The following is a 72089-nucleotide window of genomic DNA, read 5'->3' as shown; positions in this document are numbered from 1 at the left end:
TTTTTCAATGTCTATATTAACATCATACATATTACCAATACATTTACACATTTGTATAAGCAACTTTATGACTTAATCAGTATTTGTTGAATAATTTGATTTTCTAAGGCAAAAATTACTTTTAGAAGAGAAAGGTATTGAAGTTTATAAAGTATGAAGATGCAAACAGTAAAGTTATCATGGTGTTAAATTATGCGTTCATGTAGTTTTATAGCACTAATTTTCTATAAACCATTTCTACTTTAGCAAGATTATAAGATAGAACCAATTGTCCTTCTGGATCTGATTCCTAAGTTATTATGCAGGAAGATATTAAAATTTAGAGATATAAGGCTACTAAAAGTAGAAATGAATATTATCTTTTTAATGTCATCAGTGTCATTGGTTTCATGCAATATTTCCCATTTTTTGCTTGCAAAACTCTATTAAAGTATTTTTTAGGACATCTAGAGGTATGAATTTAGTCAAAATTCTATCTTCAAGAACTCAGGTGTTATATCATATGAAGAACATCTGCTAAGCCAGCTGTTGTCACCATTTAAGTTCAAGCTGTTGCCAAGAAGCATTTTCCCCCAACTGTTTTATTTGTTCATTTGGGGAGAATAATCTGGGACTCAGTGCCAAGGCTAGATGTGATTATTATGGTGAAGAGTGATTTGGTGGGCCTCAAGTGGGCCGTCATATCTTTGCAAATCGAATGGTCTGAATTGCTGCCAGGACATATTGGAGTGTGGTTGATAGATATACTGAATGGCACTGTTAACAGTAATGGTGAAATATTTTGCTTTAGTGAAGGTGATTGTGAACTCTGCACTGAGACCTGCTGTAAGTGTAGTCATTTAACCAGAACGAAATACCTGTTATGCACTGGACTCAGGTAATAGAGCCAAGGGTCTGACCTATGCAGTCAAAATGAATTGCAGGTTGAGCATGAGCCTCAGTTAATTTTAGCAGTGTAAAGAAACACCCACATTATCTAAGTCAGCTCTCTACATTTTCTTTTCTCTGGATACTGCTAAACTCTACTTTCTATGAACAGAAGATAAGATTTGAGATATGACAGTAGTTTGATTTAGTGGTAAAGCTTAAATAAATGGTCAAATATCAATGAGAATGATCTCCAATTATTCAAGGAAGAGAATGAGGTAAAAAATATAAAATTATTTCTCTTGTATTTTGTCTCAGAAATATACCTCTAATTAGAAAAAAAAGCAGTGATTTGTATGCACTTCATGTATATTTGCCTCAGGCAACCTCAAACCTCTGAACTGACCTGTCCATCAAGAGAAAAGAGAGCTGAACTAGATGTTAAACACAGTATGCTCAACTTTTAAAACTGTGATACAAGCAAGATTTCACCAAGGAGAAGAAAAACAGTAAATGCTTTTTACAAATGCCCTTATATCATGCTAGCTAGGGAGCAAAGAAGCCACAAGATAAAATGACTCGTGTGTCAATGATTTTGCAGAAATACTTACTTAAAATGTTTACATGGCTATGTTGTAGAGTGAAATGCCTTACTTTTTAAGACAAAGGAAACATATTTCACATTCCCATGTCTGTGTCTGTAAGAAATCCCAGGAGCACAGGATTGCTCTTGTCCGGCATTAGGTCAGCTTCCCTGGAAAATCATAGCCAGATGCTATGATTCAGACATATCAGAGAATATGTTTACTTGTGCTCGGTTTCAGTTGGGACAGAGAGCAACTTTAATTATTTAGCAACTTTAATATGAGTACTTAATTATTCAAAAATTTAAAGACTTGATAAAAAAATCATGATAAAAGAATTGATAAATTTAAACTTTTTATCCTCAAAGAGAACAGTGCCATCAGAGGCAGTAGCTAATTCCTTGGAAACATCGGGATAGGTCTTCACACTTCCCCGTTTACAAAAATTGTCCCTTGACCATGATCTACTTTTCCTAGACATTCTACCTTTGTGATGACAAGGTCTCCTTTCTGCTTCCCTCTTTTACAAATTTAATTCATAAAAATAATCCTCATTCTAACTCAAAATATGAAAACTTCTTGTCTTCAACTTGGCTGAGATCAGATTCAGAAAGTTTTTAAGTGTCCACTCAGGAATTTGGAATTACTTTTATGTGAAAGGGAACAATAAAACGTTGTTTGCCCGAGGATTGAGTGGGGAAATTCTGTCCTCAGACTTAATGTTATCAGCTCTAATGTGTATTCTTTGTATAGCAAAATCTGCCAGAGAAAATTCTGCACAGTTTTCAAACTGGCTTTTAGAACCTTGGTAAAGTGTGTTAAGATGGACAAGTTAAGTGCTGGACTACTTCCCAGGAAGAACCACTCATTTTGGAAAATGATGAGGAAGGGACAAAAGAAGAGGATGCAGCAAAACATGAGGAAACTGTGCCTTGCCAGGTGTCTTAATTTGCCAAGAGAGTTCTTTGACCTGGTGAAATGAAAAAACCACATGAAATGGGAAGAAGGCTGAGAGGCCTCTGTGAGCTGCTTTACTTGACCATCTGTCTCTTCCACTTAGCACAAAGGTTGACCTCCAAGTGAAAAAGCCTGGGCACTAGGGAAAGATTTAGCCTCAGTTTGTGAGAAGCAGGAGTTTGGATGACACAGTGATATTTTAAGGCACTTTGACACAGGCAATTGCTTTGACTCCCTCCTTTTGCAAGCCCAAGATGAAAAGGGAATCAGGCAATGGGGGCAGGTAGCCTGGTACTAACAAACTTGTGTCCATAACAGCAACAGAATGCATGTATGCTTTGGGGTGGCCTGGGCACTTGTGTAGACAATGTTAAAGCAGCCATGCAAAAAGTCGATAATCCCAGAATTTTCCTACAGCCCCCAAATTTCTTTCTTATTTTTGAACCAGAGAAAAAATATTTAGGAAGACTGGGTACAGAATGTATTTTCTATTTATCAGCACTTTAAATGTTCAATTTTATTTTTATTTGTTTTGTTTTTCAATTTTATTTTTTGAGCTTAAATAAGACCCCTTATCTCCTATACACAGAAATATTGAAAGATACATTATATTAATTTAAATGCTAGAAAATAGGTATGTCTTAAATTATGTAGATAATTTAAATTAACTAGCTCTTGTATCTAAAGAACTAACTAACACTGGAAGTTCCTTAAAACAATTTGAAATGTCTTCAATATTCTATTGTCTTTCCAATTTCCTTTATTTTCATTTTTTTAATGGAAGACTGATGAATAACTGAACTCTACCTCTGAAACTAATAATATACTACATGTTAAGTAATTGAATTTAAATATTCTACTTTAAACTAATATATTGGGAAGTATCTATTATACCTCTGTTTGAAGTCCCCTAATTTGAGCCAAAACACAGATTTAAAAAGCACAGGGCACTAGTTCCGAATGATGTAATTTTATTGGATTGTTTTCATGACAGCCTTCACCACCACCACCACCACCACTACCACCACCACCACCACTATTACACTATGCCTGCTTTTTTTTAAAGCTTAAGAGACTAACTTGGGGATGCAGAAATAAATTTCTCTCCACCCATGGTGTAAGATATTACTGGCAAAATTTAAAGATATTTTAATATAAAGATGTGTTAGAGATATTGAGCAAAACCAGGACTTTGGCAAAACATTTAACACAGAGATTTTAGTTTTTTATCTTAAGGTATTTGGAAAGTCAAGTCAGCAAGATGTGATAGGTTACCTATTAGGAATAATAAGAAGTAATTGGCAAGAATGACTTTTTAAATATTTCCTTACACAGTGGGATGAAGTGTGCTGCTATACTTTTAGGTAAATAACACAGAAAAATGGCTGATTTGGGAATAGGGAGAGAAAGAAAACAGCTCAGATTTGGGCATGTTGACTTTGCATTATATGTAAGACTATCCAATAAATGATAACAAAAGGCATTTGGATAAGTAGATCTGAAGCTTTAAGGGAATGTCCTGAGCTGTGATAATTTTAGAGTTTTGCCTAGGGCTAGTGTTAATTGAGAAAAGGTACTAGTACTAAAACTTGAAGACTTCTGCAATTAATGTCTGACAACTGGAAGAAAGAGCCATTTGGAATGAGAGAGTAGGTTGCCAGAGAGGTAGGACTTTAACCAAAAGAGTTATCTTCATAGAAACCAAGAAGAGAATCTTTTTCACCAAAGATCATCAGCAGTGTAAGAAGTTATTGAGTGCTTATGAGCAAGAGTGAAAAAAATGGCCGTGGTATTTAGCAATACCTAAAGGCATTGGTGACTTCACCAAAATCTAATTTTTGAAGTGATAAGGGCAGATGTTGTACCAATATTGGTTATGAAATATGAAGAGTTGAATACAATGAAGGCAACTTTTTCAAGATCATGAGTGCGAAAGGGTAGCCTTGCCAAAAAAGAAAATAAAGTGATAGTGAGAGACAGATGAAGGATATGGAAGGAAGGGACACTTTTCCATTTATCTTGTTTTTATGTGAGCAACTTGGAAAAACATAAAGTTTGATTTTATAAAATATCTAGTCAAGTAAGATAAAGCATGTAAGAGAGGGAAAGATAATGAAGAATGCAAATCCCTGTGAGTTGGGAGGTTTAGGATCCAAAGCATAAATTGGGGCAAAATCAGAGGAGTGCTCTGAAGATGAAGAAGCATAAAGAATCCTGGAGAAACATAGGGAAACCTTTATTTTTAAAGATGCTTTTTTTTTTCTTACTTATTTCCCTGAGTTTAGATATTGGCTTCATAAAAGCATGTTGGTAGAGAGGTTAAGACCATGCCATTTAATCCAGTTGCTCTCAAATGCCAACACTGCAATTTAGCTAGTCACATGATGTCTGGCAAATTACCCCATTTCTCTAAGCCTCATTTTTTTCACCTTAAATTTAAGATAATTACATCATGTTAGAGGCTTTAAACCAAAGACGAATGAAATGGTGGAATGCCAAACTTAATGGTGTATTTTGCACATTATATGCATTCCAATAATCTTAATTCTTTTCTTCCTTTAGTTTGATGAGAAGTTAAATTTTATTTTCAGGGTTGAAGTCTGTCTTGTCTTGACACCTGTGAAGTCTACTAATGCAGGGTTTTATTTTATTTTATTTTATTTTTTAATTTTTTATTTTATTTATTTATTTATGATAGTCACAGCGAGAGAGAGAGAGAGAGAGAGAGAGAGAGAGAGAGAGAGGCAGAGACACAGGCAGAGGGAGAAGCAGGCTCCATGCACCGGGAGCCCGACGTGGGATTCGATCCCGGGTCTCCAGGATCGCGCCCTGGGCCAAAGGCAGGCGCCAAACTGCTGCGCCACCCAGGGATCCCCTAATGCAGGGTTTTAGAATGAAACTACCTGCATCAGATTGTAGCTTCAGGTACTACTGGGTGCCCTTTGGCAAGTACCCTAAACTATTTGTATTTAGTTTCCTCATTGGTAGAATGAAAATAATAGCATAAAGTTATTTTTATGATTGAACGAGATGGTATATTCCAAGCCCTTTAAGTTGTCTCTGCATGTGGTGGAAGCTCATTAAATAGAAGTTGGCCATTTTCATGGTATTCTGAAGTCTCACCTGTTTCCTAACTGCATTAATTTTCAGAAAAAAATCTGTTTACTGAAACCAAGCTTTTCAAACAAAAATACCAGTTTAGAAACATGGCATGCTGTTAACATCCCCAGTTCAAACGCTTTCCAGATTAAAGAACACAGAACTCAGAGGATAAACCTGGAAATCCTTAAACCAGAATGGAAGTGGAGTAAAGATTCCCTTCTTCTTTGCTGATGAATGAACAGTAAGGAGACAAGTAAAAGAAAGAAAATAAACAGAAAAAGATAATTTAATTTTAAATTATATTACTCTTTTTATTTTTTAATATCATATAAAAGGAATTTAATAGTTCAATACCATGCCCCTTTATATTTTGGAAAAAATGAGTATGCATTGTAGTTTGAGATGAAGGTAAATATTTTTAAAGCATGTTTGGGAAATTTTAGAAGCAAGAGTCACAGTTATTGGATTTGTTTCCAATAGGAAGGCTAAGAAACAGTGTGACACTTAGCAACTGCATATTTATTTGGAATAAAGGGAAAGGATATATACAGTCCTTAAGTGGAGCTATAGGGGAAAAAAGATGGCATTTTGAAAAAAAAGGAAATAAATTTTGGAAAAAGATGTGATATCTTGACAAGAATTAATGTTTGCTCTTTGGAGATAGAGATAATAAACCCCACACTCACTTATATTCTTGATACCCAAAGCACTAGCGTTTTTATTTTCTGGAAGTATGAAGAAACTATTTCTTGAATTTTCCACAAAAGACAATGTCTTATAATATATTTTTTAAAGATTGTATTTACCTATTCATGAGAGACACACAGAGAGAAGCAGAAAAACAGGTGGAGGGAGAAACAGGATCCTTGTGGGAAAGCTGATGCAGGACTCAATCCCAGGACCCCGGTATCATGACTTGAGCCAAAGGCAGACACTTAACCACTGAATCACCTAGGCACCCATAAATGTCTCATAATTAACTACACATTTATTCCAATGCAAAAGCAAGAAAGCACTTTAAAGCACAGAGTATTTGGAGAAATAGAGCTGGGGAAAACACACTGAAGCAATTCTGGATTTTCCTAGGTCCTGAAATAAATTAGCATTACAACATAAAATTGCACAAGTGAAGCATGTGGAATTTTTTTTCTAGATAAATATTCAGGAAGAGTTATAAAGAATAATTTATCTTTATTTTCCCATCAACATCCCATGACTAGGCTAAATTGAAAAGAAGCATAGTTCATCTTTTATTGCCTGACACTTCTCTCTTTAAGGTTAGGTTTCCCATTACCTACTCATTGATTTTATTCCATATAGTTCTCTGTATGTGTATGTTTAGTTTAAAGATTGCTGTATATTTATTTCCTTGTATAACATGTCAGCCTTGGGACTGAAAACATCTATCATCTATCTATCAATCTATCATCTATCTAATTTATCATCTCAAGTAATGATTGTAAGTTAAATAAAAACTTACATAAATATTAGTAACTATTTTTAGAGAAACACATTACTGCCACTGAATTCTTGATAACTTTTTAGTCACTGTTTATTTCTTGATCAACCTACACTAAAATATTTGAGATTATTGAAGAAAGGGAACATTTTCATTTGAATGATTGGTAAGTATCTCTATAGATCAGCATTTCCCAATAGATCTTCCTAATAAGTATACATAAACGAAATAAGAATACACGGAGAAATAAAATCTGAAAAGCTTGGTGATGTGAAGGAAAATTAGACTCCTGAATACATAACTTTACTGAGTTCTTGGTCTCCTTCTGTGCTGTGAGTTTGAAATATTCTACAAACATGTACGACCAAAGGATCTTTCTATACGAAACCTTTTATAGGACAGGTTTTGGAAGAAAATAATCATCAAGTATTGAAACCTCTCTCTTCACAGTTCCATATTTTTAAGTATATAGTGTCATTGTTGTTATCTGCTCATAAATATTAATGTGACTTTTGTGGCATGGTTTCCTCATTTGTAAAATTAGGGGCTTGAGGAGATGAAATATAAGATCTCTCTTTTTTAAAAAAAATATTTATTTATTTTGGAGAGACAGAGAAGTGAGAGTTGGAGTGGGTGGAGAGGCAGAGGGAGAAAATCTTCAAGCAGACTCCTGGCTGATCTCGAGCCCTGTGAGGTCATGATCCCTGAGATTATGACCTGAGCTGAAGTCCAGAGTCAGATGCTTAACTAACTAAGCCACCGAGGTGCCCTGAAATTTAAGATTTCTATGACCATTTAGTTACAAATATTCTATGATTCTATAATTTTATATTACACATCATGATAAATTCATGCTGCAGTGTTAAGGATGAATAGTTCATTTTTCTCTGGTAAACTCCATTTTATAAGAAAAATGTGTAAGCCACAATTTTTTAATCCAAGTAAAACTAATAATTTTCTATGCAGAAAGACAAACACAACCTTTATTTGGCCAAGGTGTACCTTTCACCAGGGTTTTGCTCCTCCATATGGATGCTATATAGGCCTATCCTATTCCATTTGCAAATTACTGGATGTGGAATGGAGCTAAAGATTCTTTCATTTTATTTGTTTACACTCTATAATGGATGTATTATTGTACCCAAATAAAAGGTTTATGCAACTATGAGCAGAAAGTTATGGCAGAAAGAGTACTGGCCAGATCTGTTACTAAAGATAATTAACTTAACAACTTTGAATCTTAAATTTCATCACTGTAAAATGAGAAGATAAATCTCTATGTTTTTAATCTTACAGTAGAGTGACTATATAGTTTATCATCCAAATCCAAACACTATTTATTTATACAATGAAACAACTTAACAGTAATTTTATTCAACTTTAAAAAAGACATGAACTATCTCTAATACCATGGCTCAGTCAGTAGAGCATACAATACTTGATTTCTGGATTATAAATTTGAGTTTCATGTTAGGTATAGAGATTATTTAAAATAAAAAAAATAAATGCAGCAAGACACTACAGTTAGATTTTTCACATATTTCAGATTTTTTTATAAAAACAAGATAACAAATCTAAAAATAAATTTTCTATTAGATGCCAAATTTGGATCCTTGATTTGTAAAATCAGATTTTCCTCTAGTAAGATATACCTACCTAGGGATATAGAATACTTGTGTTTAATAATCAAAGCACTGTCTTCCCGGAGCATATCAGAAGCATATAAATCATCGAAAAATATCCAGTTCCTTTTTCTTTTTTTTTTAATTCATAATAAAAACATTTGCAAATGATAAATATTTATAGACCTTTAATTTGGTCCCAGGACTGTTATAATACTTTATTTTCAGCTTTATAGAGATGAAATGGTACACTATTAATAATTACACGAAGTTAGCAGGTGTAATCAGGTCTGTCTGGGCAAACTGGAATGAATAGTCTCCCTTCTTAACAAGCAGGGTCAAATGAAATAATGTGTGACAGAGGGTTGAAAGTCTCAGTAGTTATATGAATCCAGGGTACAATGAAATCTTATTACACAGATGTGCTTTTGATGAAGAGATAGAGAGATAGTTGGGCTATTTCCAACTTATAAATGGACAAACAGGCTTATGGCAGAGTTACTCATTACCTAGACTTGTCCTAGGAGGAAGCTGTGAAAGTAGAAAGTTGCAGGATTGCTGATTATTAGGTTAGTGCTCTGAGTGCTTTAATGGCTGGCTAATTATCAAAGCTAACTCCCTGGGTGGTGATGGGAATACAAATGTTACTACAAATATAAGAGACTCTGTCTCTGGCTTTATACCATAGCTGAGCAAACACATTATATAGTCACTATTTTTCAAGGTCCTTTTCTCAGATTAAGCTATATTTTAAAATTTATGGACAGGTTTCTATGTCTAGAAGCATTTAGGGTATTTGTTATTCTATTTTATAACTTTAACAGAAAACATTTTATCCAATAATAGCTTCTATTGGCATGTAGTAGACATGTCTACAGTAAAAATATCCATATTTAAACATTGAAGAACAGCATAGTTGCCTTTCCAATTTAAACTGCCTGTTGTCTTTACTGAATTATGAGGAAAGTGGGAGATCTGGTCTGAATTGCTATGCAAGATGACAAAGTTAAATATTTGGTTTCCCATATTATATCCAGGCATTCCCAAAATAAGATATTTGATGTAAACCTTATATTCAAAGTAAATCTTGTGTATTTGATGTAAAACTCTCTAAGCTGTTTGACAGTATTAAAATGGCATTCCAGACACCTAACATTTCTTTTGTTCTTCACGTTCACTTAAACTTGTCATCTAAACAGGGACTATTTATTGCATGGGGGTGAGACTACTATGAGCACACAGATCAGCGCTGAGATTGTGAAACCCATTTCATCATTGTTTAGTCTAGCAATCTAACCAAAGTCATTCCTCAACAAATCTTATTCATCTAGATATGAACCTCAGCCCCTATACAGTAAGCTATTCGTGATTAATTTATGCAGCTACTCAGTTCCATTTCCTATTAATAATGTTTTTTTATCATATAACTATATTCAAGGGCTTAGCATTTTATCTGATTTATAAATGCATTTAATACATTTTGCTGATGCAAGTTTTAATGTATTTAATAAAATGGTCTACAGACTTCATTATTAATGTGTACATTTCACAGATAACTGAGACTATACCTTCTATCTAGGTCATACTCTAAACAATTTATAACAATTTTTAATGTTTTATTTAGATTCCTTTGGAATATGGGATGAAGGGTTTGAAATGAGCCCAAGGAAGCTTAGGTGCCATACTTATTCTATGGGGGTACTTTTACAATTCTGATGGAGATTCCATGCTCATAGAACTCTGTTTGAAGTCTATATTTTAAGTAGATTTGTATATATTATGGACCATTTTTTCCCCCTGAAATAAAAACATAAACAGTATAAAATTAATCAGGTTTGGATTTTTTCTTTCACCACATTTATGTTACAGTGGATTGTTACTCTAACATTTTGAACTTTTTTTGCTCTCATATCAAATTTGCCTTCCTAGCACATGTTCTTTAGATAAGAACAGCTTCCCAGTTTAGAGTAATTAAGAGGTAAGATTGGAATAAGATTCTTCTGTATTCTACACAATAGACAATATGCATTTCTACAATTAATTGAAAATGAAATATTTCTCAATTGCTCTTGTAACACAATGCATGATCATAAAGGATGCTAAAAATAAAGAAAATATCCAATATTTCCATACAGGCACTATGCTAGCCAGAGGAAAGTTGGTGGTGACCTCAACTGTGTGTGAGTCAGACCACAAAAAAGGGTAGGAAAAAATAAAATAGAGAGGTCTTCACTCAGGCCCCTTCCTCTTTCCAAAGCCTGTCATTCTCACTGAAGATTTCTGGTTTCTTTGTAGAGATTATAGGAAAGTTAAAAAGAGCTGGAAAATAAAGTCTAATTTAGAAGCTAAGGAAATTCTTAGCCTGTAGAAACATAGTTATGTTCATTACTCTTACCACTTTTTAATTATTTTTTAATTCTAAAAGTAGTAGTAATACATGTTCATTTTACATCTTGGAAAAAATGCAAATATTTTCAGAAAAATGTTAAGTATCTACCCCTCAGCTCTTTTTAATATTAATAGCTTCATGGTATCTCTCGAGGTCCTTATCTATACACATACATGGGGTTTATTGCTTTTCTCAAAAAAAAAGTAATAATTACTTTGACTCTTAATTTTCTTATTTAAAATATATCATGGTCATCTTTCCAAATTAGGATATACTTCTAACTAATTCTTATTTAATAACTGCATTAACACCCTCAATATGATCATACCATAATATATACAACTATTCCTTCATTGAAAGGGATTCTGATTATTTTCAGTTGCTTTGCGATTATAGCTCACATGCTGCAAAATTCTATTAGTACTGGTGCTTTTGTTTGAAAAGGTTAGATTTTCAAGAATTGCTGGTAGAAGATTACATGTATTTTTTAGTTTTAATGTGCAGTCATTGCTTTTTGTACCAGTTAAGCTCCCAGCCTGGAACATGGACACATGAAAATCATCAAATTTGAGAAGAGTTTATTAAAGAGACCAATTATAAAGGAGTGGGTAGGATTTAGGGAGACTTTCCTAGGGAAAGGGATAGTTTCCCTAGGGAAACTATAAAGGGATAGTTCAATCCACTAATGCTAATAACACTGAGGAATTGCCACTTCTAGACCAGGAGGCTCTAGAGGCAGAGGGAATGTGTGAAGAAGACTGCCCTGAGGGAGTTGCAAATTCCTCAGGGATGTCGTCAGCCTGTAGAGATCCTCTGAAAAGGGAGTTGGTAACATACATACTGTGACCTCAATCTTCTTTATTTCATCTGCACTGACTGAATACAGCTAGAAATTCAAGAATCAGGCATCTAGCTAAGTAACTCTTCCAGGTCAGTTTCCAAGGAACTCAAAATAGGGTGGGATAAAGGGGAGAATAGAGTGGAAAACATCCCCTCGGCTTTGCACTCCCTTCCATTTTCTTATCACTGATCTTTTTCTTGGTCCACGTGAAACATTTGTACTCTCACTACAGAGACCATGAAAATCTCCTCAATACTTATCACTGTGAGGGTGGAATCAATGAACAAACAGAAGATATCCGTCACTTTCTCCAAAAATGTTAGAGAAATTCATAGTTTTTCAGCATCTGCACTTCACGATTTTTTAAATTTGCCAATCTGATGGAAAAAAAATACAAATCTCATCTGGACGACATTGCAGTTACCTGTATTCTGTTGAGTAGAGTATATTTTCAAATGTTTATTGGCTATTTAGAGTTCCTTACCTATGAACTATCCATATCTTTTGCCACTTTTTCTATTATATCACTTTAAAGAGCTCTTTGAATATTAAGTATCCACTTGTTCATTCACTCAATAAATATGCACTGAATACCCACTGTGTGACCGATTTTGTTCTAGGCAGGGGGATCCAGTGAACAAAATAGGCAAAAATGCCTGTCTTCATAAAAGTCATATTCTAGAGTTGAAGACAGTAAATAAATAAATATGGTGTATTAGACGGTGAAACCTAATGCAAGGGACAGGATGCAAAAGGCAGAATGGGGAAATTTTAAATGGGATGTTCAGAAAAATGCTCTTAGAGACTGTAAACAAAGTCCCAAGGATCTAAGGTAAGGAGTGATATCTGCACTTTGGGAAGAACATTCAGAACAGAGGGAAGAGCTAGCACAAATTCCCTTTGGTGAGCATTTTTGATTGATGGTTAAACTGTATGGAAGTCTGTGTTGGGACCATAGTGAGAGTGAGCAAGAAAGGTAGAGAATGAGATCAAGGACCTTGTGGTGGTGGAAGACTGATCACATATGGTTCAGGGGGGTCATTATTTTGGCTTTGGGTTTTGATTTTTGGTTTTATTTTGAGTGAAATGGGAAGCCATTAGAAAGACCCAAGCTGAGGAGTGACAGGATCTAACTCATTGTTAAAGAATAACCTTAGTTGCCAAATTGATAATATAATTTTGGCCAGATAGGGAAAAGGGTTAGTGGTAAGGGCAGAGCCAAATGATGACTTTGGAGACCATTTCAGTAATCTAGGAAAAAAATGACAGTGCTTTGCATTGAAGTGACAATGAAGTATAAGAAAGTGGTTGAATTTTGGAAATATTTTGAAGGTATAGCAGATAAGGAGTTGTTGAAGTTTTTGATGTTGCATTTAAATTTGTGTGTTTGAGGATAAGAGATCCTATTAAGGACAGGTTAAGTTTGAGATGCTTATTATACATCCAGCTAGGGTCATAGCTGTATATAGAAGTCTAGAGTACTTTGGAGATTTATCCAGCAGCATGTAATGCTGTACATGTAATATGCCACAATTGCTTTTTCACAGTCTTACATTTGTACTTTGACATTTTTGCCATTCTCTCTGATGTTGTTTTTACTATTCTCTGTCTCTGTTCCCTTCTGCGTTCTGAATTTCATATTTGTTTAGCAAAACCTCCAAAAGCACAAGTTTATAAATATAATTATTCATTTTTTCTTCTAATCATATTTATGATTAGAAAAAGACATATAATTATGGCTTTTATAAAACTTGTAATTCTGTATGATTTTAATCAAGTATAATATAATTATAATTTTATAATTATATAATATAATAATAAATGATATTAAAATTATATTTTGATCAAATATAATTTTTGATCAAATATAATTTTTAAGGATGGTATATTTAAAAATATAATATAAAGGTGGAGTCCTAGCTTTGTTGCCAAATGGAAGCCAGTAATAAAGTAAAACGTCATTAACCTATATTTTTCAATATGACAAAATAAGTGTTTTCCAGTTTTTTAAAGGTGAACAATGTAGAGGAACATTAAGAAGGAAAAAAAAAGTTAAAGATCTCAAGGCCCTATAATATACTGACTTATTTTGTTAAAAGGATCCTGGTAAAGAAAATGTCATTTTTTTCAATATCTACAGAAGTAATTAAGCTTTTGAATTGTATTCTTTAGTAATATCTTTTTTTTTCTTTAACAGTAAATAAAAGCCCACTTTTTCAGTCTTAATTATGGCAAATATCATCCTCCTCAATCCCAATTCACATATTATGACTCTTTAAATATGAATAGTCTTCACAAAGCCATATGTTTTACAAAGACTGTTATCAGTTATAGTAAGAGAGTTATTTTATATCATGGATATTTCTATAATTATTTTTTGGCAAAACGATTTGTGCTTACATCATGTTTGCATCAAAGGACTATTGCCTTGTTGCATATCCAGTGATACAAAACACATTTAAAAATACTGAGTTAATTTAATAGCAAGTAATGCATTTTTTAAAAAGATTTTATTTACTTATTCATGAGAGACACAGAGAGAGAGAGAGAGAGGCAGAAACACAAGCAGAGGGAGAAGCAGGCTCCATTGCAGGGACCCTGATGTGGGACTCGATCCCGGGACTCCAGGATCACACCCAGGGCCAAAGGCAGGCACTAAACTACCAAGCCACTCAGGTGTCCTGCAAGTAATGAATTCTTGATGCCCAAGCAGACTTGAGTTTTTTTTTTTTTTTTTTTTTTTTTTTTTTTTTTTTTAGTTTAAACACAATGAATAAAAAACTGAAAAAAATAGGGAAAAATAGTAGCCAGTAACATAATTTAGCATCTTCAACAAACTTTTAAAAACATCTTTAATATCCTTAAAAAACTCAAAAACAAAAGGTCCAGTATCAATAAAGCAAGGTGTCTTATTTTTCCTTTGTAGGATAAAAATGTGCCTTAAATCGGCTTATCAATCAATAATTCATTAGCATATTGATCTCCTTACTTTCTAATACATCTATATGCATATATATATTTTACATTCTAAAGATGATTAAATTGTAATACTTGTCTTGATTTTATTTGTTCAATAGTGTCTTAACCTTGAAGATACCAAGTCAGAGCCAGTGAGACTTGTTAATGAGCTGGCCTTTGGGAAGTAATATAAAAATAGTTGGACAACAATAGAGAATGAAATTTGAACTAAGAGCAGCAATGACAAAAATCTAAGGAAGAATGGGAAGGGTAGGAAATGAAACAGGAGAATATGTACAATCCTGAAGTGTAGAGATGATTTTGGAGGAAAGGAATACATTAATTATGTGGTAATTGTTCAATCTTTGAGCCATGATTCTTTAGAGGTGCTATTTTCATTGTCAAGTTAAAGAATTAATTTGGAAGGCTCACAACAAAACTGAATGCATTTCCAATCAAGGTATTTCACAGCTTAATGGCAACTTTATGAACACAGGCTATGCACTTTATTTCATGGAACTAGCCTAAAGAAATTTTTAAAGCAATTTGACCACATTTGACTTCAGTGTCATTTGAAACTATTATTAGATAGATATAGGTGCATGAAATAGCATGTTGGGGAAAATAAAACATCAAAAGGAAATAGTTAACCAAATATTTAGCAGGATCTAATTATTTTTCCCTTTTATATCAGCCATTACAGGTCAACATGTTCAGGGCTTGTTAGTGAGAATGACCTGAACCAACTTTCCTAGTGTTTATCTTCTGCAAGATGCAGTAGTGCTGCTGAGCACATGGAGCACATGCTTGCTTGAAAAATATTCGAAATATATTTTAATTTGTAAATCCAGACACACAGCAAAGTTAGTCCACTTTGTTTCCGGCTTTATATCACTTCTGCCAAGAGCTGCTTTGTGTGCTATCAAATAAATAAACATTTCCCACTTGGGGCAGAACTCTGAAGCCAGATTAGACCAAGGCCAAGTGCTATTGAATGATAATTTAAGAGTAAACGAGACTAGCATAATTTATCTCTTCAACTTGAACAGTTTAAAATATAATATACACAGAGTGATACAATCAGAAATATATCTCAAACTTTCTGACTATATCAACAATGCCTTCAGACAATGAGTAAAGAGTAGTAAGGTGTCACTCAGTGGCTCCAATATTTTTTATCCAGTCAAATCAGAGTTACTACTCTTATCTAGCTGCTTGTGTTTCCCAGTTTTGTTTTGGTCTGAGTGACTTTACAAGTTGGCTGCTATCTTTTTATATTATTATTTTTTTTTATCTTTTTACATTATATACTAGCATGAATACCATAGAAAAAGATCAATTTAAAAAAAGAAAATGACCATTAGAAAACACGTTATGATTAATTTCTATACTTTTATACTTTTTATTTAGCATCAAGTCAAAGAAATAGACTGAGTTGGGAATATAGATTGTAACCTAATAGATGGAATTATAGAACCATCCAATGGAGAAGCTACTAGGCACATGTGACAATTCAAATTTAAGTTCATTTTTTTAAATTAAAAATTTTATTCCTCAGTCATATAAGCCCAATTGCTGTCAATAGCCATGTTGGGCCAGTGGCCACTATACAGAACAGGGCAGATACAGAACAAATCCATGAATTAAGAAAATCCTTGGCGGTTTTGCTAGAATCACGAGTGCATTGACCAGGGCTATGTTCTTTACTCCTTCTCTACTCTGTGATGGCTGCTTTGCTAGAGATGCGGTTGACTCAGAGCAACTGGATCCTGCTGTCCTCATGCCCTACTAAACATTTCAAAGTCATATTCTGGTACCAGGAATGAAACCTCTGGACTTCATCGTCTATTCCAAATTACTACTTTTCTAGGAGTAGTGACTCCTAGATGACTCCCAGATGACTAGGAGATCATTGCAGTTTGTATTTACAGATGGTTAATTTTTTTATTCCATTAACTTAACTGTGTGTCATATAATGTTTTCATAAATCTAAAATGAACGATTTAGCTTTTACTTGCATATATTCATTTTGGCTCTAGAAACTTTGGAGATGGATGGCCTTGTATGATATCACCAAATACTGATTTTTCTGTTTGTAGAATTTTATCAATGCATCATTCTGTATTCAGTTGTATGTTAGTTAATCTGAAGTAGGTTACATAGAAAGTGATTAATTCGGGGACAGCAATGTCAATATGTGTCTCAGTCTACAATCATAAATATAGTTTTTGTCATTTTAAAAATTCTAAACAATGTTGAGTTTGGTTTTCTTGAGAAATACAAAGATAATTGTTTTCTTCCACTACTGAAATGAAAGAGAATGAAATGTTTTAATATTCTAGACTAAGTCTACAAGGCAAAACATATGTTTGATATGAAATGTGAATCAACCTCATGCGAAAGATATTTGAGGTTGACCCTTTCCATGAAAAAAAAATATTATTGAATCTCAAGCTTGGGAAATGAAATTGTACAGTTAGTTATTATGATATAAAATTCACACTTTGGACATTTTCAGACTACTTATTTCTTCTCATGTTTGATTTTTAATACTTTTAATCATTCATTGATTTATAAATTATGTTTTATAAGTTATGTTTTAAATATCCATATAAGCATAAATGACAATATCCCATCAAAAAGCCTGATAGGCTGGAGTAAGTAGATTTTTAAAATTAAGATGTTATTTATGCATTCAGAACATATGTCTCCATATCTCTGTATGTGATAAATTGTGAAAGCAGTATTATTAGAGGTTTTCCACAACTCCTTATTTTTATACCATTTGCTAGTGTCTTCTTGTACTGACTTAGCTTGAACATGTGACTTGCATTGGTCAATATTAGAATTCACAAACTTGAGTGAAACAGAGATTTGAAAAAACTCTTATGCATTTTTACTTTGTCTTCCCTCCATGTGGTTGCCATGGGAAATATCTGGGCTAGTCTGTCAAAATAATGACAGATGCATAGTGGAGATTGTAATGACACATTTGAGTCCATTCAAGACCCGCGGCACCCAGCTGACCTACAAGTCGACCAAAGACCCCTGAACAAGCCCAGATGAGAAGAGTCAAGCCACGCTCTGAGCAGAATCACCCAGCTAACCCACAGACTCATCAGCAGAAAGGAACATTTATTAGCATATGCCATGGAAATTTGTGGTTGTTTATTATGCAGCATTATTATGGTAATAGATAAGTGATACGGTGGCTAAAATCAGAACAAAGCCAATCCATGTACACTCTTGTTATATTTTACTAGACATTCAATATTTATTCTGAAATCCTTATACTGTATAGAGTGGTGTTCTTTCTCTATGACTAGCAGTAATGGATACTATAGATTTATTTCTATTCTCCAGAAAGCTCCATTACAGGAAATAATGCAAATTCCAGTAAAGGTATTAACATTTAATATCTAAATTTGGAGTTCTTTTTTCCAAATACTATAAATTTCAAAAACACTAGATATTCTGCTTTTCATTTTTTCACATTTAATTTAATATTTATTTGCATTTATTTTTAGTTTATTTTTATTTATTGGTACTGACATTTATTTTATATTTATTTAATTTTTATTTGGCATAGCTAGTGATAATTTTATATATTTCTTATAATTTCTTACACTACCATAAAATTATTTCATAGTTCAAAGCTTCTCTGTTTGTTTTATTTCTCAAACTCCTGAAGTTCATTATTGGAGCTTATATGCATTTTGTGCACTCTCTACTCATCTCCTACCTGACTCCTCCATGTAATTCAAATGTTCTATCAAAAAACGTCAGCTTCCTAATTCCCAAATCCAGAGGATTCATTTTGGTTGACTGTCCTTTATGTGATTTAAGAGCTCTCCATTCCCTGGGTGAATTTCTCATGTCTTTTTACCCCATGACATCATTCTCTCATGTTCTCTTTGTCTTATTTCACCCTTATGATTATTTGTTCTCTTTTCTTCTTTACCTAACCATTATTCATTTTCCTCCATCATTTTGTCCTTGGTTCTCTTTTATCACCTGACATCATACAAAAAATATTCCTCATTCTAAACCTCAAAATCAACCCTAAAAAACAACCAAACACAATCACCTACATACAATCCTCCACACCCAACTAACAAATCCATTAAACCATCCTACCCCAACACACCCTACCAAAACCCCCCCCCCACCCTCACCTCACAAAAAAACCCTATCAACACCCAACAAACAAACTACAATTACACAACAATCACCTCTCCCCCTACCTTCCAAAATCCACCAACCAAACAAACATACCATACCAACACCTTCCACAAACAAACCAAACCACCCATCTCAAAAACATACAAAACATCTCTCACACAAAACCCTAATCCCCAATACCATCTAACAAAACCCTACAAAATCTCTTCAACCAAACACAAATCCTAAACCCTAAAACAACACCATCACATAATCCCACAAAAACAACATACACCCCACACCCTCTCCAAAAATACCCCCCAAACCAAACAATTTCAACACCCCCCCCACCCAGACTACAAACCATACCAACCCAAAAATAAATTCACCCTCCTCTACCCCATAAAAAATCAACCAACCACCCCACCCATAACACTAATCACTATCCACCATCCCCTTATATAACTTATGCCCAAATCCCGCGGTTAAAATATAATTTTAACGTGTTATTTATTTTTAAATGTTTGTTCCCCTTGTGACAGAAAGAGACCGAGCCCCCCCCTAAAGCCTTACAAAGTCTGGAAAAACCCAAGCAAGTCCACTCATACCCAATACCAATCAAAGTTGGGCAATTCCAGTAACTAATCGGATGTCAAGCGACCCCCCTGCAATCACTCTACCATTACATAAAGAAAAATTCCAGTGGAGATCAGAGTTTCAGACCTGCAGGAGAAATGCTGCAAAATGTGAAAGATTTTCAACTCTGGTGGAGTAAACTTTATGTGCAACAGGGATCCAGAAGCAAGCACAGAGGAATTCATTGAAGCATTGCTTTAAGAGGATCTGGGTCAATATGATTCCAATGTTTATGCTTTTAATAAAAAGATACTTCTGGAAGTAACAAAGAAGAGCAATGCTACTTTCAAAATAGAATCTCCACTTGCTATTAAAAATACAGTATTGATCAGTTGAAGGTCATGCTAGAAATAAAATAGAACACCGCAGCTATATATAAGTATATCCTTATAATATATAAGCTCAGTGTAGTTTAACTTCATTTGCTAAGCTCTGATGCAGTTGTGCACAGTTGATCTAATTTTGTAGTTGTTTACAAAGTCAGAATAACTGGGTTTGATATTCTGAAGACCAGTTCACTCTGGCAACTTAACACTGACCTTGACCTCTGGAGATATTAACTGAACAAATAAACTTTAGCAAAAAGACAAACTTTAATTTAAGAAATGGAGAAAAATTCCCCTCAAATAAGCAAGTAGATATTGAGTAGATATTTAAAATTATCTTTGCACATTATAATTACCTCTCCCCCAAATCAAATACTTTTGTTCTATAATGTATAAAATATGTTTTTAAGTGTTGGCTAAACTTTTGCCAGTATCTCATTGTTGAATAATTTTCTAGATTCTATAACTCTCCTCACTGGTGTGTGACACACACACGCACACACAGACACACATTCACTAAGCTAATTAGAATCCTTTTCTATTTATTGTAACCAAATATATTATTATCCTGATCTTAAAAAAAATCTTTTCACCTGCATGAAAGTATCAGTGGGTCAAATAGAATGACTCATTCCTGGAGGCAAAAATCAATCTTAAAATTGAATGAAATATTTAATTGAACAATTATTTGTTGAAAATTAAATTGTGGTATATCTCTGATAGAGGCACCAGTGTTGATTTGTTCTTCCTTTTGCACTCTGATATAGCATTATCATTCAAGCTACTTATTTGACAAAATATAAAGTTTGAAAAGTAAGTGTGTCTAACATGTACTTTTTGGTATCTAAGGGACTATTTCTTACTTGATTCTGAATCTGTTGAGCTGATTCAAGAAAAGTTCTTTTGATGAGCTCTGTGGGATATAGAGCAAATAGAAAACTGAAGCTATTGTTCTTTACCCCAGGTAAACATTATTTTAGCATCAGCTAAAAACTATCCTAAGAATAGTTGAAGAATATATTCAGCATTAAGGCCTTCCTGCCTAGTAAGATTGTCTCATTACTATGCCAGTTTGACTCTGTGAAAATGGGGAAAAAATATCTTATTCTGTCTCTATAGCCAGCGTAATGTAATTAGGTTGATGTGGAATTGTTTAATTGTGAATGTCAAAACACAACAGGATACCTGCAGAACCAAATTTTATCCTAGGTAAATCTATCCCTACAAGGTGTGAAAAAAAAAAAAAAAAAAAAACAAAAACCAAAAAACAACCCAGACATTTTATGCTCTAGCCAAAAGAAAAGCTTTGGTACATGATATCCACTCTTGAAATTTAACTGTTTTTACATAATTAATAATAATGTGAATGAAAATAAATGTGGGCTATTTTAATTATAGGCAAAAAAGGTTAAATGCTATTCAAGATGAACCCAATTATAAAAACTTCTTTTCTGGGTATTTATACTAGAAAATTTAGTGTAAATTCATATTCCTTTAGGTGTATAATCTCAGGAAAACAGAGAAACAGGTATCTTCTATACTAAAATAATGGTATTATTAAGCAGAAAGGACCTTTTAAAGAATGTGCATGTCTACTTATCTTGAAATAAAATTTGGAAGTAAGGAAATTTTATTTTTGTCATTTTAACATGTGGAAGATGTTTTCGTTTAAAAGTGATATGTTTGAAGAGGAAACAAAAAAATATACCTTTAACATGCTGGAATGTAAACATTTACTCCATCTATACATGAGTGACTTGTTTGCTTGATATTTTATAGTTAAAATGCATTTGTTAATGTATAATATAATAGCACATGATAAATACATACAACTTTCACATATTTATTACTACTTTTAATATTGTTATACTCTGTTTTATAAACAGAGGTGCGTATTTTAGAAAATGTAATTTAATGAAGCAGTTTCTGAATTGGAGCAATAAGCAAAAAATGTATACACTATTAATAATGTAAGATGCAGGGAAATATTTTTTAAAGAATTTGAGGCATAATTGACTTATAACATTACATTAGTTTCAGGTTTACAACACAATGATTTGGTATTTGTATATATTGCAAAATGATGACCATAATAGGTCTAGTTACATCTATCACCATACATTGTTATAATTTTTTTCCTGTGATAAGATATCTTATTTTAATAAATGTTTAATAATAATAAATAATAAATGTATACTAATATACATATATTATATATGTATGTATAATATAATATATAATATAATATAATATATATAATAATAAATGTATAAATGTTTCATTTATACAGAATGAAGATTAAGAGATATGTTTTCTGGAATTTTTTTAGTGAGAGTTAGAAATGTTAAATACATATAGATTAACTTGCCGAATCCTAAGCAGTATAGCCATAAACTGGTAAATATAGGGCATATTTCACAAAATGAATCTGAATGAATCTTTACTCACAAAACTGTAGCTTGTTATGGATCCTTCAGTCAATTATGTGATATATCCCTCAATAAGGCTGCAGAAAGCCATTATTTACTAATTAATCCACCTACAAATTAATTAGGTAAGGCAAGGGGTTATTAGTTCCCCATTTTACAGATGAGGAAGCAAAGGTAGGAAAAGTTAAGATAACATGCCACAGGCCCTGGTTAATGATAGCACATTATACTTACTAGTGCCATTCTCTGAGGACCTGGAAGCACCAGACTGAATCGTTAATCCTTTTAATTTTACTGTGCAGTTGGTAGGGGAAAGGTACAATTATCCTCATTTTACCTTTAAGGAGAATGAACTGCTCTCTCATAAAAGGTTTGCCCAAGGTATTTGGCAGAGTTTAGAATTAGGTTCAACTTTTTAATTCATAAAAGTTATTTTTTGTCTTGCATCAGCATAATAGACTTTTCGCTAACCATAGTGTTAGAATTTAGAAGCAAATGAAAGGGGTGAATGGGTGACGGGCACTGAGGGGGACACTTGACAGGATGAGCACTGGGTGTTATTCTGTATGTTGGTAAACTGAACACCAATAAAAATGAATTTATTAAAAAAAAGAAGCAAATGAAAGTGTTTTTATGTCCTGTCCTGATCTTCAACCATTATATAACACTTTCTTCCAGCATTTTCTTTTTTAAAAAAGATTTTAATTAATTTATTTTTTAGAAAGAAATAAAGAGAAGGAGCACGAGCAGGAGAAGGGGCAGAGGGAGAGAGAGAATCCCGAGCAGACTCTGTACTTGGTGCAGAGCCTGACACAAAACTCAATCCCAGGACCCTAAGATCATGACTTGAGCCAAAGTCAAGAGCCATGTATTTAACTGACTGAGCCACCCAGGTGCCCCTCCAGTATTTTCAAAGAACGAATCAATTTTTAAAATAGTGTCACCTCAAACTAACAATACCTGCAAGAGAAATATAAGCAGATGTCTTAGTCTCCTCAAGCTGCTGTAACAGAACAACATAATCAGGGTGGCTTTTAACAACAAAAAGTTAGTTCGCATGATTCTGAAGGCTGGGAAACCCAAATCTAGGTGGTGGCAGATGCACTACCTGGTTCATAGACAGCTATCTTCTCCCTGAGTTCTTAAATGTTGGAAGAAAGAGAGATCTCACTGGAGCTTTTTGAAAGCGCACTAATCTCATTCATGATGGCCCCATCTCCACGACCCGATCACCTTCCAAAGCTCCCAACTACTATTCCTGTCACATTCGGGATTAGGTTTTAATATATGAATTGTGAGGGGACACTACATTCAGTCTATGTAGTACCAGAGGCAATGAGTATTGATCTAAATATTTGAGAAATATGAGCAGTCTGTATGAAGCATTTAAGTATAACACTGATTTTGATTATACATCTTAACTACTGATTGCCCATGATCAAAGTTTATTATATATTAATCAAAATATTTTTGAAATATACAGAATGGCTATGAACAGCCACATGAATATCTCTTCCCTGATCATTAACTCTAATTTTTAGTTCTCTGTCTTTGGACATTGTTGAGAGTATTTAATCTCTAAATGTAGAGAATAAATACATGCATTAGAAAAGGCAATTAATTTATACTTAAAGAACATTAAAAATAGACCTGCCCTACGACCCAGCAATTGCACTGTTAGGGATTTACCCCAAAGATTCAGATGCAATGAAACGCCGGGACACCTGCACCCCGATGTTTCTAGCAGCCATGTCCACAATAGCCAAACTGTGGAAGGAGCCTCGGTGACCATCGAAAGATGAATGGATAAAGAAGATGTGGTTTATGTATACAGTGGAATATTACTCAGCCATTAGAAATGACAAATACCCACCATTTGCTTCGACGTGGATGGAACTGGAGGGTATTATGCTGAGTGAAGTAAGTCAATCGGAGAAGGACAAACAGTGTATGTTCTCATTCATTTGGGGAGTATCAATAATAGTGAAAGGGAATATAAGGGAAGGGAGAAGAAATGTGTGGGAGATACCAGAAAGGGAGACAGAACATAAGAGACTCCTAACTCTGGGAAATGAACTAGGGGTGGTGGAAGGGGAGGAGGGCGGGGGGTGGGGGTGAATGGGTGACGGGCACGGAGCGGGACACTTGACGGGATGAGCACTGGGTATTATTCTGTATGTTGGTAAATTGAACACCAATAAAAATTAATTTATTAAAAAAAAAGAACATTAAAAAAAACTTTTCATAGGTTCACTAAAATACCAAGACAATTATAAAATCATACAATTTTAGAGCTAGAATAAATAGAGACTTCATCTTAATTCCTCTGTTTTTAAATTAGAATAGAACATTTGAAAAACTACTTGTTCAAGATTGCACAATTAGAGCTAGAAACATGTAGGTTTTCCAACCTTGTAATTCAGTAATTTTTGAGGTCAAATAAAAGTAAGGCATGATGAATATAACACCCAGAGAAACTGAATGATGATTTGTCTAATAAGACATACATATTAACTACTTGCTCTGAACTGAAGCAAGTTTGAAATCCCCCACATAAGCAGCAGAAGGTCTTCCCTCTGAAAAAGTGAAGTTAATATAATCAGAACACAATAGGTAGTTTATCATTGACCTTCTTTTTCAAATATCCTTACTTTTTTAACTTTAATTTTTATTATTTTTAATTTTTTAAAGTTTTTAATCACCCAGTGTTCACCATGACAAGTGCACTCCTTCATCCCCATCAGCAGTTTCACTCATCCCCCTACCCATGTCCCCTCTAGTAACTATCAGTTCATTCTCTATAGTAAGAATCTTGCTCTCTTTCCCTCTCTGTTTTTTCTCCCTTTGCTCCTTTGTTCTGCTTATGAAATTCCATATATGAGTGAAATTATGTGGTGTTTGTCTTTCTCTAACTTATTTCATTTAGCATGATACTCTTTAGCTCCATCCATGTCATTGCAAATAAGATTTCATTCTTTTTTATGGCTGAATAATATTCCATTATATATTATATATACCACCTCTTTATCCATTCAGTAATCAGTGGACATTTCTATACTTGGATATTGTAAATAATGCTGCTCATAAATAAAGGTGCATGGGTTATTGTTTTTGTATTCTCTGGGTAAATACCCAGTAGTGTGATTGTATTGGATTATAGGGTGATTCTTTAACTTTTTGAGGCATACTGTTTTCCAGAGTGGCTGCACCAGTCTGTATTCCCACTAATAGTAGATCACACAGTATCTTTTTTCTCCACATCCTTGCCAACATCAGTTGTTTCTTGTGTTTTAGCTGTTTTAGCCATTTTAGCTAACTTTAGCCATTCTGACAGATGGAAGGTGATATCTCATCGTAGTTTTCATTTACATTTTCCTGATGGTAAGCGATGATGATAATCTTTTATTGTGTCTGTCGGACATCTGTATGTCTTCTTTGGAGAACTGTCTATGTCTTCTGCCCTTTCTAAACTTAGATTTTTTGGTGTTGGCTGTTGTGTTTTAGAAATTCTTTTTATGTTTCAGACACTAATCCTTTACTAGATATGTCACATTTAAATATCTTCTTCCATTCAGTAGATTGCCTTAGTGTTTTGTTGATTATTTCCTTTGCTGTGCAGGAGCTTTTTATTTTTATGTAGTCTCAATAGTTTGTTTGTGTTTTTGTCTCCCTTACCTCAGGGGATCTATCTAGAAAAAAGTTGCTATGGCCAGTGTCAGAGAAATTACTGCCCATTCTCTTTTCTAGGATTTTGATGGTTTCCTATCTCACATGTAGGTCTTTAGTCCATTTTGAAGATATTTTTGTATACAGTTTAAGAAAGTGGTCCAGTTTCATTATTTTGCATGCTACTGTCCAGTTTTCCCCACACCGTTTGTGAAAAATGTCTTTTTGAACATTCTTTCCTGCTTCGTTGAAGATTAATTGACCATATAATTATGGGTTCATTCCTGATTTTCTATTCTGTTCTATTGATTTTTGTGACTATTTTTTAAATTTTTTATTTATTTATGATAGTCACACGGAGAGAGAGAGGTAGAGAGAGAGGCAGAGACATAGGCAGAGGGAGAAGCAGGCTCCATGCACCGGGAGCCTGATGTGGGACTCGATCCCCAGTCTCCAGGATCGCACCCTGGGCCAAAGGCAGGCGCTAAACCGCTGTGCCACCCAGGGATCCCCGTGACTATTTTTTGTGTGTGTGTGTGCTGGACATATACTGTTTTGATTATTACAACTTTGTAATATAATTTGAAGTCCAGAATTGTGATGCCTCCAGCTTTGTTTTTCTTTTTCAAGATTGCTTTGGCTATTCAGAGTCATTTGTGGTTCCATAGAAATTTTAGGATTGTTCTAGTTCTGTGAAAAATGCTGGTGGTATTTTGATAGGAATTGCATTAAATGTGTAGACTGCTTTGGGTACTATAGACATTTTAACAATATTTGTTCCTCCAATCCATGAACATGAAATCTCTTTCCATTTCTTTGTGTCATCTTCAATTTCTCTCATCAGTCTGCTGTAATTTTAAGAGTACAGGTCTTTCTCCTCTTCGGTTAGATTTATTCCTAGGTATCTTATTATTTTTGATACATTTGTAATTTCTCTTTCTTAATTTCTCTTTCTACCTCTTCATTATTGGTGTATAGAAATGAAACAGATTTCTGTAGATTGATTTCGTTTCCTGTGACTTTAATAAATCTGTTTATCTGTTCTAGCAGTTTTTTGGTGAGGTCTTTTGGGTTTTCTCTATATATAATATCATGTAATCTACAAATAGTATAAGTTTTACTTCTTCTTTAGTAATTTGGATGCCTTTTATATCTTTTTTGTGGTCTGATTGCTGTGGCTAGGACTTCCAGTACTGTGTTGAATAAAAGTGGTAAGAGTGAACAATCTTGTCTTTTTCCTGACCTTAGGAGAAAGGATCTCAGCTTTCCTCTATTGAGGATAACGTTAGCTGTGGGCTTTTCATATATGTTCTTTATTATGTTGAGGTGTCTTCCCTGTAAATGTTCTTAGTTGAGGGTCTTTATCGTGAATGAATGTTATGTTTTGTCAAAAGCTTTTTCTGTGTCTATTGAAATGATCATGTGGTTTTTATCCTTTTTTGCTTTCTTTTATTGATGTGATGTATCTTGATTAATTTGTGAATATTGAACCACCCTTATAAACCAGGAATAAATCCCACTTGATCATGGTGAATGACTTTTTAAGGTATTTTTTAATTCATTTTGCTAATATTTTGTTGAGGGCTTAGGGCATCCATGTTCATCAGAGGTATTGGCCTATAGTTCTCTTTTTTTGAGCTATCTTTTTCTGATTTTGGTAACAAGGTAATGCTGGCCTCATAGAGTGAATTTGAAGTTTTCTTTCATTTTCTATTTTTTTAATAGTTTGAGAAAAATAGGTATTAAATCTTCTTTAAATGTTTGGTAGAATTTACCTGTGAAGCCATCTGGTCCTGGAATTTTGTTTGTTGAGAGTTTTTTTTTTTTTTAATTTATTACTGATTCAGTTTTTTTTTTTTTTTTGGTTAGTAATGGGTCTATTCAAATTTCTATTTTAAAATATCTTTACTTTTTTGCACCTTGTAGTGCTGCTAAGTAACATCACACATAGTCAAAATTTTGAATCAAGTTTTGACGTTTCTCTACTGTGATAACTTGTGTTGCCAAGCTCAGATGCCAAGTCCTCTTAGTTCTGTCTCACAAATATCTCTCAAAATGCTTGTCAATCTCTTGGCCATTTATAGGGTCATTTGCTTGGCGGGAGGACTTTATCATCCATTACATTGATACTGTAAATGAATTTCATCTAGACTATTCCCATATCCTCCCTACACTTTAAAATCTTTATACAAAATTAATATTTATATTAATTAATATTCTAAATACAATAATGTTAACCCCTATTAATAAATTGCTTAGTAGCTTATTACCAATTGATTAATACCTTATCTTCCTCAAACATGTCAAGTGGGTCCCTGCTTAAGAATCTCTGTATTTGCTCTTCCCTTCCCTGGAATATTCCTTATGTCATATATTCCTATGAATAGTTCCCTCTCTTTTTAAGCATTACTGTCTTTCTAAGCATTACTGTCCTCATCACCCTATCCCATCCCTGATTCAATCTTTTCTTCATTGCACTCATTATCTAAAAAAATCTTGATTTTTTCGTATTTGTTCATTGTTTGTCTATCCTAAATGGCATCCAAATTCCACAAGAGTAAATATCTATCTTGATCACTGCTTCATTCAGAAAACTTTGAACAGAAATTTGGCTCTCAAAAAAATGTTTAGGGATCCCTGGGTGGCTCAGCGGTTTAGTACCTGCCTTTGGCCCGGGCGTGATCCTGGAGACCCAGAATCGAGTCCTGCGACGAGCTCCCTGCGTGGAGCCTGCTTCTCCCTCTGCCTGCCTGTGTCTCTGCCTCTGTGTGTGTGTGTGATGAATAAGTAAATAAAATCTTTAAAAAATGTTTAAATAAATATCAGAAATAGTAACCTTATGTTTAAGAACCTCATTACTTATTTTTTCAGATCTATCAACCATTTCTCCTTTATATGTGTGTAAAGACCTTCAGTTCCAACTAATTATGATTTCAGCCAGTGCCAAGACTGAATCTCAGGTTATTTTATAATCTAGAGGTTTGCAGGCATCACTGACTTGTTGAGGCTATTTTTTTTAAATGTGGTTATCATTGCTCCTCACTACTGAGTCACCCTAAAATTCTTATTTAGTAGTATATAGATCTCTATAAGAAATTTCCAAGTGAGAAGAATGTACTGTCTAGTTTGGGACTTAGTTCCTTACCTATCCCTTTTCTATCAGAAATTATGATCAAATTATCTATCAAAATTATTCATCTCAACTTCAGATTCGAAGGTCATATCTTTGCTGAAATATTTCACATTCAAATCCCTAAATAAGTCCTCCCAGTCTAAGGCCATGAAATCCTCAGTTTATCTCTTACATGGTTCTGATAAACTTGTTTTGCTGTGATGATTAAATATATAATACATGTACAGTGCTTAGAACATTTCCTTTTCCTTTTTATTTAAAAGATTTTATATATTTATTCATGACAGACACAGAGAGGGACAGAGACATAGGCAGAGGGAGAAGCAGGCTCCATGCAGGAAGCCCGATGTGGGGCTCCATCCTGGATCAAGGATCACGCCCTGAGCCGGAGGCAGATGCTCAACTGCTGAGCCACCGAGACATCATTTTCTTTTTTTCTTTTCTTTCTTTTCTTTTTTTCTTTTCTTTCTTTTCTTTTTTTCTTTTCTTTTCTTTTCTTCTTTTCTTTTCTTTCTTTTCTTTTCTTTTCTTTTCTTTTCTTTTCTTTCTTTCTTTCTTTTCTTTTCTTTTTTCCTTTCCTTTCCTTTTCTTTTTTTTTTCTTTTTTTTCTTTTCTTTTTTCCTTTTTAGCATCTGGCCAATCATTTATTTGGTGCACCTGTACTTTATACATACTTAGAAATTTAAAAGTCAGTTTTCACTTTTTTCTGGTAATAATCTTCATAACTGACACTTACACATATGTAGATATATAATCTGATGGAAAACAAATACCATGTGTATACACAGAAATATATTATAAGAACATATTAAAAAATGAAAAGCAGAGATCATTACATAAGAAGACAAAACTCAAACTAAACATATCTTAGAACATTTCTGGATGCACAGTAAGCCTCTTCTCACCACTGTTTTGATTATTATCATAAAATATTTTTTGTTTTGCCTTTCTCTTCCTTCCAAGAAAACCATCTGCTACCCACATACACTTTTATGTATGTATACTAGATAGCAATTCTTTTTTTTAATTTTTTAATTTTTTAAATTTTTATTTATTTATTCATGAGACACACACACACACACACACAGAGAGAGAGAGAGAGAGAGAGAGAGAGGCAGAGATGCAGGTAGAGGGAGAAGCAGGCTTCATGCAGGGAACCCGATGCAGGACTTGATCCCAGGACTCTAGGATCACGCCTTGGGCTGAAGGCAGGCGCTAAACCACTGAGCCACCCAGGGATCCCCTAGATAGAGATTCTTGAAGGACAAAGCTTTTAGTTTGTCAGGTAATTTTGTGTAAGACAGTATTTCCTACAGATAATACTGAGATATCTTTCACTAAAAAGAATATTACTAAGTACTTGATATAGAAATCAAAAAAAGGTAGAAAAAGGAAAGGATTGAAATAAGAATAAAAAGATAGACTATAAAAGAATGGAAGAAGGAAAGGATAGATTGGAAAAAAAGAAGGAAAGATTTTTTTAAAAAGAAAGGTTTGTATGGTTGTTGAGTAACATTTCCTTACAGAGCCAGACATGGAATATATGTTATTTTTATATAAATTTAAAATATATTCTCTATTATTTCTAACCCCCTATGAAAACAGATGGAAATATTTGGGACTACCCTCATGATGTATGTAAGAGTGAGAATAATTCACAAATTTCAGGCCGCTGTTCCAATGTCACTATTTCTGTTCATATATGCCACTCTATTTTGGGATCTCCATTAGGTACCCGAGAGTGGTTAGTGCAGATAATCTATCGTACTTTAGCTTCTATACATGATACAAATTGAAATAATACAATGACTACTTTGGTATTGTAGTTCACTGTCCCTGAGTGACAATATTAATAAACGCCTTAGACAGCAACAAAAAATGAAGTAAGTGCTTGGAACATGTGTAATGTATGGAATGACACAGATAATAAGTCAGGCACTACTCAAGAGTTTGAAAGGTCTAAATGTAAAAATAAAGGCAGAGATATAAATTTACCAACTCCATCTCCTGTACCACTCAAAATGCCTGACAGAAGATGCCAGTAAACTGAGAATGACAACGACACAAAATGGTTACCGTGTCAGTCATGTCGAACAGGTCATATCAAATTTCAAATAGCTAAGGACAATGTTTGCCAGTATATAAAGCAACGTGCATGCCCAACTGACAGGTAGATATTACAAATATAAGGGAGGGAGGGAGTATACAAGTAAATTAGCAATTCCTGAATATCTTGTTTGTATTCCTATAGGACAGGGTTTAGAAATTACCTCTTGATTTTTCTGTCTTTTTTGACACCAAACCAACAGAAGTGGATGATCCAATGTGATCACTTAATAGTACATAATTTCACATGAGGGATTTGCTAAATTTCATTTGTTTGCAGGTAAAAATTGAAAAAAAAATAGCAAGCAGTAATGGTATGTTTTCTCTGTGTCAAGCCCCAGGCTTGCTGATGAATTTGTAAATAAATAAATGAATGCAGTGTCTTTGAGTTCACAGACTTGGAACTAGAAGGGAGATTAAGAAACAGAAAAGTAAACCAAGACTGAAGTTAGTTAAAATTATATTCCCTATACTATGCATACACAGAAGAGAGACTACTATCTTTGACATAGGATCAATTCTGATACTGGCTGAGGAAGATGACATCTGTCTCTTACTATCAAGAGCTGTGCATCCACAAACAACTAATTGTTATGTAATTAATTAAACATTGTATCAGCAAAATTGACACCACTCCATGGAAATCCAGAAGAGAATGCCTGCCTAAGAGTTTTAGGAGGAAAATATTTTATCTAAACTTGAAGAATGTCTCAGTTTATGATGTGGGAAAGTGGGTGAAGCATCTCATAGGCAGGAAGTAATGCACACCTAAAAGTTTATTTAACAACAGTAGTCAGATTCAGTCAAAGATATTTGCAGATGGGATGAGTGATGAGGTGATGAGTTTGGGAAGTAAGATGAGCAAGATTGTGATGGACTTTCTGGCCATTCTAAGCAAATGGGATTTAACATTGTAGAGTTTCGGGGAAAAGATCAAAGATACTGAAGTAGGACAACTGCATTTTACACCATAATCATAAACTAAAAAAGAAAAACAACTAAGAGGCTATTATATTATGCCAATGGTGAGGAAAAATGAGAGCAAGATATATAGCAGGCATATACATACATACATACATACATATATATGTGTATTTATTTAATTAGTATTTGGAATACATATAGCATATATATAATTAATATATATGTGTATAATTAATAACTTATTATAGGCTTCAAATATTTTTTAAAAGTTTTATTTACCTTAAGTCATTTAACACTTTGGAAGGTCTGCATAGTTTTCTTATTTTCCTATAATGTGGAAAGTGAAGTCTAAGCTTCTGTGGCTAATATATGATGAACACAGGATTCAACTGATACTGCTTTTGACAAAGATTTTTTTTCTGGCTCACAGGAGATGATCCTAGATGAAAATATGCAAAGAAGAAAGGGATAGTGGCAAGTGTACTAAATACAGTATTTAGGGTTGGGTGCACACATTCATTTTTCAGACCACTAGGGCACCATTTAGTGTGATGCAGTAAATTAGAAAAACTCAGCTTAATACCAAGGAGTGTCATAGATACTGGAAATTATGAATCTCCAAAGGATCATAAAACCCTGAGCTAGAAAAAATGTTAAAATGTAATATAGTCTGTTCTCAACTTCTACTAAGATTGACTGAATATAAAACTCCTCTAAGAGGTGGGTTCAATCCACATGTGTTGTAAACCTAAGGCTCTGAACTCTGACAGACTCCTGCAAGAGTGGAAAAGGATTCAGTGACATGGTAACCTGATCCCTCATCCTGAGATCACTAAGGAATCAGGTTGACTATAGGTTAATGTGCTTAACATATTCCGCAGCTGTTAAATGAGATCAGATGCTCAAATTTTCTGTCTCAAATTACTTCTTCATTACCTCTTCCCCCACCTGATACTTTGATTGTTTAATTTTCTTCTAGGAAAAACAGAATATTCTTTTGTTTTGCTCACTCATCCATAAAAATATCTTTAAGATGGAAACCAAAGAGAAAAAAAAAACTATAACCATGGGTACAATCTGGAACTAAACCATGTCAATGCTTATAATAAACCTCTTTTAGCATGATCGCAATCATTGCAAGAAGAAAATGGTATTGGATAGTAAAGAGATTTAAGATTCTTTGTGTGTCAAACCTATCACTTCTCTGAAACTCACTGCTCATAATCTCCAATATTATGAAGAAAAGAATTTCTGTTCTCTTACAGGGTTGTATTAAGTGTCAAATGAAACAGTTATGTAAAAGAACTTTGTGAACTGAAAGGCAACATGGCACATAAACAGACTTTGTTCAAGAAGTCCCCCATTGTATACTGATTACTGCTCATGTGGTCTACCCACAAGGCATATGGCACCTTCTTGCCTGCAGTTGTCACACAGACTCATAATCTGTTGGTTATTGATGCACAAATATTGTTCATATAATAAAAAGGGTTGATTAGTAGAAAATTATTGAATCCATACCATTGATATTAGCAAATACATTGGAAAAAGCAAATAATCAGTCTAATGTGAAAATATGCCATAAATTAAAATCATTATTTAATAATACCTCAGTACAACTTTATGAAGTTCAATGACAGGCAAAAATAAGCTTTTATAAAAGAAATCAGAATGGTGGCTACCTCTAGAGGATAGACTGGAAAAATGAACAATAAAGCTTCTGGGATAAAGGAAAGCTTTTATATATTGAATTGGAACCAGTGATCTAAGTAGTATATGCAAAGGTAAAAATTCATTGAACCATATCTTTAAAATATGTGAATTTTCCTGCATGTAAATCATATCTCAATAACACCTTTGTCCTGGTTCTGTTCTTACCACATACCTCTTGACAACACATGACTAGCTCTTGATCTTTTTCTAAGTCCCATCCTAGTTGGCCTCCTGATGGTGACTACGATGTAGGAGAACTGAGTGTTTCTTTGGGAAAAAAATAATTACTTTTGTCAGTGTTTAGTATCTGAGCAGAGTGCCTTTAAGCTCATTTTGATTTCAAGTACTATGATATCCATGTTTCTACTAAACATAAATGTGCCTTGGTGCTACTTGAGGAAGTCAGTTCCGCTCCAGTAAACTCGTAGAAAGGGATTGCTAAAACTACTTCTGGCCACTTTTGATTTGCAAATTGTCTCTATCTGTGCCTTGGAGTTGTGAGAGTAAGAGCAGTTATTGCATTAAATTTTGTGCATCTGTAAAATGCTCTCAGAATAGCTGTGCTCATCTGAGCTCTATTATCTAGCACAGCGTTGTTACAAAATATATACAATGAATATTTGATCAATGAGAGGCCAAAAAGATGATTTACTTGCTGTATCTCCATATAATTGTTCTATTTCCTTGTTTGTTTACATTTGCCAGCTCAGGTCTCTGTCGACACACATTAGTCACTTTTGCTGAAGTTGCATTTATCAATAAACATTATCCTTAATTTATGTCGCTCAAAAACACACAGGGATTTTCTTACAAAATTCTTCCCAGAGCTCTTTCTTCCAATCCTGGCCCAAAGCAAAAGGGAAAAATTAGAGTGATTATATTTTCACTAACTTTATTCATAGGGATGAGAAAGAGTTTTCCTGTCAGGTTCTGGAAGAAAGCACTACTTAATCTGAAATAAATTAGGCAATGACTAGTTCGTTAACATCCCCAATTAAAAATAACATGTTTTCTATACCTTCTAAGTGATAAGTGATTTCAACACACTTTTTAAAACATGCAAACAGAAATAAGGTTTATAACCAAGAATTCGGACATGAATCTATTGCTGCCATTTTAAATCACAATTGTCCTAATGTCTTTTAATTGTAATGAGAATTTTTTTAGTTATAATAATGAAAATTATTTTACTCACATACAAAGCCTCTGAAGTTATGCAAGGACAAATTAGTTCATAAAGTATGTTTTTTTTATAATTTTTTTTTAATTTTTATTTATTTATGATAGTCACACAGAATGAGAGAGAGAGAGAGGCAGAGACACAGGCAGAGGGAGAAGCAGGCTCCATGCACCGGGAGCCCGACATGGGATTCGATCCCGGGTCTCCAGGATCGCGCCCTGGGCCAAAGGCAGGCGCTAAACCGCTGCGCCACCCAGGGATCCCTATAAAGTATGTTGAGTATAAAAATCACGGTTTTAGTTAAATTACAAGCAAAGTGTAAAACTTTCCTTTCTGGGGGCACCTTGGTGGCTCAGTGGCTGAGCATTTGCCTTCGGCTCAGGTCATGATCCGGGGGTCTTGGGATCAGGTCCCGTATCAGGCTCCCCGCAGAGAACCTGCTTCTCCCTCTGCCTATGTCTCTGCCTGTCTCTCTGTGTCTCTCATGATTTAAAATAAAAGCTTACAAACAGAAACAAAACCAAAAAACTTTGCTTTCTGTTTCTAATTACTTGTAATATGTTCTCTAAAATGTGGCGTTGTCTACACAGCAAAGTTTTCATAACCACATGCTCTCTCATTTTACATTTAAGAAAACAAGGGGAAAAAAGGAGAAGAGTTTGTATAAATTGGGTCTAAATTTAAGCAAGAAGCAACAAGACTGTAAAAGCACAGCAAGTGGCGAAAATCTTTTAGATTTCTAGTAGTATAATATCCTTATTGAAAAAAATATATTCTTATTGGCTCTGGAACTTGTAGTTTACATTTTCATTCATTCATCTTTCCTTCAAGGAGGAAAGGATGTAGAAGGGGGTGACAGACAAGTTAACAGATAATTACCAGACATTGTGATAAGTGCTTTCACGGAGAGAAGCAATTTGAAGTGCTATTTAGTTTAGCAAATTGCTCTCATACATATCGCACCATCTGATGCTTGAGGTAACATTCTGAGGAAGGTAGAGTACATATTACCCATAGTGTCCCCATTTTACAGTTGAAAGAAGCTGAGATTCAATGAGTTTAAATTAATTTTCCTGAAATCATATAATAAAAATCATTGCAATTGGGACTTAAACCAGATCTTCTGACCTCTAGAGTTGTGGCCAATCCATGGATATACCTGTCCTGGTTACTACTCCTTAACTAGTACAATCTTGGGCTTCAGAGATCAATCCAAGTGACCCAGAAATCTGGGTGCAAACATTATTTTGTGGGAGGAATAGTAATCTAGGTAGAAAAGCTAGTCTTAAAAAAAAAGATAAAGTGTAATAAAACGATAGCAAGATAATGGATAGAAAAGTACAGGCAAAGAATATTCTCCTGAGATCTAGTTAATACCACAAGGATCTTGATTCAATACCATTATCGAATGAAGTATGTAAGACATAGTCATGTGTTTATGGGAGCTTTTAAAACATACAGGAAATAGTGCAGAAATGATATATTTAATTCATATAAGACAAGAGCACTAAAGTAAGTATTAGAGCCAAAATTAATAGAACAAAGTATCTGTAGGAAAAAAAAAAAACCTTTGAAATGTTATTGAATAAGAATTAGAGATCTATTATAGAAAAATCCATAAAGCTTTCAAACAAATACCCAGATGAAGTAAAAGCAAAAGGGTTGCTACATTTTACTGGGAGAAAACAGAGCACAAATCTAGAGAGAAACCATTTATTTCACTGATTAGAATTTTTATGAGTTTAGAGAAGAAGATGTCTCAATATTGTATTTCTCACATTATTCTTCTTTCTCCTCTCTAAGAACTTTCAGGCTAAAATACCTTTGAGGTAGGGGCCTAAAGTTTAGAAATTAAGCCCCCTCCCCTTTTTATTAGATATTAATGAGCATTTACAGCTTTTGGGGATTTAAGATTTTTTTTCTTTTAAAGATTTTATTTATTTCAGAGAGAGAGCACGAGCCAGGAGAGGGGCAGAGGGAGAAGAAGGAGAAGGGGAAGCAGGCTCCCCACTGAGTGTGGGAGGTCTACCTGGGGCTCTATCCCAGGACCCTGAGATCATGACCTGGGTGAAGGCAGATGCTTAAGGCCTGAGCCACCCAAGCACCCTTGGGATTTAAGATATTTTTATTTTATAAAAGTCCAGGTGATTCAATAAGTTTAGAAATCCTCTATTGCATCCTAAGGTAATTGTAGAGAATATTAACCTGAAGGGAGAGAGGTTTGATTATTTGTTAGGGATGCATGTTATCCATGATCTAAATTAAGCATTTTTATTAACAAGAGGAGTTTAAAAGAAAATTCAGAATAGAACACGGTATTAAAACATGGGAAAGACCTAATACTTATTGGTTGTTTACTCTGAAGCAAGCACTATACCAGGCTCTTTACTTACCTCATTTAATTCTCCCATTATTGCTGTGACACAGGGCACTCATTAGGGTTCTTTGTAGAAAGCAACAAAGGTTTGTTCTGGCTAATTTACCAGAAACAGAATTTATTACAAGAATGTAGGGTATTTCATAGAGTCCCTGGGAACTCTGAAGAACAAGGCTCACAAAACAAGCATGACCAAAGAGGGCTATGCAGCCAGACATGGCCATGTTCCCAACACAAAATATGTCTGGAGAGAACACATAGCCCCATGGTTCAGGCCACGGCATTGCCAGCATGGACACTAGGCTTATTTCTGACTTTGTTGTCATTTTGCCTCTGCAAACTTAATTTGTCTGTCAGTAGCTTGAGGGAACTTCTGGGGTGTTGGTGTATGAAAATGGAGTCAGCTGTAAGGGGAAAGTTTTACTTAAAAGAACACAAAAACTGGCCTTAAGCCTGAAATCATATATTTCATGTAGCCCAAATACTAAACTGTGGCCATTTGGTAAGGAGATGACAATACAAATAACATGCATTTTTACATCTAAAAAATGCTAATAACCTAAAATGGCCAAGTTGGAATGATTGAAAGAAGGAAGATGTTTGCATAAGCTGAACACTTTGTTGTTGACATTTGAAAGGAACATGTGGCTAATTTTTAAAAAAATATTGTATTTATTTATTTATTTGAGAGAGACAGAGATAGTGACACAGACAGAGAGAGAGACAGAATGAATGGGAGGCAAGGGAGAAGTAGGCTCTCCACTGAGCAGGGAGCCCGATTCCGGGCTCGATCCCAGGACCCTGGAATCATGACCTGAGCCAAAAGCAGATGTTTAACCAACTGAACCACGCAGATGCCTTAAACATGTAGTTTAATAAAAAAAAAAAAAATGAATCTATCTTCATAAAACTGTTGATCATGTTATTCCTATATTTACAAAACTCCCTCTTTACCTTTTATCTGTTGCTGTCACTTCTATGTAAAATGCAACGATTCAGTTTTCACTTCATTTTCTAACAAATTTAGATAGAATAACTTAATACTTAAAATAAGAATATATAACATAATTTAACACATAAATATTAAGCTAAATAAATATTTTGTATATTTTATCCTTTTAGGTAAGATATATTCCATAGGAGCATAGCAGATGTCAATAATTAAGGGATTATATTTTGTCTGTTGTGTATCATTTCCTTGCATTAAGGATGTCTTATTCGGAAGAAAATGTACCTGTGTCTAGTTTAGACACAGTGAAGAAGAGGTAAGTGGAGGCCAATTATATCCCCAAATGGTTTGAAATGACGGTAAAACTTGTGTCAGTGCTACCTGGAGCACCATTTTAGAACCAGAGGTGGCAAAAAAACACCAGAAAGTGTAAGAGCTTTCCCAGAAATCAAGAAAACTCAGCATTTCCTTAGTTTTCCAGACTGGGTACTTCAGGTATTACACTTTGGTTTTCAAGAGAAGAGTGGTAATCAGCTACACAATTTGCTGATATGTGTGTTACTTATTTAAGAATCAGTTCCTTGAAAATAGAGCTACTTATTTGTTTTCCAATCCAGTGGGTGACTAGAGGTATATATTGCTGGCAGAGGGGATACGCACGTGCGAAGAAATCCTTGAAAAGAGCATGGACTAGATTCATGCAAAACCATGTTTGGTATGTATCCTCTATCCCTGCTTAGCTGAAAAACCTTAGGTTTCAGGGCCCAACGGTAACAAGGGGAAAAATTTAAGGCCATATATGCAGCAGATATGGTCGCTAGATGAGATGATGCTTGGAAAGTCCTCACACAATTCCAGTTATATGAGAGCAGAAGTACCCACTCTTTCTCAGTCTTGTGCTAAATGTCATCTGTTGGAGTTCTAACTCTCAAAGTTACAGGGTTACCATAAGGCTCTGGTTAATTTCCTTTATCACTGAAGAGAATAGGGTTATAAATAATAGGGGTTATAAATAACAGGGAGAGAGAAAGAGGGGATGCCTACCACTCTGTTATTCTGTGGAGTGACCTGCTGCAGGATTCCCATTCCAAGCCAGAACTGAGAGCTAAGAGTGGACTGCTGAAAAGTCAGTAAACAGAAATAGGATCAGAGTGAAGGATGTTCAGGTTCTTGAAAATGTCCAAGCTAATAATTATGGATTTTGGCCCAGGAACATGTTGTAAGAAGAAAATGAGTTTAGAGTGAATGTTCAGAGTATTTTTTGCCTCTTTGAACTGTTACCAATTAATCATTTTTGACTGCAGAAATATGTCTTTGGGAAGATGTTCCCTGTAGTTCCATGAAATTTATTTTTCTTCAATATCATAGCTTCTCATCTTCTCATCTTATTATTAAATGTTCATTGCTTTTACTATTTTGTTCATTAATTAAAATGGGAGAGACAATGATTAAAGTTGTATAAAGAATGTGTTTCATATATTAATGTCTTCTTATATCACTATCAGCGTTTCCTAATGCTAATTATAACCTAATACTGTTGCTCTTAAGTAAAGATAAAACTCCTAAGTCAGAAAGAGTAATAGGGGAGAAGTGCTTCCAGATGTATTAATGATCTCCTAAAATTCTCTCTTCCACAACATCAAAAAAGAACACTGGAAAGTTTTTAAAAGTCGTAATTTCAGAAATCTGGAAATTAACCAATGACTTACAAAATTTGTTATGCAATTTATTTAAGAAAATGGCTGATTCTCAGGAAGAAGAGTGAGCCTTGTGATATTTAGCTCCAGAAAATCAGTAGTTCTGCAATCACAGTGAACACGAGTAGCTAGTGGCTTCTAGAGGGGCCAGATAGGTTTGGAGCAACAAAAAAATGTCCCATTCCTGGAAAATCATCACAATTTGACCTGCCTGGCAACTCTCATGAAAACCCTTATTCACAGGGCTTGTCTGTATTTTGCCTGACTAAAATCTTGCTCAGTGAGGAAAGACCTTTCCCCAAAGCTTTTTGCTTAACAATGGCTGCCAGTGGCAGTGATACCAGTTGGAGCAAAGAAGAGGATTGCCAGAAAACTAAAAAGGAAAACCTGTAGAGAAAAATGTCCATATGGACCCTGAAAAGTTCCAGCATATTTATGGAGATTTGGAAGGCCATGCATATGTGCAGGGCTATGTGCATGACCAAGAAAGGCCTTAGAAGACCTTAATACCTTACTCCTGCCTGACACTGAGGCAAAGCTGCTAGAGCAATGAAAGCCGGTAGGAGACTTATTGTTTCAAAGCAATTATGGAAAATATAATCATTAAGTGACCCTTAAGCTAACTGAGAAAAGACTTCAGTGGTCACACATTATAAAAAAAATACTGATTTTGTAGTATTAGTTCAACAAAGTCACTAAACCAATAGTAAGCAACAGCAACAAAAACAAATCTGGGGGAGGTGGGGGTGAATTCCAGGATTTTCACATTATATCATTTAACATATCCAGGTTTGGGGGGGTACCAGATAGCTCAGTTGGTTAAGCATCCAACTCTTGATTTCAGCTCAGGTCATGATATCAGGGTTGTGGGATCCAGTCCCAAGTTGGGCTCCATGGTCAATGCGGAGTCTGCTTGAGATTCTCTCACTCAGGATTCCTGAGTGGCTCAGTGGTTGAGCATCTCTGCCTTCAGCTTAGGGAGTGATCCCAGAGTCCTGGGATCGAGTCCCACATCAGGATTCCCACAGGGAGTCTGCTTCTCCCTCTGCCTATGTCTCTACCTCTTTCTCTGTCTCTTGTGAATGAATAAAAATCTTAATGAAAAAAAGATTCTCTCTCTCTCTCTCTCTCTTCCTCTGCCTCTCCCCAGGCTTGGGCATGCACTCTCTTTCTCTAAATAAATAAATCTTTAAAAAATAAATAAATAAAATGTCCAGTTTTCTACTCAAAATTTCAAGACACATAAAGAGGATAATGTGGCCATACACAGAAAAAAACAAAAACAAAAACAGTCAATAGAAACTATTCCTGAAGTTGGGTAGTACTCTGAAGCAAGCTAAATCTAGAGAAATTTTCTTTAGAAGCATCAATTTAAAGTGTCATCCTAAAATGCATATTTTGGGCGCTAGGGGGATATTTGCTTTCTGTAGTGTTTTAATGCTCAATTAAAATTTTAAATGCATTTGAAAATAAAAATGCTAATCAGGTATTTGGACAGTGTTGTTAAGAATTAATACTTATTGGGCAGCCCCGGTGGCGCAGTGGTTTAGGGCTGAAGGCAGCCCAGGGCGTGATCCTGGAGTCCTGGGATCAAGTCCTATGTCAGGCTCCCTGCATGGGGACTGCTCCTCCCTCTGCCTGTGTCTCTGCCTCTCTCTCTCTCTCTCTGTCTTTCATGATTAAATAAATAAATAAATAAATAATCTTAAAAAATTAATACTTCTTATTAACTGACACAGACAAGGTTTTAATGACTTAAGCAGCAAAAATTAAATATTGGTTTTTCCAAAAATATATTTGTGACTATGATATGAGGCATATAAAGTATAAGACTCTAATATTTTAAAGTTAAAAATAAAACAAAATTTCAGTTGCAATCAGTAACCATTTATCAAATTTTTTTTTCCATTTATCAAATTTTAATTATATTTCTTCCACCTACGTGTTCTTGGATGTTGATGAAGAAACTGATGTATTGTTTTTAAAAATTTTTGATTCTGTTTAATAATTGAGTCATTATTAAATAAAATATCGGGACGCCTGGTGGCTCAGCGGTCCTGCCTCAGGTGCCCTGCCTTCTGCCCAGGGCATGATCCTGGAGACCCAGGATCAAGTCCCACGTCGAGCTCCCTGCATGGAACCTGCTTCTCTCTCTCTGCCTCTCTCTCTGCCTGTATCTCTGCCTCTCTCTCTCTGTATCTCTCATGAATAAATAAGTAAAATCTTTAAAAATGAATAAATAAATAAAATCTTTAAAAATAAATAAATAAATAAATAAATAAATAAATAAATAAATAAAATGTTTGCTTTATTTCCTTAGCTTTTCATGAACTACTACAATTTGAGTGCTTTTAAATATACTTATTGACACTGGGTAATATATAAAGTGATGCTAGGAGAAATAGATCCTGTCTCACAATGTACTGTAAGAATTCCTTGAAGTTGTTATCTGTATATTTCCTTTGAAATTTTCAAGGAAACATGGTCAACACAAAGCAAAGAAAGTTTGTTAATTCTAAAGCAATGAAGGTTGTACACATAAAGTCTGAAAAGTCTTAATCTCAGTGTTACTAATCTTTAAAAATTATAGTTTTGGATGATATCCTTTTGTTATGTTTTTAAAGAATATCAATAAATCATTATTGCAGTTTCATTAACAGAAAGTGAGATGAAGATTGTAACATGATATAAAGTGAATCTGTTGGATTAGGTAAAGACATGTTTTGGCATGATTTATGCCATAAAGTCAATTAACCAGACCAGTAATGCTAAGTTGTTGTTGCTTTTTTTCCTTTGGATTTTTGTTTAGACCCGGAGTACCCAGAATCATCTCGATGGAATCCAAGATTTTGCATTTTGACAATTTGTGGAGAAAAGCATTAAAGATCTTGGAAAATTTCCCTGACTGGTTCTGTAGAGAACAGAGAGTAGAAGTAATAGATGTCTGCATGTGGGCTAAGTATGGAGGTCATTTGATAAAAGGAATAGAGCAACTGAGAAGATGTAATCTCTTTAAGCAAGGTTAAAGATAGACCCAATTTCACTATGACATGATTAAGAGACAAAAGGGGCAACAGCAATGGCCGGGAGGATTGATCTCTATGCAACTTCAAGGACATAGTCATGATGGAAACAAATAAGCGCAATTATGGGACATGGAACTGATATGGCAGTTGGGGCATATGTGGGAGGTCAAAAGACTAAAGAAATGGCTCATCATGGTTAATTGCATATTGAGTATAAATTGAATAATTTAGGCATTTGAAGACAGGTAAGGTAACATTCCAGGAATTTCTAGGAATTAATCTAGAAGGACTCAAGTCAATTTTAAAGATAAAGATAGATAGTAAGACATAGGTAGTATATAAGATAAATAAGACATAGATGATTTGGGAGTAATTTTGGACTACATATGTTTAAAAACTTTCTCCTCAATTTGTTATGGCTCAGAGAAATGTTTCTCTTTTTCTTCACTGTAAGAAATAAAAATTTAATGCAGACAATTTCAGACAATTTTCATATAGCTTATCTTTGAATGTTATAAGCAAATACATTAGTATAATGTAACCATTTTACTTTTTTGGCAAAATAATAATTGAGTAGCAATTCTGTGATAAGCACTTTAATAAGTGTAGTGGGGCCTATGAAACATCTAATAGATAGCAATTCCTGTTTTCAAGAAGCCACTAAATTAGGTAAAGTAAAAACCATCTATGGAAAATTGAAATAACAAAATATGACAAAATTAGGTAACTATCTAATGGGAACTACAGATGCAAAATGCTGTATACCTTCAAAGAGAACAATTTACTGTATCTTAATGGTCACATCAACTTCACAAAGAAGTTCATTGTTGAGTTAGTCTTGAATAAGCTAAGCAGTAGAGAGTGGTGCAAGTATTCCAACCAAATGGAAAATATAAAGTCAAAGAGAATAAAATAGTAATGTTTAAGGAATAGTAAATACGATAACTTTAATTTAGGAATTTAAAGATGAGATTAGTGGATGATGAAATTAGAAAAGATTGTTGAAATGAATGGATGCCCAGCTAACTATTCATGTAAGGCTACCTAATATGTGAAGCCTAGGGAAAATTAAAATGTGGAAATCCTTGTTAAAAAATAGAATTTCAGAAATGTGTGGGAAATATCAGAAAGGGAGACAGAACATAAAGACTTCTTTTTTTTTTATAAATTAATTTTTATTGGTGTTCAATTTACCAACATACAGAATAACACCCAGTGCTCATCCCGTCAACATAAAGACTTCTAACTCTGGGAAATGAACTAGGGGTGGTGGAAGGGGAGGAGGGCGGGGGGTGGGGTGAATGGGTGATGGGCACTAAGGGGGACACTTGACGGAATGAGCACTGGGTGTTATTCTGTATGTTGGTAAATTGAACACCAATAAAAATTAATTTATAAAAAAAAATAGAATTTCAGGATGGTAACAACAGGTTACCAAACCAGACATGGAGCCCTTCTAAGCACAAATCCCTGTGACTGAATAGTTCACGCAGTCATAAGGTGTCTCTGTAAGGAGTTTAATCTTCATTTAAAAGGCAGTGGAAATGTAAGGAGTTTAATCTTCATTTAAAAGGCAGTGGAAATGTCAATATCTCCTTGAGATCCTGATTTTAATTCTCCTTTGTTTATTGCAACACAATTCACAACAGTCAAGACATGGAAACAAATGTTCATCAATGATTAACAGATAAACAAAATGTATATACATACAATGACATACTATTCAGCTTAAAAAAGAAGGAAATCTCTGTAATATGCGACCACATGGATGGATCTTGAGGATGTTATACAACTAAATGAAATGAGCCAGTCACAGAAAGACAAATAATCCATGATTCCACTGTATAAGGTATCTAAAATAGTCAACTTAGAGAATCAAAGAGTAAAACGATGGTTGCCAAGAGCTGAGGTAGAGGGAGAAGGACATGGGGAGTTACTAATTAATGTGCACAAAATTTTAGTCAAGCAAAATGAATATAAGCTCTAGAAATTTGCTGTATAATGTTATACTTTTAATCAACAATAATAAATCATACGCTTAAAACTTTAAGAAGCTAGACTTCATGTTAAGTGTTCTTTCCATATCAGAATCAAGAAAATGTAGCATTGGCAAATTAAATGAATAAGTAATTAATTAAATAAGAGGCTATGGGGAAGTTCTGAAGATATTTTGTTAGGAAAAGAGCATGATGGATAAAATGATTTATGAGAATAACCTGGTGGCAAGTTGCAGCTGAATTACAGAAGGGCAAGAGAGACTTGAGATGGTTGGGAAGTAAATGCAATATTCCAGAAATGTACACCCCAGAGCCCAGTCCTTGACAGAAATAGAAGGAAAACATTTCCAAGAAGTAACATTTGACCAGGCTTGTGAATGGTTAGTAGAGGGGGTAAGAGAGTTTGAGGAGTAAAGGTCATGAAAATTCAAACACACTTGTCTGAGAGAATGGCTTGAAACCGTTCTGGGATTTAAATCATTTATATTTTAGGTAAGCTTACCGTGAGTGATGGCAGGGGAAGTAAGGGGAGACAGCCACTAGTCAACAATGAATGGACTAAGGACTGGCGTGCAGGAGATAAATTGGTGTGTGAGATTTGCAAGATGACAGAAGCAGTGTGGTAGGCTAAATTTAATGATACTATCACTGATGTAGCATATCATTCTTGAAGATCTTAGTAGTCAATTATTAACCTATTTTATTTTTGATGTCACATTTCTCCTCTAAACAGCTAACACTTTCTTGACAGACCAATGATCAAAACTTCAGGGGAAAAAATAGCTGTATGTGAAAAAAACATTATTTAATAAATTGCAATCATTTAATTGCACTGCTCAAGATACCATCCCAGGCCTCTTTACCTGCCTTATCTCTTTTAATATTCTCAACATCTTTATTACATATGCACTATTTGATTCCCATTTTAAAGATTAAGAAACTGAAGCATAGTGAGCTAAATTTGTTGATTATTTAAGGACTATTGAGTGATTATCATGTACCACTCACTGTTCCGAGTACTAGATATGCAATAATAAATAAGACCATCAGTGATCCTATTATTGCAACTTTTAAGAAAATATCATGAGTAATAAGGTGTATGAAGAAAATAAAAAGATGAAAGAATTATATAATAGAAAAAATTGGATACTTTAGTCGTTAGGAAAATAACTTGCCCAAAGTTGTTTAGTTAATTAATGTAAACTAGGGTTTGAAGTCAGTTCTGTGAAGCATGAGGGTAGAGATTTTTGTCTCCCTTTTTTACTGTTGTTTTGCCAGCATATCACTTGAATATTTGTTGAATAGAATGAGTAATAGCTAGTATTTTTGAAGGCTGGTTATTCATTATATCATATTATGTTTGCAATATTTTAAGATATTTATAAGATTAATATTATTATTCCTGTTTTAAAGAATTTGAATCTGAGGTTTACTCAGTACAATAAATGATTCGAGTTTACACTATGAGTGTGTAGGGATGGATATTTGAGTAGATGTCCATAAAAGTCTAAAAATAGAAATATCCCATTGATGAGCATTTACAGGATTTACCTCTTTGTTCTCCCTTAGGTTTGAGGATATTGCCATTATGTAAATCTAGATGGGAGGATGTTCGAAAAGCCCAGTCTCCTAAAATCTGGATGATTATTTCAAATAGTTCCCAAGTCCAGTGCCCTAAGAAGAAGAATTCCATACTTCTTGAATGTGTAATCTATCAATTAATGAAAAAAAATTGCATAACTGTTAAGTACCTAAATCTAAAGTTGCCACCCATATCATAGCACAGATTAAAGTAAAAAGACTTTTTTCTGTTTCAAATGGCATTTGCTAAAATTGTAAGCATTAAATTTTTAACGATTTTTGAGTTAGATGGTGCCTATGCATACCTCAAAAATAGGATGTAATTTGGATGTTAGGCTCATTCTGGCTCCTGTGATACGGAATAACAATGGATAAATCCTAATGCAATCTGCTCTGATAATTAAGTTGGGGAAAAAGGACAGAAATTTCAAATTGTGCTTTGTTTTCTTTATTATGGATATTTAAAAATTTGGCATATTTATAATAAAAATTGAATGAAGTATGCAACTCTCAAAACGAATATGATTTCCATATCTGATTAATATAAAACTTTTTCATTTTAATTTAAAAATTTGGCATATTTATAATAAAAATTGAATGCAGTATGCAACTCTCAAAACAAATATGATTTCCATATCTGATTAATATAAAACTTTTTCATTTTATCATGAGATGTAATATACATGGGCTGATGTCTTAGCAGTGATTACCGTTATATCTTATGTAATCGAAGCAAAGTTAGAAAATCTGTTGACATTTCAGCCTACAGTCAGGACGTGCTTCAAAGTTGGTTGGAGATAAATCATCTTTAAGTGCAAGGATCAGTTGATGGTAACAAAATACCTTATCTTCCATATTATTGTGAACCCCTCATTAAGCATGCTGTGAGGAAAGCTACAAATCTGGCAAGCTGGGATAGATCAGTATGCTGTTCCACATCAATTTGTACAGTAATTTGGTTTGCTGCAACACTGAAGATATCAATCAGTTGCTTTCTAAGAGGAAATGCATCAAAATGTTCCTTTGGTTTTCTTTTGACTTTAAAATAAAGTACTTGTTGTCTCATAACACAGTCAATGTATTTATTCTCCACATTCCAAAAATTTTCATAGAGAAGATACATTGCAAAAATAATGTGTTCTCTTTGATTTGTATCAGAAGATAACTGACAGATGACTTCCCTAGCCTATGACTTATTCAGCTTCTTCCATGGTGCTGGCGACTTTCAAAACTAATTCCAAACATGTCTGTTGAATTCTTTAAGTGCCACATTTAGTTGTTGGCCCTGGGAATATAGTGGTGAGCAGAACTGATTACCATTTCTGTTCTCAAGGAGGCTCCTTGTCAGGGAAAATCCACAGCCAAACTAATTTTTCTATTCACATTAAATTCTTACATACCCTCTACCTTCTTTAATTTCTCAAGTGGCCTATTGATTTTTTTCAAGTCCTAAGACTCTATATACAAACATATTTGAAGGCAATTGCAAGTGAACTAACAAGTTCGAAGTGACAAATGTAAATAGAAATGAGCAGTGATGAAAGATAGGTAATTAATCTCACTCACTCAAACATCCAAAGATGAACCAGAATCTATTTAAAATATGGTGTCAACCTCTCACTTTTTTAAAAATCTTGGATAAAAATTCAAAGAAAAAAAAACCCTATTTACTAGCATGCTTATTTATGGTTCTAGGATAAGACTAGGTGGAACCAAGGTAATCTGTCACCTTATTTTTATGGCTTGTGATCACTGCACTTTTTTTTTTTTAATGATTCTCTTCTTCCATAGTTTCTATCATGTTGCAACTCAGGAAACTGTAAATGATAAATGATAGTATCCACAATTAAGCCATTAAGCAACATAGTTTTATAATAATATAAAGATACACTATAAAGCAAGTCCCAAGTAAAGAAGTGGAAGTTCATTTTTCAATTCTTTTTTTTTTGTGGTAATAATACAAAGACCCCTTATTGACCTAATTCTAAGCTTATACTCATTACAGTCACCATTAACAATGGTTCTTAAATGTGACTAAGTTGCATTTTGTTCCTACCATCTGCTTCTCAAAGATTACCAATTATTTTTAAACATCTTAAATCTACGTTTGATTTATAAAATTTAAAGATAGCACTTCTTAATATTTTATAAGTACTTTAAAATATTTTGAGAATACCATTATATCATTAACTTGGGAATGAAAGAGAAAAGAGTTTCATTTTGTTTATTTCATTTCTATGTGTATTTCTGTCCATGAGGCTTCAAATTTTCTAGCAGGCTTTATTTGGTATTACATTCATGAAGCCCTTATTGCTGAAGTGATCCAAAGATATTTTGTGAGCATCTACTATCAGCTAGCCAATGTTCTGATTTCTGAGGACTCAACAGTGTTTTGGATTTCACTATGAGGGATGCAAAATAGGCAGTAAAGATAAATATGATAGAGGAAATACTTAAAGCAATGAGAGCAGGTGCAAGAGGTATTTAATCCACTCTATATATCTCTTTATTTCATACCACATATTCTAAACATCAGCCTGTACCCAATCTGATAGGTGCAGATTTATCAGTCACTTCTCAAACAGTGTATCCTTTGAGTGAAGTGTATACTTTCTTCTGTAATGTCGTGGGAATCGACATCCAAAATACATGTCTTCATATATATTTATAATTTAAATTATGTAAGATGAGCACATTGTGGTATTAGTGGGTATATATGTATATATATATTCAGACACATGCACATGTATATACAGTTGAACGATATGGAGTTGAAGTGTACAGGTCCACTTACATGTAGATTTTTAATGATAAATACAGTACAGCATTATAAATGTTTTTTCTTCCTTATGATATCCTTAATAACATTTTCTTTTCTCTAGCTTACTTAATGGTAAGAACACTAGTCTATGATACATATAATATGCAAAATATGTGTGAATTGTTTATATTATTGGCAAGACTTCTGTCAACAGTAGGCTCTGAGTCATTAAGTCTTGCAAAGTTTAAAGTTATGCGCAGTTTTTCCATTGCATGGGCCTTGGCAGTCCTAACCCCCATGTTGTTCAATGTCTATGTATATATATCACACAGACCTGTGTATATACACATATGCACGTGTGTACGTACACACATGTACACACATATATAGATATGCCTGTGTCCTATCTATCTATATAGAGAGGATCTGGATTAAGTCATATATCAAAGAATTTCAGTTTTTAGATTTAGATCTTCATGGATTTGCCTTTACTGAATTGGGGTTTTGTCATTTTACCCTGAGATTGCTTTGAGGCACATGTTCATCAGAATTCATGTAAGGCTTAAAATTTATGCTTTTATTTATTGCAATGACATTTTGAAGGATACTATCTCCCACATCACATAGGGTCTTCTTTTAAAAAAATGCTGTAGGGAAGGGAATGAGAAGATTATTCTCATGAACCAAGGTTGATACTCTTAATCTTTGAAGTGAAGTGATTTTTGATTTTGAAATGTTATTTTTTCCATTGCTTTAGCCACTAGGAGGTTAAGAAAAAAAACTTGTTACCTCACTTTTTCATGAGCTTTCTCTCTACCAAATATTCTCTTTTCTTATGTATTGTTTTATGTACTATTTTATGCACTAAGCAAAATACAAAACACAAAAATATATTTCTTGTATATTTTCTCTATCGAGTTTTATAAACAAATTGGTATTTTAGCACACAAAATGTAAATTATATACTGTTTTGTTATTTTGTTACATATTTATCTTGATGGTTTTTCATCTTAGCAATGATAACCTAAATTCTTCCTGATATCATTTACTTTTATTTTGATGGTATCTGGTAATTCATATTTATAGCATTTGACAATAGAATATTATTCATGTTTACTTGTTGATTATTTATGTCCAGTAAAAATAATTTGGGCCTCCTGAACAACCTTATTCTGCTGGTAGACACAGTAAACTTTCATGACAAAGACACAAGTTTAATTCATCAATTTTAAAGGAGAATATACCTGGTTTAAGGATCTAAAGATACTCTGTGGTTCATGTCACTGTGGAATAAAACAGAGAAGGAAATCAAAGCAGCTAAGGGTCTTTTTTTAAAAAGAATTTTAACTCACGAAATTCTTTTCACTATTGATTGGCTCATGTTCACAGCATTGTTAGAACCACTTTGCTTCCTTTGATTTATCTTTTACTTGCTCAGCACTTTCAGGGGCTGTGCAATGTTTCACAGTAATCAAACATGCCTTTAGTAGTAGAATCCAGTAATTTTTTGATAAGTGTGAGGGTTACAAGTGACAGCTCAGAAAATAGTATAGACAAGGCATGGATAATGACAAGATCTCAATTAAGACGTAGGATTCCCCTTCTTCTCACCTTATTTAATGCGTTTGTTTCTGGATGTGTAAATTAATTTTTAGCTTATTAAAGTAATGCATTCAGAGAGCTTGAAAACAAGAGAAAACATGAAAAAATGGGAGAAATTATGTGTGTTAAGAATATTTTCCCCATTCAGTTCACTATTGAAAGAATTCAAGGAATTTGAGAGGCTCTATGGATTATTGTTTAATAATAATGTGTTGGTCAGATGTAAGCTTACCAGCTCAAATGTTTAAATGATTTCATTTTATCTTGAATGTTGGTGAATCCGGTTTCTGATTAAGCAAGTTACACTATAACATATCTTTTTAAATAATTGCCAGTAGTTAGAGAACTAAGCTAAGCACACTGTGCTATAAGGACATGTAAAATATTTCTTATAATTACATTAACTTTGTTATTTGCATCAGTGAAGATATGCAATCAATTTGTGCTGCAGATGTGAAATGTCACTTGAAACTGTAAGAATAATATTTTACTTGAACTTCAGTGATATCAGAGGCATTTTGCAGGATGCTTATATTTGATGATGCATATTATGTAATTTATTTTAAAATAGGAAATGTTGAAGAAACAGGTGTTGGTGTGCATCTGCACTTGACTAAAATTTAAAAAAATATATATCAGTGGTTCTCTAAAAGAGTGGCTTATAAAATATTGGCCCCTCTGACTGCAGTTTGATACCTCATGATTTGGGAAATATGAGAAGTTACTTTTGACTAGAAGATGGAAAGAAGAAACAAATGAAGACTTTTATTTATAATGAGGATCTTCCTCGGAACTAAGAAAAATAATGATAAAAACCGAACAGATATTTGGAAAATTCACCAATTCCAATATCTTGGATCAAACTTAAAATTGTTCTTTGACTGATATATTGCTATTTTACTTAAAAATACAATATATAAGTATCTTTCTATTTTTTGATAACAATTACCCAACAAATCCTTATTGAATACAATTTATGGATAGGATGATCAAAATGCATTTAATTTATGATGTCTCATAAATAAAGACAACAAATACAACCACACAATTTGTCTTGTTTTGGATTGGGTTTGCCTCACATTATTCAATTGTTAAAGTTAATTTAACAGTGGTATCTGGTTATCAACAGAATTTATTTATTTTTGAAGGAATTGTTAAAATAGCATAGGTGTGGAGAATGTTAAACATCTAAATTTAAAATGTATTTAACTATACAAATATTTATTGTACATAATATGTTTAAAGAATGGATATAAAAACTAGTTGAGGAGATGCATTTTCGTGTAAAACAGAGTTATATTTCTCAACACAAGAATTTTGGCCACATGCAAATGATATAAATATCTAATAAATAGTAAAAATAAAAGAAATTTTATATTGATAGCAGCATTTATATGAAAGAAATGAAATAAAGCATTTCATCAATAATTTGATTACAAACTTTTATTTTATCTTGTAGCTATCAGGTAGTCCCTAGATACAATTGAAAAGTTACAAGATCCTACTTAACTTGAAGAGTCATCAGGGTGAGTTCCTTGAAAAGTTTTGATACCTAAGATTCTGACTTCTGAAATCACAGAATTTTATTTAAAGATAATTTTCTAATGTCAAAAAGTAAGAAGTGACCTACATAGAGAGCTGTGATATTTCATGTAAGTCCAATACTTTGGTTAGCAAAAATAAGAAATTTTAATAGACTAGCAAAATGTTATAATCAGCCATTGAAACAGCATGCTTGATAGCTTTTAAATATTTCCATGAGTGAATGAATGAATTTTTAGAGATTTATGCAGTTGCTATTTAAATAAGTTAAATTTGAAAGTTTTAATAAAAATTTTTTATGATACATAGATTTTTTTTTTTTACTTTACTGAAAAAAAAGAACGGTTAGACATCTGATTGGCTATGTAGGAGATCATCTGGAATCAAAGGATTGATATGTTGGTCAAATACTGTATTGATTTCTAACTGAAAGTCAACAATAAGATTTAATACACATTTCAGAGTCTAACACAAATTTTTCTGTCTGGTTCCATCCACATATTGATTTCAGAAGTCCTATCTCCTTGGATTTTAAGCATTTTTTATTTTTAATTTTTTTGGGGTAACTCTTTTGTATTTATACCTATTCTGTTCACAATCCAAAGCAGCTCATACTAATTTTCTAGAACAAAGATTATTAATTTTTAAAATTTCCCTATACAGGGAAATTGATATATATATATATATATCCATTTTTTTCTGGCAAGAAGCTATCATTTAATTTTCTGAATTATTAATTATTCTAATAAGGCTAACAAGTGAGTTTATTTTGGCATAGGTATGTGCTTGAGGAGCGGTGCTGGAATTTGGATGATCCATGATTAGAGAGAGGGTCTCATATTTCCCCAGCAAGAAAAATAAATGATCAAGTATGAATAAGATATAAAGTTGCTCAAATCAGTCAAAAATGGAAGATACACTCTAGTGTGACTTAATGAACATTAAAATGTGATTCCATAGTTTGTTTTCTCTTTCAAATATTATAAGTGCAATTCTTACAAAAAAAGCCAACATAATCATAAAAATATTTACATTTATTTAATGTAGGCATAATTTTTTAAAAAATATTTTATTTATTTTGTGTGTGTGTGTGTGTGTGTGAGAGAGAGAGAGAGAGAGAGAGAGAGAGAAAGAGAGAGAGAGAGAGAGAGAATACTGGAGCAGGGGGGAGAGGGAGAAGCAGACTCTGCTCTGAGCCCCACATTGGGCTCTCTGCTCAATGGGAAGTCTGCTTCTTTTTTTTTAAGATTTTATTTATTTATTCATGAAAGACACAGAGAGAGATGCATAGACATAGGCAGAGGGAGAAGCAGACTCTCTGTGTGATCATGGAATCACTTGAGCCAGAGGCAGACGCTCAACCACTGAGCCACCCAGGTGTCCCGGGAGTCTGCTTCTTCCTCTCACTCTACCTCTGTTCTCTCTCTCTCTCAAATAAATACATAATTTAAAAAAATTAAAAGGAATTCTATAGGTATAATTTTCTTTCCTATTTAGGAGACTTTCAGTTATACTTTGCTTTATTATTTTCCCAGATGAAGTTATGTTCAATATTGCCTATTGGCTAAATGATATTTCAAATAGTTTTTAAAGATACCTGAAGAAATTAATATATGCAAATGGTTTGAACACAGAAATTCCTCATTTGAAATGGTTCAGATTACTTGCTTAATAATTAACATGGTTTGTTGATAGTGACACACATTGGAAGAACATTTTTCATAATGTTCAACATAGTTTCTTTTTCTTAAGACCAAATAAGTGAGTAACTGTTTTACTATTGAAATCTATTTAGAGAAATTTTCAAGCTGCTTGTAGTATTTAATTCAAATCTGACTTCCCAAATTTAGTATTTGTGTTCCCCAAATTGAATTAGTATTTTTGCCTTCCATTATCAGTCTAAGTACTAAAGAGACGTTGGAGTACAGAAAACTATACAGAAGTTTTTATTATAACATTCTTGGCTGAGATTAAGTAGGGGAAACTTGGAACTTCAATGTGTAATTTAAAGTTTGAATTTTTTCATGGCAATTTTTAATCCAAAGAATTTTGAATAAATTTTAATTCATTTGGGGATACTTCTAAACTTCATTTCTGTAAAGAAGTGTATTAATCATTTCTCTTATGCAACCTTATGTAGCTATCCTTTGTGGAAAGAACCTTGACTTAATGAAGAGTAAAAGGGAAAGCCAGAAATTTAGAGATATAAAATATTCTTTATTATAAGATTATCAAACAATAACTTGGGAGACTTCTTTGAGACAAGGATGGGATTTTATTTTATTTTTTTATATTAAATAGTGTTTTCTCACTTGTCATGAAACAGAAAGACCAGAAAATTCCACATTTACTCCTAAAGAATTTTAGGCTGGAATAAAACACTTGCTATTTCATTAAAGTTGAAGTTTGTCATTACACTGTAGACACTTTCACTGCTGAAGCCTCCATCACTCAGTCTAATTAATATCTTTGTAATCCCCTATATAAGTGTACAAGACCTTTAGACTTAAGATGATCCAATTCTCAGTAATAATAAGCTCGGAGAAATTACTCAGTACTCAACTTACAACTCATTTAAGTGTAAGCGACACATTATTGTCCATCATTTCGATAAAGATCCACGTAACTCTGAAATACAACTGAAACAATTACACTTTTAAAATATGATTCTGCTAGAATTCATTACAATATTCTGATTCTTTATCATGTGCTATTCAGCCACATGTATTGATATTGGGATGACCTCATTAATTATAGTGACAGAGTAATGGATAAGGGTTGTATTACACTATCATTCATTGCTATGGAGGAAAGCTAAGAATCATTTTCAATCCCTTTAACACTGAGTATTAGAATAACATGAGGATTAAAAGTGGAACACCAGTGTAATTGTCATGACTTTCTATCTAAATCCTTCCAATCTGAAGAAGGAAATGTTTGGACCTATAGTGTTTTGGTACAGTAATATATCTGGGATGTTGAAATCACTGAATCTGAATCATCCCTCCTCATGTGTCAAAGAGCTAGATGTTTCTATTTAAGCTTTAGAGTAAAAGTAAGCATTCATTCCTGCAGAGGGAAAAAAACGCTGTTTTCAGCATGTATAAAAGATTATTTCCAAAAACAGATATGCAGCAGACTAACATATTTAACTAGGTTAGAGAATTATGTTATTATGTCCTAAATCTACATGAACTGTGAGTATATAATTATAATGATGATAGCTTTAGCTACCTGTTCTATAAAATGTTTACAAATGCAGAAGTAAATGATCATTTATTTTTATTTTTTGACAGATGCATAAAAATGTTCTAAATTTTTATTTTTATTAAAACATAATATGTATCTGCTTTTCATTATTTTAAAATAAAAAAGACTCATTATTATTGCATTCTTTTTTAAAAAAGATTTTATTTATTTAAGAGAGAGAAAGAGAAAGAGAATGAACCGGAGGAGGGACATAACGAGGAGAAGCAGACTCCTCACTGAGCAAGGAGCCAAAAGTGGGGCTTGCTTTTTCCCAGGACCCTGAGATCATGACATGAGCCAAAGGCAGACACTTAAGTTTAGCCAGTTGAAACTCCCAGGTGCTCCATCATTTTGTTCTTCATAAAAAGTGTTATAAACATTAGGGGAACCTGGGTGGCACAACCATTAAGTGTCCAACTCTTGGTTTTGGGTCAGGTCATGATCTGAGGATTGTGATCCGGGGATGGTGAGATCCAGTCCCCTGTCAGACTCCACACTCCTTCTCCTTCTGCCCCTCCCACCTGTGCTCGCTCGCTCTCTCTCTCTCTCAAAATAAATAAATCTTTAAAAAAATGCTATAAACATTAATGAGCCATTGCAAAAATAAAGATTATTTATGGAATTTTAGATTTGTCTGAAATGTAAACCCATGAGGTTTTGTAAGTCTGTAAGGGAGGAAGCAAAAGAGTGGCATTTTCTTTTGAATTTTATAATACACTGATGTTTTAAACTTCAATAATAGTTAAACCCTCAAAAAGTATCTGAAAATTTAAGGAGAATGAAATAAATTTGTTCCATTCATTCTTCTAGGAAGTGCAAAAGTAAAAATTCAAACTTAGACCTGACTGGCTTAGAGTCTGAGCAGTTAACATGATACTTGGTGCACAGTAGTCCGTCAATAAATGATGAGTCTCTGTGATTTCCTTTCCATGTTTGAGTTTTGTCTACTCAAGAACAAAGATAAGTTAAACATACTTAAAACTGTTTTAGTTAGCTATCTTAATGTAAGTGCTCAATAAAATTTAGTTATATTAATTCATTATCAATGGCCCCTAATACTCTTTGTTCACCTTATTGGACTTTTAAAATTTGGGTTAGTACATACACATACTCATGTGTATATATGTGTGTGTTTGTGTATTTCTATCATCTATCCTTTCTGCTCTTTCAGCTATAGAGTTAGCTCCATTGTTATTACCTTTTTTCATCAGATACTCTTCAAAAGCCTAATGTACTGAATACTATCCTTTGTTTTTTTTCTCCCCTAAAACCTCAATAGTGATATCCAGCTCTCTTCACATAACAAGATTCTGAAACACCTACCAAAAGGCAATCATAAACCAAAAGGCCTACATTAGGTAAAAAGAAAAAAAAATCATACACCCTTACTTAGGAATCATGATCCTTTTGATTCCTCTCATAAAACTGCTTATAAAACACTTTCATGTAAAAAATTAATATGGAGGGACGCTTGTGTGGCTCAGTGGTTGAGCGCCTGCTTAGGCCCAGGATGTGATCTTGAAGTTCTGGGATCAAGTCCCACATCAGGTTCCCTGCATGGAGCCTGCTCCTCCCTCTGCCTGTGTCTCTGCCTCTCTGTGTGTGTGTCTCTCATGAATAAATAAATACAATCTTAAAAAAAATTAAAATGGGGAGGTGAAACAAGATGGTGGAGATTAATCACCAGATACACTTTTGTTCCTGGGTAAACTTTAAAAACTTTATTGTTTTTATAATGGTGAGAAAGAATATCAGTTAGGAAGAAGTTACATCAGTTCATGTGATAGGGATGAACACTGAAGGGCAGCGATACAAATAATAATGAAGTTCTGCAAGCTCCTACCAAAAAATCCCAAGAAAGGAAAACTTCTTCTCATCCCAGTGTTTAAAAGTCTCAACCTTCTTACCTTTTTCCAGCAAAGTTAAGTTCAGACTTCAGTTCTTATTCCTCACCCTTATTGGAATAGCCTTGAATAAAGTCCTCGTGGTCTGTTTAAGTTTGTCCAGTGCAAGTTTTGCTCTGGCAGGCCATCATACAGGTCCTTCCAGTGGGGAAGAGTTACTTTATGGAGTTAGATTTATGGATGCTGTAGTTAGAGGAGATTACTGGGGATAGAAACCACAGCTACTAAAGAGGAATTTTGTCATGTAAAAAAACATCAATGATTACTGAAAGAGAACTTGGCAGCTGGTATTCAAATTCCCCAGACATTTCTGTGGTCAGTATCATTTGAAGACGTAGGACTTGCTACAGCAGGAATTACTAGATACAGAATAAATGGTATATTTTGACAAAACAATAATTTTACCCCTACATCTTACTTTTTTGTTTGTATCCATTACATTTTTTGTATGCACAACAACTTTTGCGATGTCTCTTTTAGCTATGTCATGAACTCTCTTGACTGTGGGTTTGTCTCTCCATTGCAGCAACTTTCTTGGGCAATGTTAATGCTTGTCAACTGAAGTCTGTGGAATTCAATTCTTTACACCAATACTTTGGCATATGGGTCTAGAGAGATAAGGATGAGCTTTCCTGGCTTAGCCCCTGTATTTGTTATCTATTGCTAAATAACAGATTACCACAAATTTAGTAGCTTAGAACAATATATGTTAATCTAATAGTTACTATAGTTAGGCTCCTAACTAACTATATTCTTTTTATAACTCCTAACTATAGTAACTATTAAGTAAGCCATAGGACATGGCTTAGCTTGGTCTACGTCTTCAGGATCTTTTGTAAAGATGAAATCAATTGTTGACCAAGGTTGAGTTTCATCTGAATGCCATAGTGAGGAAGAGTAGCTGTCAAGCCTTCATGGATGTGAACAGAATTGCAGTTTCTCAAGGGCCATTGGAATGAGGATGTCAGTTTCTAGTAGGCTATTGGCTGGAGGACGCACTCCAATATGGACACCACTTAATGTGAGCCTCTGCAACCTGGAGGTTGACTTTATCAATGGCAACAAACAAGAGAGTAGTTTCAGGTTTAAAGGTTTCAAAGTAATGACAATATTTCTTAAAACATCTTTAATTTGTGATATGGTAACTAGTTTCCTTATCACTATAACTATGATAATATTACCTAATTCACAGAATTGTTTTGTAGGAAAAAATGAGGCAGTATAAAATACTAAAATACTAGATGAATATATGGATGCTATTACTGTCATTAGTCACCATTTTTGATGAAAGAATATTTTCAGGCAAGGACAGGGGACAGTGTGTGGATAAACATAGGGAGATTAATACAAAAAAAGGGTAAAATGCATCTTCAGGTTATCTGTATAAGTTTTGAGATATGTCTAGGAATTTGTTCTTATTCAGGTATGGTGTGGCCAACAAACCAAGAGACAACTATCATTGAAAAGTTAGATTGTTGCTCATAGTTCCACAGAGAAGAGGGTGCCCCACCACACAGAGCCACATGGTCAAGCACCACACAGAGCACCATGGTCAAGGACAGAAGGAAACAGAAAGGAGGATATTTAAGGACAGCAGCCTTTTTGTGATTTCCTTAGAACAAATGGATGAGGGTGAGCTGAGAAGGTCCAGTATTAGACAAATTTCAAGAATTCCAGCAAACTCTGGGTTGTCGGGGGTTGTCCCTGTTTGTCCAGTACCTGACCATGGGGTGATTTAGGGCAGCGGGATAGTGTTCAGCACTGCAGGAGCCTGATAAAAGGAAGATAAAAGGAAAATAAAAGGAGGTGGGTTGGGGTATGGACTCAATTTGAGTATCAAACACTGACTCATAGGCAAATTGTTTGCCATGTCTCTGAATTCACTAATTCTGGGAGGTTAAATCCTGCGCTGTATGTGCAGTGCCCTCAGATGTCAAGGAGCCATAAAATATAGAAAATAAAAAAAAAACATTATTACTCTGCCCTTTTATTCATGTGCTGTTCTCAAAACTTTGATGGTTTAATTTTAATGCAATAGTATCAAGGATTTATATTCAGTTTGATGAGAATAGCAAAGTGGTTTAAACATGAAAGTCTGACTCCTTGGGTTTGAATACTAGTCTCACCACTATTCACCCCTAGAAGTCATTGTCCCTGTTTGTATAGTGGAAGTAATAATACTTTTTACTTGGTATATGTTTTAACATATTTTAACATTAGATACGATAATGTGTATAAACTAATTATCCCAGTATCTGGCACATAATGAATCTTCTACAGATACTAATTGTTATCTTATTGTCACTAATAATTCTATGATTTCCAAGCTCCAGGACTGCTGTTGTAATGTTTCCACATTCATATTTTTCTATCTTGCCACAGAACAATATAAATATAAAGTATGATGGGATTTTACTTGGAAACAATCACAAAGGGAAAGTAAAAATAGAAGTTAAAAAGATATTATAAGAAGTATGTGGTCAAGACTGAGAAACAAATATGAAAGTTAGATGGATGAATGTGGATGGCCACATTGTCTGGGACTTCTTTATGCACCTTACCTACTCATCCTTCTCCCCCCTGGGTTTGGGACCGTGCATCCCATCATATGTCTGCATTTCTTAATCCTATCTATGTGTCTCCTTCCAGATGTATGAATCCCACAGATTCTCAGCTCCTTAGTGATATCCAGGCTGAGGACAGATGTGGAAAATCCAGATAATCATACTCTGTATCTCTAATTAGCATGTTAACTAGCAACTAACAGTGTGGAGGGCAGGAAATGTCATTAAATGCTGAACTGCTCTGTTCTGGGGATGGGTAAGACTTCGTTTTTAGATAAGACTCAGTTTTTCGTGTTTTGGTTTTCAGTGGGTTTAGTAAATCGGGTGATGGCATTTTTCCCCATCTGCTATAGTTTCCACTTTCTGAGGATGAGCAGAGTGCCAGATTCCTCAAGCTTCTGCATCCAGAATGCCAAGAGCATTACAATCAATTTGCCATTTGATTTCCACTGAAACTATTAAAACTGGGAAAGATTTAGTCCCTAATTGGCACTGAACTTGTGGATGCTTTTTTGGGTATCTGGGCATTAGGACCTGTGACCCTTAAACCTCTCCTTTCTCTCCCCTACTCCTTCAAGCCATTTTAAACACTGTAACACTTAAACACATATCCCGTCTAACAGAGATTCACACTGTCTTCAGCTTTATTCCTTTTTATAATTGCTTTTTTATTTCCTCCTCCCTGTCCCAGGGCCCCATTCATATCCAGGTGGTATCGTGAATGAGGTGTGTGGTTGGAAAGCAGGAAAGAGAACTGTGACCGCCTGCTGGATAGACTTTTTTACCTGCTGCTCTTCTGATTATTTGTGCTGGGATGAGGCAGCTCTTAAAAAGATCTAAGATTAAGGCTGTTCAGGGGGAACTGAACTGGGTATCTAGACAACACAGGAGAGAATCGATGAATGACCGACTGTACTTACCTCACCTCAGCAGCATACTTAGAAAGTCCAGTCTTTCAAAATGTATTGTATCTGGAAAGTCTTTGTTTTCACCTGTCACAGTAGAGCAGAAAGCCAACAGAGATTTTTGATCCTAAAGATGGTGTCTTCGTGGACTTTCTATCTTATATCTGTTGACAGCCTGCTGTTGTACAATTTCTTTTCACTCCAGAGATTTCTCTGGTTATTACTTAGGAAGAGAAAAAAAATTGTTTAGAAAAGTGAAGCACTCCTTCACTATCCCGGCTGCCCTTCGGGTAGTAGGAGAGAAAAAGATTGGGCAAGACTGCTATTGAGGGAGGGCAGCAAGAGGAGACAGGTGGACACCGGTCCAGGTGGGCAGAGGTAGTATTGAAGAGTGAGCCTGACCTGCAGCCACTGGTACATAAATCCCAGATGGAAACCTCAATCACCCCTCAGCCCAAACATGGTGCCCGTGCTGAAATCTTAGTATGTGTTTGGTGACTCTTGGTCTTTTCCATTCTTATACAACAATTATGTGGCATCTGCATTACACTTCCAAAGCACATTTCTGGCAATAACATTCACTTTCTGGCAGGCAAGTTTTCAAAAAGTTTACACTCTCTTACAAACCACCTGAACTCCTTAGTTTCATACCCAAGATCCAACCCTAATTCACATTTGTACGTTCCTTCCTTGTTTCCTTGATGCTTCTTTCTCTTCTGTGTTTTCTCTCCTCTCTCTCTCTCTCTCTCTCTCTCTTTCTTTTTATGGCTTCCTTTCTCTTCCTGTTTTTCTTGTTCTGTCTTGGAGGCTTAAAATACATTTTTAAAATATCTATATGACTCTGTTTAAGCCACATAAATGAAGAGATAGATGCTATCTCTAATCCCATTATATAGATAAAAAGACTGACATTTAACAGGTTTAAATTCAATGTCTGATGTAAATCCAAAGTGAAGCTGTCACCAGTATCCCTACTAGATATTTATGTGTACCCTTAGAGCCACATTTAAGGACTGATATTTAGTAGATAGTTGGACATACATACCTTGATTTCAAAGGAAATGTTTAAGGTACAAATATAAACTCTAGAGCTAACCATGGAAAAGGAAGGCATCAAGTATAATTAATGTGGATAGAAAATAAAGGAGATATTAAACCCAGGTGTCAGAATGCTGCTTTTTGAAATTTGGATCTATTTCTTAACCAGTAGTGTAACCTCTGATGTGGTACTTACTTCACTAAAATTTAAACTGTGATAGCCAACACATTATAATTCTTAAGAACATAGGTTTCAAGCTTCACATCATCATCACCACGATGTAAAGATGAACAAGTTATTAAAATTTCCTAAATATTATTTTCCTCATCCACAAAGTGGAGAAGACTACTTACAGTTACATCAGAAGGTTATTTTGAATTTTTATATATACTAATGATTCAAAAAATATTTAGTGAATTTATGGCATCTAGTAAGTCTTGTACAAGTTTTAGACTTTTTATGCTTCCTAAAATGTAGTTGGTAATAGTACCTTCTCCATACTCTTAAGAATTAAATGAGATAAAATGCATATAACTACTAAAGAAATATTAACTTTTATATAAAATCTTTAATCATCCAGATGATCACACTATGCATAATAGATACACTTTAAACATTATATTCTTTTACATAAAAATACATAGCTATGGGCAGCCTGGGTAGCTCAGCGTTTTAGCACTGGCTTCAGCCCAGGGTGTGATCCTGGAGACCTGGGATCGAGTCCCACATCAGGCTCCCTGCATGGAGCCTGCTCCTCCCTCTGCCTGTGTCTCTTCCTCTCTCTGTGTCTCTCATGAATAAATAAATAAAATATTTAAAAAAATACATAGCTGTAGTTTTGTATAGATGAATATTTAATTGTTTTCTTCCTTCAAAATATTCTTTTTATAACTCCTAAAAGGGGTATATACATGCCTTAAATACAAAGCACATAGTTTTTTCAAAGCACGCATTTTTAATATCTTTTTACCTTGCTGTGAACTTCAGTACATGTTTATTTTCTTGATTCTTTCAATAGAATCACTCAGATATTGGAATTAAGTTTGTTCTAGTTGATGCATTATTCATTGAAAATGTCCAATATATGATAAAATATTGAATTTAAAATATTGTAGACCTTTCACTTTTCCTTTTATATATCCAACATTTTTAGAAATAAGTGTATTTTCCAATAAGTGGTCTCCATTGCCAGGTTACAGATCTGGTTACATTAAATGCTACCTTCTACAGACTTAAACCTGGTGGTTTTAACAATCTTTTCCCAAATTGGATAAATGTTTAACTTCTAAACACTTTGGATATCTTCTCTAAGTGCCTTCAAAGTGTATTCTCAATGTTTTTAGTTGGTGTATTTTGTTTTAATTGGAAAGCACTTTCCTTGCAAAGATTTTTTTTTAAAAATCCAAACTGTGACTAAAATCATTAGCCTTAATGGCTCTTACTGGCCTTCCGACCACAGAACAATATCTCTTTACAACTGACAAGGGAAACTATGTAGTTGTCTAGAGACATATCTGAGTTTTCATTACTCAATACTAACCTAAATGCATAGTCTCAGAGTAAAACTCGAGGAAATTTGATTATATTCCTGAATAGTTAACGTTGTAATCAAAGGCTGCCAAGAAATTCCAGGGAGATTTTCAAAGAAATACCTTGAAGTGAACAGTACTTTTAAGCAGTACCACTCCATGGATTAGACCAGAGAGTGTGGGTGAGCGGTTGGGGTGACTGGATGATGGGCACTGAGGGGGGCACTTGATGGGATGAGCACTGGGTGTTATGCTATATGTTGGCAAATTGAACTCCAATAAAAAAAATTAAAAATATAATATAATATAATATAATTTCAAAAAACAAACAAACAAACCAGAGAGTGCCTAATTTCTTTGCAGTTTGAAAAGTATGAGCGGTTCTCCCCTAGCCTAGGCATAGATTGTCAGTGAAGGAATTGCCACTGGAAGGACATAGGAAGCCAGAGGGGAATTAAAAATATTGGAAATCTAGAGAAAACTGTGATTGCTGCTTTTGTCTACATCTAGGTCTTCCTTGGCAGAGTTAAGAGGCAAATCTGATTCTGCAAATTTACCAATACTTCTAAGAAACAGAGCAGCTGTTGGATTTAAGATACAAACTCTTCCAAAATGTCTGGTGTGGGGTCCTAATACTCCACAGAGGGAATTAGTAAAGAAAAAATAGATTTTCTTTACTATCTACATTTTCTCCCCCAAAGTAGCTTTTGAAAATATGAGTAATAAATGGACTGTGAAAGTTAATGATAAAATATCAGAAGTAATAGAAAGTAGGGAGAGTTTTAGAATAATGGCAAATAAAATTGGATGGGCATATATGGGTTCTCTTGAAGCCAACACTTGGAGAGATAAAAGAGTATAATGGAAAGACCATAGCACAAGGGAAAATCTCTATTTTTGACTCTGTCATTAAGCCAGCTGTATGACACATTTAAACTTTTGTCCCACAGTGGCTTATCTAAAATCAAGATGATTATTAAATGTAGTTCCAACTGTGCTCCTGAAACTTTCAGGGTTAGAGAATATGATTCTGAGGAGATCAGAGTAGGTTAACATTCTGGAAATAGAGGTCACATTTTATTTTTCTACCCATAATATCCCCTTTTATAACTGTTATAACTCAAATGAGCAACAGTTTATTAAAGAACTCCTTTTCTCATATTATAATGTCCTCCACAGTGGAAGCATTCCCTTTATTAAAATAGCACCTAGAATATACCAAATGTCCAAAAAAAACACTCCATCTTTAAGATATATCATAGTTTAGAATTTAGTGCAAACTAAAATATGTGTACTCATTCCATATACATTTATGCAAAATGCCAAGTGGATTTTCAATCAATATAGATTCTGCAAGATATTGAAGGCAGGATTTACTAAATTGGTAATTATAATAATAGTAATAATTATAATGGCAAGAAATAACAGTTGATAGTTATACTTTTATAATATTCCAAACACTAAACTGTTTTATAAGACTAACTTGTCTCTCAAAATAAACTTAGGTTGTTATAATATATATATATACACACACACATATATGTACACACACACACACACACACACACACACACTTTTTATTTCTATTTCAAGAAACAAGCTTAGATAAGTGAAATTCCTTCTCCAAGATTACACAGCTAGGAAGTGGTGATACCAAAATATGAACCAGGGTATATGTTTCTAAACCAATGATGTCACCCAAATCCCAATTTATCTAATCTACTGGCCTGGTTTAACTGAGAATTTAATGAATAGGAAACCTTTTAGTGCTATATTACATATATATACTTTTTCTTTATTTTTACATATATAGACACTTTCTAATTTAGGATTACCATACTTATTATCTCTAATTAAACAAATAAAGGTAGCCGGAGTTGACTAATTAACCTAGTGAATGGGACACCTGGGTGGCTCAGCAGTTGAGCATCTGCCTTCACTTAGAGCCATGATCCCGGGGTTCTGGGATTGAGTTCCACAGCCGGCTCCCTGCATGGAGCCTGCTTCTCCCTCTGCCTGTGTCTCTGACTCTCTCTCTGTCTGTGTCTCTTATGAATAAATAAGTAAAATCTTAAAAAATAAAATAATCTAGTGAAACTTGCAGATATATATTTATTTATTTATTTATTTATTTATTATATATATTTTTATTTTTAAGAGATCCGGAGAGGGAGAGAGAATTCTAAACAGACTCCATGCTTAGCATGGAGCCAATTGTGGGGCTCTATCCCACAACCCTGAGATTAAGACTTGAGCTGAAATCAAGAGTCAGACACTAAACTGGCTGAACCACCCAGTTGCCCATTTGCAGTTTTCTTTTCTTTTCTTTTTTTCTTTTCTTTTCTTTTCTTTTCTTTTCTTTTCTTTTCTTTTCTTTTCTTTTCTTTCTTTTCTTTTCTTTTCTTTTCTTTTCTTTTTTTCTTTTTTTCTTTTCTTTTCTTTTCTCTTTTCTTTTTTCTTTTCTTTCTTTTCTTTTCCTTTCTTTTCTCTTTTTTTCTTTTCTTTCTTTTCTTTTCTTTTCTTTTCTTTTCTTTTTTTTAAATTTTTTTTTAATTTTTATTTACTTATGATAGTCACAGAGAGAGAGAGAGAGGCAGAGACACAGGCAGAGAGAGAAGCAGGCTCCATGCACCGGGAGCCCAATGTGGGATTCTATTCCGGGTCTCCAGGATCGTGCCCTAGGCCAAATGCAGGCGCCAAACCGCTGCGCCACCCAGGGATCCCTGCAGTTTTATTTTCAATCAGTGATTCTGATAACATAGATTTTCATCTCCTTCTGACAAGTTCAATGACTGAATTTTTGAAAATAGTCTTTAGGTCTGTTTTAGATATTGGCATATTAATTGTTGCTGCATGAAGCTACTATATAGTTTCTGAACACTTACTATGCTAAGTACTTTAAATATATAGTGTCATTTAATCTAATAAAAAACCTAGGTGATAAATATAATTATTCTTCTGATGATGACTATGCTGAGTCTCAGAGAAGAAAATTAAATTTTGCAAGGTTGCCCAGTTGATAGAAAACTGAGGTACCTCAGCTTCAAACTCATTAATTTTTATTTCTAAAGTTAATTTTCCTTTCTACATATGAAATATCTTTAAAAAACCTCATACATGTAGTTAGTTGTATAAGTAGTATATTAATTGAGTTGTGGTTAAATAGAAGACATATTTAATGGTCCCAATTTATGGTCCATAAATAGATGTTCCATAGGGTGGAAAACATCTGCCATATGTTGCTAAAGATCATGTTCATTATGTTCATATATTATTATTATTATTATTACTATTATTTTTGCTTGAGTGATTAGTTACTGAGAGGGTCATTGACAATATTGATACTCATCCAAACTAATACAGACTCCTTAATTATCTTCAAATATCTCAAATTGTGGTGATTTCACTACCAAATGTTTTGATTCATTTTTATTTAGCCACATAGGTATTGTTCATAGATTATGAGCTCCCATAATATAAGAAATACAATTATATGACTAGTTTTAAAATCTCCTTACATAGTACTCCATGAAAATAATTTATCAATTTTTCTTAATTCTTCTTCTCTAATCTTTCTTGGTTGACAATTTCTTATAATTCATTATCTTTTGAAATGCCTCAGATAATTTTAATGACTGTCCAGTCTTATGATTATTCATTCAAAACTCTACTACATCATTCTACTTGAAAGAAAGAAGAAAGAAAAAGAAAGGAAAAGAAGGAAAGATAGAAAGAAAAAAAGAAAGAGAAAGATAAGAGAGAGGGAGAGAGAGAGAGAGAGAAAGAAAGGAAATCAATTTTTTTTTCCTGAGGACTTATTGTTATCAAATTATTGTGCTTTGCTTTATTTTGTTGGTTTTTACCTGTCTCCTTCCTTTTTAATTTTTTTTAGATTTTTAAAAAATTCATTTATTTATTTGAGACAGAGAGAGACAGCACAAGCAAGGAGAAGAATCAGAGGGAGAGGGAGAAGCAGACTCTCCACTGAGAAGGGACCACAACGCGGATCAATCCCAGGACCCTGGAATCATGCCCTGAGCCAGAGGCAGATGCTTAACTCACTGAACCACCCAGGCATCCTGTTATTTCTCTCCTTCCACTAAAAGATAAACTATGTCAGAACAGAGACTTTGTCATTCTGTTCATCTTGGTGGCCCTAGAATCTGGAGCAATGACCGACCACAAAAGTGTTCAATAAATTTTTATTGAGCAAAAAATGATGAATAATACTAATAAATCCAATTTTTTCATATTTTATTTCAAATTTTAAGGGGAAAATATAGTTATGTATTTAATTATTTAATTGTAATGATTCCAAGACACATCCTGATTCTTTATCACCTTCCTTTTTCCTTTGTATTTCGATTTCTTCCTTTTATTTTGTGCTTTTTTTTTTTTTGGCCTTTTTTCCTATTTATTTCTTTCATTTTTCTTTTTCCCATTTTTATGGCAATGGTGGATTTTTCTGAGGATGGCTGATTAAACTCATTGTCGTTTCTAATGCCTGTCGGTGGACTTTGCAAAGGAAGAAATTAAAATGGCAAATTCAGTAGCTCAAGGTCAGATATTAATGTTCATTCATATGTATAGACACTGTAGATGCAAATGATGGTGTTGGGTTTTTCTGAGAGTATCATCGTGGAGCTTTTATTGTTTTGTTATGATGAAGATAAGTCATCATAGGGATCAACCTACTCTTTGCATTCACTTTAAAAAGTTTCTTTATTGTTGCCCAGAAATGTGCATCAGCATAGAATGTAAGCCACTGCGCCCTTAATCTTCCATTCAGGAAATGAGTGTTCCTCAATGAAATATTAATACCTTTTCCTTTCAGCCCTAAAGATAGGGCCTATTTTTATCAATTGGCCCCTTCTGATTACTGCTAATAATGAAAGAGTCTGTTTATTAAAATAAAAAAGACTTGCAAATAGGGGTTCTGGTTATTAGTAACATGCCAGCATTGAATTTGACATTGTTTTGATTGGTAGAGAAAACATAAAGTAGGATAAAGAAACAATAAATTACAACACAAAAGCAGTGTGTGTGCTAAGACTAAAGTCCAGGGCAATTCAACAGAAATTGATGATACATTTAGTCTGACTCCTGAAAACTAAGTGAGATTGTGTCTAGCTATGCCTAGATTGACATAAATTCTGCTTATTCGTATGAATAAATTTCCATAACAATAATTGTTTCAAGTTATCTGGTTACTAATCATAGAGAACTTCTCATTAGCATATAAGATCCTGTCATTAGCAAATTCATTCGTTCAATAGACAGCTATTAATCGCTTACAACAACAACACAATAGGCCATGTTTTAAGCTCTAGAAATATGATGGTAAACTATCCCAAACTCCTGTCCTCATGGAAGAAGGAAGATGTAATAAAAATGAAAACAAAAATACCATCACTTCAGGGTGCAATAATGACTTTGCAAAATGAGTATACATGGTGGGTGCTGTTAGAGCTATTTTAGTTACAGTGGTCAGGACAAGCTTGTGTGAAGAGGTGACCTTTGAGAACAGATATGAATAATAAGGTAGCTATGCACACCACCAGAGAACAGCATCTGCAGAGAAGGGAATAAGGTACAATGGAAGTGGTATTCCTGGAATAGAAAGAAGACACACATGGCTGGAGTATCTAGATTGCAAAGGGGAAAATAATAAGAAATGAAGCTGATGGGTAAGTAGGCACCAGGCTATGTTGACCCCTGTAGAATAATATTTTAAAAGGTGAATTTTATCATAACTTTAAAACAAGTTAGTGGAATATTTTAATCATGAGAATGAAATGATTTTATGTACTTTTGAAGTTTTGTTATTTTTATTTATTTTTTAAAAGATATTATATATTTATTTGAGACACAGTGAAAGCTAGAGAGATCACAGAGGGAGAGGGAGAGGCCGACTTTCCGCTGAGAAGAGAGCCCCATTCAGGACTCAATCCCAGGACTCTGAGCTCATGACCTGACCCGAAGGCAGATGCTTAACCAACTGAACCACCCAGGTGTCCCTGAAGTTTTATTTTAAGATCATGCTTCCTATTGTATGGAGAGTGGACTATAACGTGATAAGTATAGAAGTGAATAGACAAGTTAAGAGGAGATATTGATTGTGCAAGTGAAAAATAATGTTGATCTGGAGTGGTGGGAAGCAGTGTAAATGGTGAAAAGTGGTCAGGTGGATAAGAACCAACCGAAATTAATGGTGGATGGCATGTGTGAAGGAAAATGAAAGTAATCAAGAATGACCATAGCCATTACAAAGTAAGAAGACTGATACAGATTTAAATTATATAGCTTAAATTCCTAGAAATAAATTTTTTGTGTACCTTGTTTTAGGTATTATACATTTTCTTTAAATATTGGTGACCATTGAAACTTGTTTTCTGTGACCCCAGGGATAGATCCTGATGAATACTGCGTGTATTGATTTTTGAGGACAATTTGAAAATATATGGCAGCCCAACTTTTTGTATCCTGTTTTCCATATGTATGTCTGTATCTATGTACATATATAGAGAATTTAAGTCTTGAGTAGCTTTTGAGGGTTTTTACCAAAACGCCTTATGTTGAGAATTAATGATAAATGTAAAATATCGAAGAATTATCAGCCTAAATGATTGGTAACAGTTCTGTAATTTTATGTGACATTTTATTTTATAGTGATAAAAGGAAACATACTGGAGCACTGGAAAAAATCAATAATAAACATTAATCAAAGGGCTCTGTAAAAAAAGAGGCTAAGATGTGCTTTTTAAAGTTCATTTATCAGAGGACAAAGCAGAAAAAGATTTTATCTTACATAGTAATCTGTGTGGAACATTTCTAATGGGACTAATTCACAGATGATAACACTTGTCCATAATGGTCTGGCTCACTTAAAAAATGACTGACTACATAGTAGGTCCTAACATTTAATGTTTGCATTACACAGTTTTTCCAAGGGCCTCTATGTCTCCAGATAATCTTGGAATTTACCTGAGTATTGTCCTATGCTTGTGCAACGGATATTGCCTGATTTTCATTTCCTTTCAATTTGTGATAATAATTCACTTTTCTGGAATGAAGTAATATTTTATTTCCCCATTGGTGTTAATAAGAGCAAATCTTTGCAAGAAGCATATTTTGATTAAAGATTCAGCTCTTTGCAGCCCATCTTCATTTTAAAATTCAATGTTGTTAATCTACAATTCTTCCCTGTGGTATTTTTTATTACCACTACAAACTGGTATTCAAATCATTTTTTCTTAAACTGTGAAGACATATGGTGGTTTTAATAAATGGATTTTTTAAAGTGTGTTAATCTTTACAATGTACAATGTAACACTGTTTTTCTATAACTACTTCATTCCTTGTATATTATATTGTGCTAATAGCAAGAGTTAGAACAAACTCATTTGTAAAAATCTAGATTCATAAAATTATTTTATATAAAGTATGAATATCTCCATGTTGATATAATGCCAATTATATCAGCAATGAAAAGTCTATGAGGGAAAACCTCAAAATCTCTACAGTAAAACTAATTTGTTTTTAGTATAAGAGCAAAATAGTATTTGTAGACATTTCTTTTTTAATAAAAATTCAGATGAAGCAGATCTGTTCTCATATGTCTCCTCTTGCATCTGAAATACAGCTTGACTTAAATCAGGGGAACGGGAAAGGTAATCCAGCTAATTAGCATAAAGGTAGATTATAACTGCCAAATTTTCAGGAAATGCAATAAGGAGATCTGGAGATAATCCATAGTAACAAGGATTAGCTGGGGCTCCTGGGTGGCTCAGTCAGTTAAGCATCAGCCTTTCAGTTTTGGCTCAGGTCATGATCTTAGGGTCCTCAGATCTAGCCCTGCTTGGGTTCCATGCTCAGCGTGGAGTCTGCTTAATATTCTCTCTCTCTCACACCCTCTGTCCCTCCCCCAGGCTTGCATACACTCTCTTAAAAATAAATAAACCAATAATACATTTATGATAAGGATTAACCAATGATTAGCCATCATAATTCACCTCAAGCTAAAAATATCACATGCCCTTATTAAGGCTGAACAAATGTAATGCACGGAGATATGCTTACATTCAAGTAATTCCTGCAGAAGATTTTTAAGAAAGCTTTTACATATAGTAGAGCAAATGAAAAGTCATCTGAACTTTTGTTGTCATCTAGTGTCTCAGAGATATGATCTACTCCAGTGTAGCTTTCCCTCAATTATTACGCAAATAGTGTGTACTAAACTCTGTGGTAGGTGTTGGAAATACAAAAGTGGACTAGATGGGAATATTTCTAGCCCTCATGGATTTTACATTTTAGT

The sequence above is a fragment of the Nyctereutes procyonoides genome, unplaced genomic scaffold (genome assembly GCF_905146905.1).
Source record: "Nyctereutes procyonoides isolate TBG_1078 unplaced genomic scaffold, NYPRO_anot_genome, whole genome shotgun sequence".
In the NCBI taxonomy this organism is placed as follows: domain Eukaryota; kingdom Metazoa; phylum Chordata; class Mammalia; order Carnivora; family Canidae; genus Nyctereutes; species Nyctereutes procyonoides.
Note: the sequence above shows the minus strand (reverse complement) of the source record.